The sequence below is a fragment of the Crinia signifera genome, chromosome 4, assembly GCF_055691185.1.
Source record: "Crinia signifera chromosome 4, ASM5569118v1, whole genome shotgun sequence".
Classification (NCBI taxonomy): Eukaryota; Metazoa; Chordata; class Amphibia; order Anura; family Myobatrachidae; genus Crinia; species Crinia signifera.
This window is the reverse complement of record NC_139220.1, coordinates 302,539,384-302,611,472: the sequence shown is the minus strand read 5'-3', so window position 1 is coordinate 302,611,472 and position 72,089 is coordinate 302,539,384. Positions and strand designations below refer to the sequence as shown.

Here is a 72,089-nt window from a genome sequence, read left to right as displayed (position 1 = left end):
TAGGCACAATGGCATGTGGTATAATATGGATGTGTGACGTGTAATAGGCATTATGGTGTAAATTTTTGGTGCGCGCCTTAGGCGCGCACTGTCCATTTTCACCTGATTTTGGGGGGGGATTGTCCACTCATGGCATAACGTGTAATGGGCTTCACGGTGTGTGCCATAATGTATAATGGGCATCAGTGTGTGGCATAACGTTTAATGGGCATTACAGTGTGTGATGTAACGTGTATATAGCATTACCGTGTGGAAATCAAGAATAGATTTGAAGCAAGGGTCAAGGGGGGGGTGGGGCTGGGGCAGGTCAATGGGTGGGCTGTGGGTGTGTCAAGGGGCGGGTCACTGCCTGGGAATCGCTCAACACAAAGGTGGTAACCCTACACCCACAGCATCTTCCTCACACACCTCCCCCTCCTATTTCCAAAACGTGACCCTCACAGCCCATTGCTACTCACCCTCAGCATGCCCCTAATATGCGCCCTACTGCCCACCCAAACATGTCCTTCTGCTCACCCACAGCATTTCCATAACATGCCTTCTCCTGCTCTCCCACATCATGCCCCTAATAAACCTTCTCCTGCTCACCCACAGCATGCCCCTAACACACCTACTGCTCACAAGCATGTCCCTAACATGCCTTCTCCTGATCATTTACAGCATGCCCCTAACATGCCTTCTCCTGCTCACTCACAGCCCCTAGCATACCTCCTCACAGCATGCCCCTAACATGCCTTCTCCTGCTCACTCACAGCATGCCCCTAACATGCCTTCTCCTGCTCACCCACAGCATGCCCCTAACACGCCTTGTCCTGCTCACCCACAGCATGTTATTCTCACGCCCTTTTCTTGCTCACCCACAGTAAACATAGAATTTGACGGCAGATAAGAACCACTTGGCCCATCTAGTCTGCCCCCCAGTATGTCACTCACGCCACTCATGATGTTCACATACAATGTGTACTCCCATATACTATTTATACAATGTGGGTCGGGAGTGGCACAGGTATAAACATGAAATAAGTAATAATAATAACGTACGTTTAACGGATATGACCAACGTAGATACCACTAATAAACAAATGTGGAGTGGTGTTTGGTTGGCGGTGCTCCCAAAATGTTCAGCTTGATAACTGACAAAAAAGGGGGGGTCACACAAGGTGACAGAAAAAGGAAGAACGCAAAGGCTTTTTGGGGCACACTTTACTGAAAATTAGTTATAAAATTTAATACATAACTTTTAATGAATACTTAGAGCTAAAACAAATGTACTGAGTCAAAAATTTGCACATCATAGATATTGTATGGGCATCAAGACACTTTGTGGCGAAAATGATCAAGGTAAATTTTGTGCTCCCTTGGTGATCAGTCAATACATTGGAAAATACAGGATATCTCAATTGGTGAGAGCAGAAAGGGTAGAAGACGCATGACACTTGCCCCCTGCTGTTGATGTTAATATTGTTCCCGGTATAAAGAAAAAAATATTAATTTATTATATATTAATGGTGAAAAACAAAAAGGAGAAGAATAGGAGACTCCCTTAGTCAGACAAGGGTGTATCTGCTGTCCACGCTTAGTTACAGCAACTGGTATTCCCAAGCGGTCTCCCAGAGAGGTACTAGCCAGTCCAATCACTGCTTAGCTGCTGAGTGCGGGATGGAAATCAGGCGGACCAGTGATGTATGGCCGTATTTAACACAGATGAGAATACCACGATGTCTTATAATGGTAAGCCAAGGTGTGCTTCTGCTTTTTGCTCAGCAAGCACTCGATCACCCTGTTGCCTGGTGCATTGCAGGGGGAACAGGCTCACTAGAACAAATGAGAGAGTCACAGAAAATTTAGGAGGAGTAGAGAAAAATGAATGGTTATCTGTGACACCCCTTCTGCTGTCCACCATCAATCACAAAGGTCAAATAGCGGATGAGAGAGATGGTAGTCACAAATAGAGCCACCCAGAAAGAGTCCCAGGATTTGGGCTCAAAAAAATATATATTTGTACCCTTGTCTCCACTCCGGGAGTAGTACGGGCGGCGTCAGTATTAATTGACACTGATCACCACTCCATGCCGTAGGGATGGTTTAATGAGAAACAATAACTGTCAGTACATTGGGTACATAGTCAGAGAAGTCACAATAAATGAATAAATTGTCACCCATACGGTAACCTATACACAAATATGGTCACATAAACTGCTGACTTTGAGCTAGCCAGGGTTAACAAGGGTGTAATCAGGATTTGGTGGAGAGTACAATAGTTAGGTATAGTTATAACAGATTGCTAATAATCAGAAAAGATATTAGAAAGAATAATAAATGAGCAGGCAACCCATGTAATGGTGATAACACTAACAGATTTCACACAAATGGCTCTATTATCATTGTTGCACCCAGAGTTTGCGAATGCACAGGCTGTTCAGTATAATATTTAGAGCAATTAGCGAAGTTAGCATCAATAATTAGTGCAGCAGACAGCAAGACTTGAAACAGACAACCATCAGTGCAATAGATATCATTAGTCTAACAGCGCAGGAAGGAAATAGCGCAGGGTATAATAGTAAAGTCTCCAGTATAGACTGCGCTGAAGTTTTGTGGGTAACTGACAGATGGGTTGTCACACAGAGCCCCTTTCACAAAAAGGGGGGTGAGAGCTACGATATAGTGGCTGTCAAAGAAGGAACCGCTAATAGTGGCTATGAATAGCCGCTGATAAAGCTGGCTGCCGCGGCTGAGTTCACGCTGCACGTTCCGACAGAACACTGAGTGCAATGTCGGTGCAGGCTGTGCTCTCCAAGCCTGGCTAGGGCAGCAGATTGTTACCTGACCCGTGTGTGTCGGGTTCGGCTGGCGGCTGGCGGTGGATTGCCTGAATGAACGCCGGTATCGTGGTAACGTGGTAGCGGCAGCGGTGGTCTGGAAAGCAGGAGATTGAGCCGGGACTCGGCAGGAGGGGGTGGCGTGTCAGAGGCGTGTATCTCTTACACGTGTTTCGCCGGTAGGCTTGATCACAGATGACGTGTGATCCTAGGATTCCCTCAGTCTATCTATATAGGAGGGTGCGGCCAATAAGCTCAGTCGGAGATTTGACTGATAGGAATGTAGACCAATGAAATAGTAGAAGACAATTGTATACTATGATGCTATGGTAATGGAGGCTCCTACTGTGTTGCTGGTTGTTACTGCATGATTGTCGCCCTGTGCGGGAAGGAGTATAGGCGATCAGAAGCATGGCACTTCAGGGATGGTCGCAGGGGGGCATTGGGGGCATGGTGGCATCTGTGAACTGACGCACAATTAACCAATTGATATTCAAAAATATAAAATTAGACGCAATATGGTTAGGAGCCTCCGTTACCATAGCATCATAGTATACAATTGTCTTCTACTATTTCATTGGTCTACATTCCTATCAGTCAAATCTCCGACTGAGCTTATTGGCCGCACCCTCCTATATAGATAGACTGAGGGAATCCTAGGATCACACGACATCTGTGATCAAGCCTACCGGCGAAACACGTGTAAGAGATACACGCCTCTGACACGCCACCCCCTCCTGCCGAGTCCCGGCTCAATCTCCTGCTTTCCAGACCACCGCTGCCGCTACCACGTTACCACGATACCGGCGTTCATTCAGGCAATCCACCGCCAGCCGAACCCGACACACACGGGTCAGGTAACAATCTGCTGCCCTAGCCAGGCTTGGAGAGCACAGCCTGCACCGACATTGCACTCAGTGTTCTGTCGGAACGTGCAGCGTGAACTCAGCCGCGGCAGCCAGCTTTATCAGCGGCTATTCATAGCCACTATTAGCGGTTCCTTCTTTGACAGCCACTATATCGTAGCTCTCACCCGCCTTTTTGTGAAAGGGGCTCTGTGTGACAACCCATCTGTCAGTTACCCACAAAACTTCAGCGCAGTCTATACTGGAGACTTTACTATTATACCCTGCGCTATTTCCTTCCTGCGCTGTTAGACTAATGATATCTATTGCACTGATGGTTGTCTGTTTCAAGTCTTGCTGTCTGCTGCACTAATTATTGATGCTAACTTCGCTAATTGCTCTAAATATTATACTGAACAGCCTGTGCATTCGCAAACTCTGTGTGCAACAATGATAATAGAGCCATTTGTGTGAAATCTGTTAGTGTTATCACCATTACATGGGTTGCCTGCTCATTTATTATTCTTTCTAATATCTTTTCTGATTATTAGCAATCTGTTATAACTATACCTAACTATTGTACTCTCCACCAAATCCTGATTACACCCTTGTTAGCTCAAAGTCAGCAGTTTATGTGACCATATTTGTGTATAGGTTACCGTATGGGTGACAATTTATTCATTTATTGTGACTTCTCTGACTATGTACCCAATGTACTGACAGTTATTGTTTCTCATTAAACCATCCCTACGGCATGGAATGGTGATCAGTGTCAATTAATACTGACGCCGCCCGTACTACTCCCGGAGTGGAGACAAGGGTACAAATATATATTTTTTTGAGCCCAAATCCTGGGACTCTTTCTGGGTGGCTCTATTTGTGACTACCATCTCTCTCATCCGCTATTTGACCTTTGTGATTGATGGTGGACAGCAGAAGGGGTGTCACAGATAACCATTCATTTTTCTCTACTCCTAAATTTTCTGTGACTCTCATTTGTTCTAGTGAGCCTGTTCCCCCTGCAATGCACCAGGCAACAGGGTGATCGAGTGCTTGCTGAGCAAAAAGCAGAAGCACACCTTGGCTTACCATTATAAGACATCGTGGTATTCTCATCTGTGTTAAATACGGCCATACATCACTGGTCCGCCTGATTTCCATCCCGCACTCAGCAGCTAAGCAGTGATTGGACTGGCTAGTACCTCTCTGGGAGACCGCTTGGGAATACCAGTTGCTGTAACTAAGCGTGGACAGCAGATACACCCTTGTCCGACTAAGGGAGTCTCCTATTCTTCTCCTTTTTGTTTTTCACCATTAATATATAATAAATTAATATTTTTTTCTTTATACCGGGAACAATATTAACATCAACAGCAGGGGGCAAGTGTCATGCGTCGTCTACCCTTTCTGCTCTTACCAATTGAGATATCCTGTATTTTCCAATGTATTGACTGATCACCAAGGGAGCACAAAATTTACCTTGATCATTTTCGCCACAAAGTGTCTTGATGCCCATACAATATCTATGATGTGCAAATTTTTGACTCAGTACATTTGTTTTAGCTCTAAGTATTCATTAAAAGTTATGTATTAAATTTTATAACTAATTTTCAGTAAAGTGTGCCCCAAAAAGCCTTTGCGTTCTTCCTTTTTCTGTCACCTTGTGTGATCCCCCCTTTTTTGTCTACTCCCATATACTCCCATATGTCAACCTAAAGTTGTTGTTGTTGTTCATTTGGTGTCAAAAAATCAGGAATTTTATTCTGAAAAGGGGCATGCTATTTTTATTCATGTGCTTATAGCACATGAATATATATTTAATTTAAACCGCTCATTAGATATTCATATATTCACTGCACCCGATCATTTCATATGCACGATCGGGTGCAGTGAATACCTGGTCCCCTGTTGTCTCTCCCGGGGGACAGCCTGTGCTGCCTGGCTCCCGGGGAGCCCACCTCCGCCCACATACGTTCTGGGGCAGGCAGGGAGACTTCCATCTCCCTGCCTGCCATAGTCCTCAGGCTCCCTGCGGGGTCCGCCGCAGGGGTTCACACTCACCGTCAGGGGCAGCGAGCCCCTGCGACGTTGAATAGGGGGGACAGCGAGGCTCCGGAACACGGCGGGCAGTGGCGAGTGTGCAGCGAATCCTAAACAGGATTCCCTGCACGCCGTCAATATTCTCATTGAATACGGCCCTTAATGTTCTGCACCGTACTTGATGCTGTGCAAAGCTTTTCACCATTCAATTGCTATAACAGCACTGCGGGAGTCTAACAGTTCCGTGTGATGCTAATGTGGTGATGTCAGCACCAATGTCGAACATTAGTTGGGGAGAATTCTTGGCCTGGGGTACCCAGGCTATGGCAATATCCTTCTGCTAATGCTGCAACAACAGGGGATATGGTGGTGTGCCAGTAGCTCACTTCTGGAGAGATCACTTGCGCACACTTTCTTTAAGGTGGCATGCCCGGAAATTTCTGGGGAGAGCCCGTGCCTGCAGCGCAGCTCAGCCCAATAAATTTCCAGCCATACCACCAAAGGGTTATAAGTGTCCATTAAATTCAATTTTTCACTTGACAAAACTTTTCAGAATTGCATAAGCATAAACTTTCACCAGTCCTTAAGACTAGTATGAAAGAAAATAGACTCCAAAAAAGGCTTACATGCTGTCTACTAAAGAAGGCGAAGCGTGTGCCCTCACCTCTGCATGCTTAGAAAAAGGTATTGCACAATTTAGAAAGTGGGTAGAAGCACCGTGCTGAATTTAAAATTGTACACCATGTACCAATTCACATTCATCAATGATAATATATAAATTGTATTTATTTGAAAAAATTATATATTAAATAATAAATATCAATTTGTTACAATGGCCACCGAAAATTATTTAAAACAAATAAATTAGATACATATATTTAGATTTCAATAACTTCAAGTATCAATTTAGCTAAAAACATTTTATAGCTATTTGATGTTCAATTTTACTTTTAGGTTAAGTCAAAATAGTGCTGTATATATTTTTTGTATGAACTGCACCTACACTGCACAGTCCACAGTGTGCTCGGAAAACAGTCAATTGTGTTACAAATTACTAATAATTAGATGGACGTTTTGGGATTTTGTGTAAGCCACTGGTATCCACTGTGGTATCAGGATACGGTACTCACAGCAGGGGTCCGGGTGAATGCCGATGGTATAGGCACATTCGGAGTTCCGCAAGGTTCAGTCTTAGGTCCTCTGCTTTTCTCAATCTATACCTCCTCTCGTGGCAAACTAATCAGCTCTTTCGGATTTCAGTATCACTTGTATGCTGATGATACTCGAATCTATCTATCAACCCCAGAGTTGTCACCAGTGGTTTTGGGTCGAGTCTCTGAATGTCTCTCTGCCATCTCATCTTGGATGTATTGTCGCCAACTCAAACTCAATATTTCCAAAACGGAATTACTTATATTCCCGCCAACTAAGAACAGTTACCATCCTGATATATCCATCACTGTTGACAACTTGACAATCTACCCTACCACACAAGCTCGTTGCTTAGGGGTCATCCTCGACTCTGAACTGTACTTTCTTCCCCACATTCAATCTGTCTCCAAATCATGTTACATGCATCTAAAAAACATATCCAAAATACGACCCTATCTCACACAAGATACTACTAAATCTCTTATCCATGCACTCATTATATCCCGCATTGATTATTGCAATAGTCTCCTAACTGGTCTTCCCAAGAACAGACTCTCACCACTGCAATCAATTTTAAATGCTGCTGCTAGGCTGATCTTCCTTGCAAGACGCTCATCGTCTGCTGATCCACTCTGCCAGTCCCGCCATTGGTTGCCTGTATATTACCATATTCAATATAAAACACTTCTACTTGCATGTACACTTAACCATACTGCACTAGCATATATCTCTGCACTTATCACAAAATATCTCCCATATCTGCCAGAGATGGGAGATATCTCCCAGATCTGCGTCTCTCTTCTGCACGGATCACTAGCTCCCATTCACTATTACAGGACTTTCATCGGGCTGCTCCCACCCTATGGAATGCCCTTCCACGCACGATAAGAATTTCCACCAGTCTCCAAACTTTAAAGCTTTCCCTGAAAACTCACCTCTTCGGGCAAGCCTATCATATTTAAGTTCTACACGCATAACCCTTCAAGGCACTTATGTATTATATAGCTTCCCTTCTGGACTTTTAACTTGGTGGGACTGCTATGCTATTACTGGTGCCTGTCCTTGTGTTTCCCCCCTATATCCCTATAAGGGGGGAAACTTGCAGCAGGGCCCTCTAACTTGTCTGTTGTTACCCAGTTTGTTTTATCACTGTTTACTATTGTAAAGCGCACCGGAATCTGCTATATAAGAAACTATAAATAAATAAATATAGGTAGATGGCCTCACTGGGCGAGAGGCAGTGTCCTCCGCTTGTCCCAAGCTGGAGCGGGCTGGGAGGACTTGCCGATGCACAAGACAGGCGTCTCTCACCTGCCATGTCTATGTGTACAGGTGATGACAACAAGCCGGTGGATGATGGAATTCCCAGTGAGTGAACACGCTAAGCGGTGGGCTTTGAGGAGTCTCTCACCCGCAATAGTTGATCTCCTCCTCCTTCACCAGTGCTTGATCCGGGACTTCGCTTCCAGTGGCACAGGTGTCCAAACACTGAAATTGACGCTGTGATTGCCGGCACACAGGTGGACGTTGAACCAGAATGGTGCAATGGTAATGGGCATCAGGTGTATACTGCAAGGAAGTTTTCTAATGCGTTTTGCTCTCAAGGATCTTTTTCCCTCTTCAAGGGGGCATAAACGTTGGAAGGTATGGAATAAGATTAGAGAGACAAGGAGGAGGAGGGGGAGAAAGAAATAGATTGAGACACAAGAGAGAAAGACAGGAAGGAAGGAAATGGGGTAAATGGGAGAGAGGAGAAACACTAGCGGAAAATGGGAGGAGGTGGAGGAGGATGTTTAGCTGAAGACAGGAGAGAAGGAATACTGTAGAAGATGGCAGAAAGGGGACAGATATGGATAACCAGTGGTAAGGGATGCCGGCAGTCAGAATATTGTTACCGGAATCTCAATATAGGGTATCTCGACAGAGGTCAGGTAAGTATTCTCCCCTTCCCCCACAAGCTAGGAGAAGGGTACCCACATTTGTAGAAAGTGCACATCATCGCTGTCAGGCTGTGAGGGCAGGTCATACTGTCAGTCACCAATGTACAGTGCCGGTGAGGTGACAATGACAGCTGGTTAAACCTGCAGCCATCACTGGCTAGCGTAGTGCATCTGGTATACTAAAAAATGAAACATGTCTCTAAAAAGGATTTTTAAACACTCCTTCAGTTTAACAATTGGAGGGTGCTGCTACATCTGTTATACTAGAAAATGAAGAGCATATATCTTTTAGAGACATCCTTAATTGTTAGATATACCAAATGTAGCAGCACTCTCCAGTTGCTGGAGCCCATAGGAAGCTGCCTAATAGTGGCACTGACCCTGACCACTGTTGCATATTTAGACAGGAGGGGGGTCATTTACTAATACCCCATTCTCACTGCCGCAAAACCCCGGGATTTTGCCAGGGCAAGCAGTCATTTGATTCGATTTTGCTTATAGAAGCAAAACTGAATCCACATCGAATGGTTTTTAGGACACTTTGGATCTGCATTCCATTCGATGTGCGCTCCCGTTTTCTCAGAATCGAAAAGAAAATTAGACTGTGCAGCCAAGGAAATCTTGACTTCGATCCAGTAAATCGAATAAGTACATTGTGCCTACACTGTAAAATTAAATCAAATGCAAAAGTACAGATCTAATGCCAAATTTAATGGGAAGATCTAATGCCAGATCTAATCGAAAATCAAATCTAACATTGAATCTAAAGCATATCGAAGTGTGTGTACACAGCTTCAGTGTGAATGGGTGTGAGTGAAATTGCTGGGTGTAATGGCCCCGGGAACTGCACACAGCTTTTTTGGCAAGGTTATTCCCAGGAATTACATTAGTGTGAACAGGGGCGACCTGGTTTTACACACAGGACATGAAAAAACAAGCTGGGAAATGAGATCATGTGATATGTGACATCCATTTAATGCTGCAGAGAGGAGATGAGACATGGTGTACTGGAGGGATGAGGAGGTGCTGGAGCTGCTGGCTGTGAGAGGGGAGGAAGAAATAAAGAACCAAGGGCCTTATTCTAGTTCACTCTTTCTGACAAAATCCTTCTTAGAGGCAGGGCCGGCGCCACCACTAGGCAGCTTTAGGCATTTGCCTAGGGCGCTGGCCACTGGAGGGCGGTAGTGAGCTGCTGGAGCCTGGAGGAGCAGCAGCAACGCTCCCACCAGAAGAGCAGGAAGAAGCTGCCCGCCCAAGTACTATTCAGCAGGGAGCAGCAGGTAAGCTGAACCCCTGCCCCCACTGAAGCCCGCCCATGGATCAGTGCTGGTACCCGCTGCACGCCTGCACCCCCCATTGATCATCAGCGGCAGGTAGCGCCCCCCCCCCAACCCCCCCTGGAGCCCCCATCGCACACGCAGTAATCCCCTGCTCCCGCTGCCCCCCGTGCTATCTTTATGAATAGTCACTTTCAATGGGCGATGAATAAACAACCTGAGCGAGCACAGACACCTCGTTTGTGCAGGACGGGCGGCGGGTGAGAGATTGCCCGGGCTACAAGCTGCTCATTGCGGGTACGGAGAGAGTGAGAAGCAGCTGCGGGTGGGCCCGACAAGACAAACTCTGCCTGCATGCGGTAATCCCCTGCTCCCGCTGCCCCCGTGGAGCGGCCGCATCTCTCCCCCCCCCCCTGTAGAGTGACCGCCGGGGCCACGGGGCGCCCTCCCCCTCTCCCGCCTGGGGCGCTCAGGTTCCTTGAACTGGCCCTGCTTAGAGGGACAAAACCATGTGCACTGCAGGTGGGGCAGATGTTACTTGTGCAGAGAGAATTAGATTTGGGTGGAGTTTTACTTCAAAGTGAGGTCTATATTGCAGTGTAAAAATAAAGCAGCCAGTATTTACCCTGCACAGAAACAAAATAACTCACCCAAATCTAATTCTCTCTGCACATTTTACATCTGCCCCCTGCAGTGCACATGGTTTTGTCCATCTAAGAAGGATTTTGTCAGAAAGAGTGAACTAGAATAAGGCCCCAAGTGACTGGCACTGTCAAGGTTTCAACAGTGTACTACAACATATCAAACATACTGTTCATAAAACGTCTTTGTGATGGGAAAAAGTCCCCTTTAAATGACGTCATCTTAGCCAGACAATCAAAGCTGCTCTTTAAACAACCAAAAAAAGCTGCTCTTTCAACAGCCAATAAAAGCTGCTCTTAGATTCATCACACTTGTTGGCAGGGCAGACCCGGGAATTTCTCTGGTCCAGGGTGCAGTAAGAACGGGGTGTGTGAGCTGAGATGATCCGTGGCCCGGTAAAAACTCAGTGTTTAGAATTCTTTACGCATGCACAGTAGGAAAAAATGCTCAACTACTAAACACCAGCGTAGAGTGCCTGGTGCAGGTGTGGTATAACACAACGACAGCTGGGATTCCATCAGCCCGACATCAGAATCCCGACTGCCAGGACTCAGAGAGCAGGGCGAGCGCAACAAGGCCACCTGCGGGCTCACTACCTATTCTATTCTCCCTCTATGGGGGTCATGGACCCCCATGAGGGAACATAGCTGCTGCCCGTCTGTCTGGGTTTTAGCAGTCAGGATTCCAGGCATCAGTGTAATGACTGTTGGAATCCCGACTGCCGGTCAGTCATCCGGCATCTGGTGCAGCTGTGGTTGGAAGAACACCATGATGTGCAAAGTACATAGGTTTGGTACATGATGTAAGCATCAGTGATATCAACTCCAACCACATCTGAATTAGGCCCCAGGGTGACACTATAGCCCAGAACTCATGATTTTATAAAGCTATAAATCTATTTATATGCTTTCCAGGTCTCCATTTTAAGTAGTTGTTTGAGTATGATTTAGGAAATATCTATTTTATTTATAAAGAAATATCATATCTCATTCTGGATTCTCATTTATGTAGGTCGATACCCTGGCTTTCTCATGTTCAGGAATGTGTATGCTCCTAGAATAAAACTACTTTTATTCCCATAGGTTAGATATTGGTTACACTTAGGATACATAAAGAGAGGTTTTAATCTACATAGGGAAGACAAAGAAAATCATATCATATAAATATATTCAATATTCGGGTTTTGTATTTTTTTGTTTGATTTTTTAAATCATTCTTTCTTTTAACTCATCCCCTCCTTCCTCTTTTAGATCTTTGGCCGTAATCGAATGGTCTTCATAAAAAAGGATGGGATGTTTCTTCTTTGTCTTGTCTTCTTTTCCTCATATGATGTTGGTCTTCTTCTGAAAGGAGGGGAGGAGTTAAAAGATATATTTTTTTTTAAAAACAACGAAAACAAAAAGTCAAAAGCAGAGGTTCAACAGGGCAAAATTTTCAATCTCAGCACAAAAGTATTAAGGAAAGCAGAAGAGAACCTACTACTAAAAGGGATGACGTTCACTAAGGCAATTGACCAATTCCAAACATACAGTTGTGCTGATAAGTTTACATACCCTAGCAGAATTTGTGATTTTCTGGCTATTTGTCAGAGAATATGAATGATAACTCACAAAGTTTTCTTTAACTGGTGGTTAGTGGTTGGGTGAAGCCATTTATTGTCAAACAACTGTGTTTACTCTTTTTAAATCATAATGACAACAGAAACTACCCACATTACCCTGATCAAAAGTTTACATACCCCAGTTCTTAATACCCCCTTTAACATCAATGACAGCTTGAAGTCTTTTGTGGTAGTTGTGGATGAGGCTCTTTATTTTCTCAGATGGTAAAGCTGCCCATTCTTCTTGGCAAAAAGCTTCCAGTTCCTGTAAATTCTTGGGCTGCCTTGCATGAACTGCACATGTGAGATCTTCCCAGAGTGGCTCAATGATATTGAGGTCAGGAGACTGAGATGGCCACTCCAGAACCTTCACTTTATTCTGCTGTAGCCAATGGCAGGTAGACTTGGCCTTGTGTTTTGGATCATTGTCATTTTGGAATGTCCAAGTACGTCCCATGCGCAGCTTCCGGGCTGATGCAAATTTTCCTCCAGTATTTTCTGATAACAAGTTTCCACTGCCTTTGTAACTCACACATCCCCAAAACATCAGCAAACCACCTCTGTTTTTCACAGTAGGAATGGTGTACCTTTCATCATAGGCCTTGTTGACTCATCTCCAAATGTAACGTTTATGGTTGTGGCCAAAAAGTAAAATTTTGGTCTCATCACTCCAAATGACTTGGTTTCAGAAATTTTGAGGCTTGTCTCTGCTGTTTGAAGTATTGTAAGCGGGATGCTTTGTGGCATTTGCGTAGTAGAGGCTTTCTTCTGGCGACTCGAACATGCAGACCATTTTTCTTCAAATGCCTCCTTATTGTGCATCTTGAAACAACCACACCACTTTTTTTTCAGAGAGTCCTGTATTTCAGCTGAAGTTATTTGTGGATTTTTCTTTGCATCCCAAACAATTTTCCTGGCAGTTGTGTCTGAAATGTTTGTTGTCTACCTGACCGTGATTTAGTTTCCACAGTATCCCTCATTTTTCACTTCTTAATTAGAGTTTGAACACTGCTTATTGGCATTCTCAATTGCTTGGATTTCTATTTATATCCTTTTTCCTGTTTTATACAGTTCAATTACCTTTTCCCACAGATCCTTTGACAATTATTTTGCTTTCCCCATGACTCAGAATCCAGACACGTCAGTGCAGATAAAAGATGCAAGGGTCTTTCAGGAGACCAGAAACTCACTGACCTTTTATACACACACACACACTGAATACAAGCAAACAGATCACAGGTAAGGATGGTTACCTTTAGTAGCCATTCAAACCCGTTTGTGTCAAATTGTGTGCATGTTATGAGGCCAAAATCTCCAGGGTATGTAAACTTTTGATCAGGGTAATTTGGGTAGTTTATGTTGTCATTATGATCTAAAAAGTTGTTTTGACAATAAATGGCTTCACCCAAACACTAACCACGAGTGAAAGAAAAGTTTGTGAGTTATCATTCATGTTCTCTGACAAATTGCCAAAAAATCACAAATTCTAGGGTATGTAAATTTATAAGAACAACTGTATATAGATTTCTAAAAATGAATTCAGATATTAAACCCACCCAAAAAAATTTGCCAAATAAGGAAACAAATTCAGATTGACCAGCTATGGAAAGTCTAAGTGAAAAAAGAAGTCTACTTTCTTTTTAACAAAAACATTCTGAGAAGGGAAAGGAGGGTGGGGTACAGGAATAAAAGCGAACATATAGTATTCCAATAGTGCATACAAAACTAACATGCATTCACAATGAGTTATAATGAGTTATAATGAGTCATAAGCAATGAGTCATAAGCAATAATCTTTAACAGGCAGAGAGGTCGGTCAGTTTTAAGGAGTCATGAGCTCTCTCGTTGAGACTAAATTGGACACTATCGGGTTGGGGTGGATTAGGGAAGAAATGAGCACCATCTCAATCTGTAGTAAAATCACGCCAAGGTGACCAAAGTGCTAGTGGTGGCGAGGCTGTGTAGGAGTAGGGCATATACTCAGTTTCCATAGTGAAGTTAAATTGAATTTTGTGTATGACCTTTAGTAAGTTTGGAGGGGAAACGGTCATCTGTCAGAAGAGACTTAGGTCGACTGTCATTAGGTCGACCCCGGAAGGTCGACGTGGCTTAAGATCGACGTGGCTTAAGGTCGACGTGGCTTAAGGTCGACGTGGCTTAAGGTCGACATGGTTTTAGGTCGACAGTCATTAGATCGACATGAGTTCTTCACTGTTTTTTGAGCCGACATGTGCCGACAGGCGGTGTTTCATGCCCTACCATCTACTAGGGCACGGTGGGAGAATAAAATAGTGTGCCGAGCGTAGCGAGGCACCGTGCCCGAGGCATTGCGAGCGATGCGAGGGGCTGTGGTTCAACTCCAACTGTGTCCATGTCGACTGTGTCGACATTCGGGTAAAAAAAACAGTGAAAAACTCATGTCGACCTAATGACTCTTGACCTAAAACCATGTTGACCTTAAGCCATGTCGACCTTGACCCATGTCGACCTTTAACCCTGTCGACCTTGGGGCCAGTCGACCTTCTGGGGTCGACCTAATGACTGTAGACTTAAAGCTGGGTACACATATATACAATTGTCGGGCCGTTCTTCCGTTCTGGGTCGGACAGCCATTCAATTGTATATGTGTGTACGCTGTCCCGTACGAGCGATAAACGGCAAAAAACTGTCTTGACTGTCCATACTCGGTCGGTCGACGGTTCTTTGCTGTTTAATTTTCATGCGACAGGACGGCCCCATATCGGTACAAAAGTGCAGTGTGTACGCACGTTCGACCGATATGCTGCCGTCCTTGCGACTATACTGCCAAAGCTGGAACGCCCATGTGGGCGTTCCATAGCTGCATCATGGCAGGGTGACTAAAAAAAAAACGGCGTGGGGTCCCCCCCACAGCCATAACCGGCACCAGTCTGAAAGAGCCGGGCTGGTATTAAAAAATCAGGAAACCCGACAAATAGGGCTTCGCTGATTTTTTAAAACCAGCTCCAGGTCCGGGGCTGGTTCCCAAAATACGGGTGACAAAATGACATGGGGTCCCCCGTATTTTGAGAACCAGCCCCAGGCCAAACCAGCCAGCAGGGTAATAAAAAGAAACCTGTGAACGTGGGAGGGTCTTTGGGAGATCCACCCCTATTCACAGATCCTGCCGCTAGTTAGAAAAGCAATGGGTATAGCTTAACCAATGGCTGGTAAAGTACAATAATTTAAAAACTTAAGATTGTCAGCTGCAGCAAATGCAAATGAGACTGCTGGTGTCTCACTAAGAAATACAAGAATGGAGTTTACACTTGCGCTGCCGAATCTATAGTGATAGCCGGGGGACACTTATTATATAAGGTCCCGCGGCCAAAGCATTCAGCCCTCTGACCGGTCAGCCTGGGGAAGTGGGGACCCCCCCAATAAAGGGCCCCCTCCAGGATTTACCTGACCAGGCTGAAGCCTGGTGCTGTCCCCGGTGGCCCTGTGCGGTGGCCACCGGGCTGATTCAGTGTAAAAAAAAATAGAATGAAAAACTATTGTCTTTTCCTGTGGAACTATGAGTCCCAGCAAGCCTCCCCCGGCATGCTGGGACTTGGAGAACCACAGGTCCCAGCATGCGGGGCATTAAAGGGCCCGCTGGCACTTGTAGTTCCACAGAAAAAAAAAGTTAAATAAATACACACTGCACATTAGAAAAATAAAAGTTTAATACATACATTACACAAACACACTGATACTTACCTATCTTGAGCACGTCGGTAGGTCCCAGGGTCCGGTCCGGTGGCTTGGTACCGGGGCTGGTCTGGATCCGGGGCTCCAGGGCTGAAGAGTCCGGGGTCCTGGATCCGTAGTAATCCAGAGGGGTTCCTGGGGAAGGAAATCCTACTCACCTGCTCCTGTGGCGACCACCCCAGCATCTGCTGTTGAAGTCGCGCTGCTCCCGGCTGCAGTGGTACCCTAGAGACACAGAGATCCTTCTTCCTCTGCGTCTCTACTCAGAATTATTTCTGGCCAATCAGGAGCCGACTTTCTCGGCTCCTGATTGGCTAGAAATCATTCTGAGTAGAGACGCAGAAGAAGAAGGATCTCTGCGTCTCTAGTGTACAGCGGAGCGGGTACCACTGCAGCCGGGAGCAGCGCGACTTGCAGAGAAGATGCCGGGGTGGTCGCCACAGGAGCAGGTTAGTAGAATTTCCTTCCCCAGGTACCCCTTTGGATTACTACGGATCCAGGACCCCGGACTCTTCAGCCCTGGAGCCCCGGACCCGGACCAGCCCCGTAACCAAGCCACCGGACCCTGGGACCTACCGACGGGCTCAAGATAGGTAAGTATCAGTGTGTTTTTGTAATGTATGTGTGAAACTTTAATTTTTCTAATGTGTCAGTGTGTATTTAATTAACTATTTTTTTTCTGTGGAACTACAAGTGCCAGCCAGTGTTCTCTCTAAGCTGTGCGCACATGCGCGCGCACACAACTCGTCGAGTGTGCGCACAGACATTACAACAGAGCGCACAAAGCAGCAGTGGTCCCTTTTTGCAGTTGTGGACTCAATTAATGTGTGTTTCACCCATTAACTACATTGTGTGCTGTGTTTTGAATGTTTAAAATCATTTTGAAGTAAAGTGAACACAAATGCTGAACGTCATTTTCCAGTTATATATAGGTGACGCACAAAAATTTTAATTTCCTTCCAAAGTTGCACAGCCAAAATCTTTTGCCGCACACAGCCTTCGTAAAATTAGAGGGAACATTGGTGCCAGCGGGCCCTTTAATGCCCTGAATGCTGGGACTTGTGGTTCTCCAAGTCCCAGCATGCGAGGAAGGCTTGCTGGGACTCATAGTTCCACAGGAAAAGACAATAGTTTTTAATTCTATTTTTTTTACACTGAATCAGCCCGGTGGCCACCGCACAGGGCCACCGGGGACAGCACCAGGCTTCAGCCTGGTCAGGTAAGTCCTGGAGGGAGGGGACCCCTTTATTGGGGGGGGGTCCCCACTTCCCCAGGACCCCTGGCCAGGCTGACCGGTCAGAGGGCTGAATGCTTTGGCCGCGGGACCTTATATAATAAGTGTCCCCCGGCTGTGGCATTACCCTGCTGGCTGGTTTGGCCTGGGGCTGGTTCTTAAAATACGAGGGACCCCTACTCCTTTTGTCCTCTGTATTTTGGGAACCAGCCCTGGACCTGGAGCTGGTTTTAAAAAATCAGCGAAGCCCTATTTGTCGTGTTTCCTGATTTTTTAATACCAGCCCCGGCTCTGTCAGCCTGGTGCTGGTTACGGCTGTGGGGGGACCGTTTTTTTTTTTTTTAATAGGTAAAAGGGTGACTGCTATAATTATGCCCTAACCCAGCCCATTATGATCATTTTGGTCACATGTGACGTGTCAATAGCCCAAATCGAGACAGTGTGTACAGTTGTACAATCTTTTTATTGCGACTGTTTGGACGGGAGTACATCGAACGTCGCAAGTAAAATTGTACAGGTGTGTACGCGCGTGTCGGCTGTTGTTTGTGGACGGTCCGACGGGAGTACGGTCGGCCGAATGGTTGCAAGAAATAGGGATTGTATAGATGTGTACCCAGCTTCAGGTTAGGTATCAGCTTGGCAAGGGATTTCAGTGTAATGTGGGGGGGAGTGAGGGAAGAAATATGTAGTTTGTCAGCAACTTTGTCCCAAATTTTCAATGAAGATTGTGTATAGGGTAGCAGGGAAGCAGAGGGCAGTCTTAAAGGTCTAGGTATGTACACTGCATTGACTAGTTGAAAGCCAGTGCAAGCTGCGCTCTCTAAAATAGCCCACCCTGTAACTAGGTCAGTAGCACAAATATATTTAAGTTGGGGTAAGACACAGGCTTCATGTTACAGTGTCAGGTCTGGGATCAGCAACGGCAAAAAGGAATTGACGTGGGTAGCAATTAGTTTTGCATACAGTTTAATGTCCCCATTCATCCCCATTTAATAAAGCGATAGGTCAGTAATTCTGACAGCAGGCGGGGTCTTTTCCAGGTTTGGGAAGGGATATTTGTTGATCTAGCATTTCCAGAGAAGGGGATCCCAGTGTAGAGATCATATTAAATAATTCAGTTAGCAGAGGAGTCATAGTTTCTCGAAATGAAGCATAGAAGTAATTAATGAAGCCATCAGGGCCTGGAGCTTTACCCTTAGCCATGGATTTTATGGCAACATCAACTTCTGAAGTAGTCCATGGGGCATTTAACGAAGATTAGATGATCATCAGTAAGGGATGGTAAATTTAAGTTATTTAAAAAAAGAGGTGATAGAGACAATAGAAGATTGAAAAGTTGAGAAGTTGAAGAACTGAGAGTTATTTAGCGAATTGATTTGAAATATCCTAACAGTAGGAGAGAAAACCTGTTTAATTCTGTTCCTAGCTTGTTGCATTCTAAGTTTGCGGGCTAGCATCTTACCTGACTTGTTTCCCAATAAGTACAATTTCTGGCATAATCTATTTAAGGCTGTTTGAGTTTGGGCCGCTAGGAGTTTCTGAAATTGGCTACGAATGTCAGAGAGTTCTTTGCGTAAAAGTGTGCTAGGTGAAGCTTTGTTCCTATCTTCATGTTCAGTCAGTCTAGACTAAGTTGTGCTGATGCTGAATATTGTGTTTAAGAATAGCGCCCGCTTGGATAGCAGCACCACGAACTACAGACTTAAATGCATACCAATGATTCAGTACAGATGTGTCATGAGGGGCATTGGTGGCCATGTAAGTTGAGTCGATACTGTCTAAAATTATTTTTTTTGTCATGGTGTCAGATAAAAGATGAGGGGATAGACGTCAATGTCTAGCAGGGAGATGTCGAGGGGCAGGTTCCCAATGCCAAAAGCAATGGTGCATGATCGGACCATGTTATGGGAAGGATGTCAAGATATTTGACAGTTAACAGATATGTCTGCGGCCATGTTGGTTGGCCCTCAATGGGATAATGTTAAAATTGGGGTGAAGGGTTTGCATGGTTGGTACTGCCCTAGGTTTCTTTTTTGTTTACAAGGGTGTGCACCTGTTCCTGGTGAGAAAGCATACTTATCTCTAAGTATTTTATAAACCTTAAATATAACTGCAAATGCTGAAATAATTGCACGCCAACACAAACTTGTAAAAATAAATGACAATACTTTACTTAAAAGATAGCTAGATTACATGTATTTGCAAATGTAGACTAACACAAGAAACATAAAATTGATTGGTTAATACTTCAACAATAATTCTAAGTCAAAATGGAAACCCAACAGGGACAGTAATCAGCCAGACACCCCAACCTCCAGCCCCTCTCCTTCCACGTGTTTGCCCCTTCTTCCTCAACTGCCTAGCCACACCATCTTTGTGTCCAATATTTATACCTTATTCAATTCCATTATTTAATTACTAATATGTGTAAAGTTTATATTGGCCAACCCTCCCTTGAATTAATTCAACCATCACCCGAGTCTTGTTGCTAGGGAAAAGTATCATGGCATCATCAGCCTCATGGCCTTGGGGTCTACGCCTGCATACTCCTGTTATCTAGTAGTGTCAACAAGAGGTTTCACACTTCATGGTGGCTCTGGTCACTGTAATTTTAACATCACATTCCTAAGCTTATAAAACTAAAAGACAACTTATACAGCTGGATCCGATATGTAATGCCGGCGGTCAGAATCCCGACACTGGAATCCCGACCGCCGAAATCCCGACATGGGGGGGACGTGGAGCGCCCCCCCTTGCGGGATCGCTGCGCTCGCCACGCAGCGGGCCCGGTGCCTCGCTACGCTCGCCACGCTATTTTATTCTCCCTCTATGGGTATCGGGATTCCAGTGTCGGGATTCCGACCGCCGGGATCCCGACCACCGGCAAAGTGACTGCATCCCATACAGCTGTTACAGTAATATCTCAATGCTTTATGCCATTTTACCATCGTTTCTGCTTAGTCGTTGTGAAACAAAATAGTTACTGCATCTGACTAACATCTGTCAATTAGGGCAAAGGGTAGACCATATACGGCACGGCTATGGACTTGTGCACCAAGCAATGCGATCAGCAGTAAAAAGAACAGTATTAAAAAAACAGTGTAATACAAACAGAGAATTATTGATGCATTCATTTCTGTTTTAACACTGGATAGTGTTCACACAAAAATATTTGTAAAGAAAGTTTTTAGAAGGCTTGGTGTTTTAGTTAAGGCTTTTATGTAAAGGTAGTATGTGACTGGTACATGCTACTAGGTGGAACTACACATCCCAGCAAGCTCTGGTCAATAAATGTATTTGCTGTGCAAGCCCTGGCATGTCATATACAGAGAAAAGGGTCATTGTTGGGATACTGGGAAAAATAAAATGCATTACCAAGCAAAGAAAGAATGGATGTTCCGATGCAGGAGCGAGTGACATTGCACGACTTTGCATGGGCTTATTTATGCACATCCTGAGGCAGCACTGATTTTGTGTACAATTGTAGGAACAATCGAAACAACGATCATAGGAAGCGTTGAATGAGCTCACACACACACACACACAACACACAACACTAGTCCTTCCACTAAACACAGAGAAATCAGGAGAAATTTTAAATGTTCATAAGTAGAGATTCCATCCGAAAAGTGATAAAAACACAATCAAAAAGGTACACACACATGCCAACAAAATCAAAAGAATGGGCATAAAATCGAAGGATTGGGTTTATGACTGTGCCCGTGTGCTCCCAACTTAATACTCTTTTGTCTAAGAAAACATCAGTTATTCATCTTTTTTTCAAATTATGTAATTTTGAACAATTTGATGTACGGATTATGCAGTATAAAGACATATGTACAAAATTGTAAAAATGGCAAATAAAGAACAAAAAGAATGAATGGTACATCACTTCCGGCTCCCTGATGTGCGGCGGCTGAACGGAGGAGCTCCGCTAACCGATTAACTCAAACACCCGATTCAAGGCTCTGAGCCTCCCAGCACCGCACCCTACCCTCTCCGCTGTCCCCCGGGAGGTCCCCCACTATATGTACAGATTTCTGGAGCACATTCCGAGCACCAAAAGCTGCGCACAGCGCGACAAGGACAAGAAAGACTGCAAAGCCCAAATGGCACTGACCTCAGTGGCCGCATCCTTCACCCTGGCACTTCCTGCTCCTTCTCTGCACAATACAAGGAATCTGTCTCCCACAAGAGACAGAGGCACCCCAGCTCCAAGATCACCCAGCCAAGCAGAGCCGGCTGCACCCAGACCTGATAAGGTACTGCCAGCACCCACAGACCCAATCACTTATGGGGACATGGTCCTAGCTATAAGGACAGCCATAGGCCCTTTGTTAAAAGAGCAAACAGCATATAAAAGCTGGCAGATTGCTCAGTTGCAACAACAGCTTAATGTGACTGAACACAGGATGGGAGTGAACTTTGCAGCTGTAGCAGATCTCACTCCAGCTAGGCTAAGGAAATATATCACCTGACTAATAAAATCCAGGACCTTGAAAACAGATCAAGGAGGAATAACCTGAGAATAATAGGTCTACCCGAGTCAGTGAACGGCAAGGACTTATACGACTTTATAAGGTTGACATTACCTGAGTTGCTCCAGATACAGGACATGTGTAATGACCTAGTCATAGAGAGAGCCCACAGGCTTGGCACACAAAGGCCTCAAGAGGGAGCCAGTCCCTGGGCAGTCATATTTAAAACTCTGAACTTCCTCCATAAGGAACTGTTGTGGGTATCCTCCCGCAAGCTGAAATCCCTGACATGGGAAAGACACAAACTTTTATTGTTCCAAGATTATTCAGCCAAATTGGCTAAAGCAAGAATGGAGTTCTCTACCGTCTGCTCTCGCCTAATTCAGGAAGGACGAAAATTCACCCTCATATAACCAGCCAGGCTCAGAATCTTTGATGGCGCCACCTGTAGATTTTATGTCCCCACAGGATGCTGAATGTTACCTATGTGAACTCTCTGACTCCTTCCCGCATGTCTGACTGTGACTGAGGCCCGTCGGTTAATAACACTTAACCCCCATGCTCCTTTGGACATAAGCATCCCTACCAGGATCGCTGGTTCAACTAAGAGTCCCCTAATCTCACCACAAATGTTTAATTATTACCTTATTCACAATTAAGTTACGCTTCATGTGATATATGGTATTTTATCCGAGTCTACCCCAGCAAGGGACTCTCCATACCATATCCCCCCCCCCCCTCCTCAAACCCTATTCCATACCCTCTACAACCATAGATGTTCACTACATTTCCTTTATTCAGACTCTTGTAGAGCCCTAAATGTCAAGGTTTGGCCTATAGTGCAAAGTGGTTTAGGAGTTGTACTCTGTTAGGTGACTATATGTCACTTAATGTTAACTCTACGAAGTACGATTATGTTGTTTATTTTGTTCTCCCCCCTCACATCTTCCTCCACCCCTCTGGCTCCTTTCCCAATCCTTATTGAATTCTGAATAGACAAGTAATGTACTCTCTCCTTTTTGTATTCAGGTCTTCTAACTATGTATCTGAATGTTGGTTTCACTTACGTATCAGGTTGGATGTCTATGAAAATAGGTTGTTGGAATGTGGGAGGAATTCATTCCCCCCACCAATATAAGCGTATTCTTTACCTCAATAAGCTCCACCTTGATGTCGACTCTCTACAGGAAACACACCTTATACCCTCAGAAACACGCAAGCTTAATGCCCTTAGATGGACAGTACTGTCATCTGCACCATACACATCCAAGGCAAGAGGTTTAGTCATTTTAGCTAGGTCCCAACTGCACTTCACTGTATTGAACGTAATAGCTGATCCAGAGGGACATTACTTGTTCAGTCAAATCATGTATGAGTAACAATCGTACTTATTTGGTACTGTGTACCCTCCTAATACACACTCCAAACCTTTTTTCCAGAAAATCCTTTCTCTTTTGACACCGCACCTACACTTTCCCCTTATTTTAGGAGGTAACTTCAATTTGATCACATTCCCACATCTTGATAGACCAATCCCAACCAAAAGTAAACTGCCAAAACTAGGCATGCCAACGCTAGCCTCCAAACTTCAACTAGTAGATATCTAAAGAGCTCCAAACCCCACAGACAGGGAATACACGTGCCTATCTGCCACTACCAATAGACTGTCAAGAATTGACTATATACTACTTTCAACCACCCTGCTGCCAAAAGTTGAGGAAACAGTAATAGAACCCATAGTACTGTCAGACCATGCGGTCACCTGGGTCAAACTAAGATTAATTAAAGAACGAGACTCACTCATATCATGGCAATTCCCATCCGCACTAGCCACATGCCCCAAACTAAAAGAAGAGGTCTTGAATTCTTGGGACTCATATGCACAAACTACAGACCCAACATTATACTGGCAAGCCTCAAAGGCCACAATTAGGGGGCAAATCATTTCCTACACTTCACACCAAGAGAGACAAATCACCTCTGAGTATTTAAAAGCCCAGGAGGCGCTGGCTACCTCTTTCCAATCATTTAAACACAATCTCACCACTGCATCTAGATCTGAATACAATGTGGCCAAATCCACCTTTGAAGAAATTTTTGCAAAATTGGAAATGTGGTACACGTTTACCAAAGTATTAAAATTCCAAAAATATGGAAATAAATTCAGCAAATTACTTTCAAACCTTTTAAAAGGTCAGAGAAACCCCTCTGTATTCCACCCTTTAAAATTACCTGATCACAAACTAACTTCCTCTGACAGACAAATAGCAGAGGTTCTCAATACATTCTATACGTCATTATACTCTCTCCCCTCCTCAGACTTATCCCAAATAGAAACATTCTGGAACCAGCTTCCCCTCCCGGCAATATCGGAAGAAATTTTTGACCCTTAATAGCAGATATTACTCCACAAGAAATAGAACGCGCTATTGCCAATTTGAAACCAGGTAAAACTTCGGGCCTAGATGGACTCACTTCTGAATATTACAAGCTTCTGGCACCTAAAATTACACACTGCTTGAGACAAACTTTCAATTACATACTACACAAAGACCACCTTCCCTCCCATTTCAACACAGCCAACATACAAGTATTACCAAATCCAGGAAGGGATCTCTCGGACCCAGCCTCTTATAGGCCAATATCATTGCTCAATATAGACTATAAACTCCTAACTAAAATACTCAAACCAATTATCCCTCTCCTGGTCTACCAAGAAATCCTGTTACAAATATTAGATGAATCCTGGTAGTGGTATGCGATTCCCAGGGCACCATGACAAATACCCCCAAAGCTATTTTATCCCTTGACGCCGAAAAGGCCTTTGACATGGTGCACTGGGATCACTTATTTCACACTCTCCACCGATTTGCCTTCCCGCTGTTTGTCTCATGGTTTACCACTTTATATGCATCATCAGCCTCTAGGATCATATGCAACAATATAATATCTGACCCTTTTCCTGTACTAAGGGGTACGAGACAGATGTCCCATGTACCCCTTCCTATTTGCCCTAGCACTAAAATCCCTTGCAATTGCCCTACGATCCTCCCCACTATATCAAGGAATCCGCATAAAAAATATTGACATGATCGTGTCGTTATTTGATGACATGCTCCTATTCTTCTCTAATCCCACTCACTCCATACCTCCAGCCTTAAATATCATCCAACAATTTAGCAGCTTCTCTGGTTACAAAATAAATATAAATAAATCCAAGCTCCTCCCCATCAAGGGCCCTCCCTCCTGATTTTTCCTCCGAAGGTGAATTCAACAAAATCAAACATTCTCATATCAAATACTTAGGGATTCAGATCCCAAACAACCTCAATAACCTATATATACACTAAATTTCACGCCATCCATTGCCTCTATAAAAACAAACACGGAAGCCTGGCATGACCTCCCACTCTCTATCCTGGGTAGGATCAAAGTGATTAAATCCGTAATACTCCCTAAACTGACATATATCATGAAACTGCTACCTATCAAACTATCCTCCTCTGATATCTTGAAAATCACACGACTGTGCCGCACATTCATTTCCTAAATCTGAGAGTGGACTGGGTTAAACTAACCTACTACTATATTACCCCAAAACGCTCATCCCAAAAGAGATTCTCAATCACACTTTCTTTAAGGACACCTATAATGCCTGGTGGGCATTGTGCAAAACTCTAGATAGGGATCCTAGTGTAAGGATTCTGGGAGTATCCCCGGTACCCTAACTCCGTTGCCTCTGACTGGAATCGACGGATGTGTGCGGTGCTAGGCTTCACCTGGGCCCGTCTCGGCTGAAGGGCGAATTAGGTCCGCCCCACTCCGCTTCAGGCAGGTCTTAGGAAATGACAACACGTCCGCAGAGGCCAGGAGAGAGCAAGGGGAAAAAGCTAACTAAATCCCTATACCGGGGAACTCCCAGAAGCCCAAAGAAGTAATAAGGCTGAGCAGGTGACACTGACTGGCAACAATGCAAGTGAGATGATATACAATGAAATGGCAAAATGCTAATGAGATGTTATATAATGAAATGGCAACAATGCCCAGAAAAAGATAACATAAAATGGCAACAATGCTAATAAGATGTAATATAATGAAATGGCAAAAATGCCCAGTGACACAGTGTGCCAAAACTGCGTAAGGAGAAACACAGGGTAACCCCTGACTTATCTGGGAAGATTACGGAGTCCCAGACAAGCACTGCAGATCTCTTTAGGATGAAGAGTGTACAGCGGGGCAAACAAGCTGAATCCCAGGCACGGCAGGACCAAACCAGGCAGGGCAGGACAGGCGTGGAACAACAGGAGGGCTACCGACATAAACCAGGACCAGGAACACGATCTGACACAGGCTGACAGAACGCTATAACCGGCGTCTGTCAGAGAGACGCCGGCTTATATTTTGAATTTGCCGCCCCCTGCGTGACGTCACATCCGGTCCGTCCTGCAGAGTCTTCCCCCTGCAGAGACGGCCGCAGCGGAAGTTCGGGGCGTTGCCTAGCAACGTCCCCGAAGCCTTCCAGTGACGCGTCCCAGGAAGATGGCCGCCGTCCTAGCAGCGCAGACGCTGCTGACGGATTAGGACGGCGGCGCCTGGGACGGCGTCTAACAGTACCCCCCCCCCTTGAGGAGGGGTCAAGGGACCCTCAACTCTGGGTTTATGGGGAAATTCTTTAAAAAATTTCTTCTTGAGGGAAGGAGCGTGGAGCTCGTGGTCCGGGATCCAGGATCTCTCCTCCGGGCCATATCCCTTCCAATGAACCAGAAATTTGAGCTGATTACGAGTCACCTTAGAATCAAGAATCTTTTCCATAACGAACTCCTTGTGACCTTGGACAAGGATAGGTGCAGGTCCCTTGCGCCTGGGCTGAGATGCCTGCTTGAAAAGAGAGCAATGGAAAGTATTGTGAATTTTCATGGCCCGGGGCAGTTGGAGCTTAAAAGCCACTGGGTTGATTTGACTGATAATTCTGAAAGGACCAATAAAGCGGGGCCCAAGTTTCTGAGAGACCTGGCGAATCTTAATGTTCCGGGTAGAAAGAAAAACCCAGTCTCCCACTCTAAAAGAGCAAGGCCTCCTGTTATGATCAGAGAACCGTTTGGCAGAAGCCGAAGAAGCAAGAAGAGCCTTATGAACCTTGCTCCAAATGACCCTCTTCTTAGATAACCAAGAACCACCCCCGGAAGATCCGGAATCAAAAGAATTGGCTCTGGGATGTTGACCAGAGACACAGAAAAAAGGAGACATTTTCGAAGCTGAATGCCATGCATTATTATATGCAAACTCTGCGAAAGGCAGGTGCTCCGACCAATTGTTCTGACACTTGGAAACATAACATCTTAAAAATTGCTCAAGGTTTTGATTGACTCTTTCAGTCTGTCCATTCGACTGGGGATGATACCCAGAAGATGGACTGAGATTGATGCCTAAAGCTGCACAGAGGAACTTCCAAAACCTGGCGACAAACTGCACACCCCTATCCGAGACAATATCTGTGGCGAGACAATATCTGTGGGGAGACCATGGAGGCGAAATATATGCAGCAAAAATAATGCAGCTAGTTTCTGAGCGGAAGGGAGACCGACCAGGGTAACAAAATGTGCCATTTTGCTGAAACGGTCCACAACCACCCAGATGGTATCATGACCAGAGGAAGAAGGCAAATCTACAATAAAATCCATGGAGATATGGGTCCATGGCCTCTCCGGACAAGATAAAGGAAGAAGTTGACCCGTGGGAGGGGTGCGGAGGGACTTGTTCCTGGCACAAACCTCGCAAGACTTGACAAAAGATTCCACATCCCTTCTCATTGATGGCCACCATACAGAACGAGAAATTAAATCCAATGTCTTAGTACAACCAGGATGGCCTGCAGTCTTGGCCGTATGAAACTCAGCAAGAACCTTCCCTGGGAGTCTGGAGGGGACAAACAATCTCCCTGAGGGGGTGAGGACAGGTGCCTCCGTTTGTGCCCGCAGGACTTTATCCAAAAGTGTTTGTGCAATACCAACATAAATCCTAGAAGAAGGAATAATGGTCTCAAGTGCCGATTCCTTGTCCTGAAGACCCAAGAAACTCCTAGACAAGGCGTCCGCCTTGACATTTCGGGAACCCGGCCTAAAGGTGATACGAAAATTAAATCGAGCAAAAAATAACGCCCACCTTGCCTGACGGGCATTTAGTCTCTTGGCATCCTGAAGATAAGAGAGGTTTTTATGATCAGTAAAAATGGTGACCTGAAATTTGGCTCCCTCCAGCCAGTGCCGCCATTCTTCCAGAGCGCACTTTATGGCCAGAAGTTCCCTGTTCCCCACATCGTAATTCCGCTCTGCGGACGAGAACTTACGCGAATGGAAGGAACAGGGATGTAATAGACCATCCTTAGGATCTACCTGCGACAACACAGCCCATATGCCAATTTCGGAGGCATCTACCTCTAAAATAAATGGGCGGTCAGGATCTGGATGACGTAGGATCCGGGCAGAAACAAAGGCCTCTTTGAGAAGACGAAAAGAATTGTGGACTTCTGTGGACCAGAGAGCGGGATCTGCCCCCTTCTTGGTGAGTGCAACGATGGGTGCGACTATATCTGAGAACGCAGGAATAAACCTGTGATAGTAGTTCGCGAACCCCAAAAACCTCTGGACTGCTTTCAGAGTAGTGGGCTGCACCCAATCCAAGATAGCCTGAACCTTGGCAGGATCCATATAGAAGCCCTCCGGAGAAATAACATAGCCAAGGAAAGAAATACTCTGGACCTCAAACTCACACTTTTCGAGTTTAGCATAAAGACAGTTTTCTCTGAGTCTCTGTAAAACCCTCTTAACATGTACTCTATGTTGCTCCAAAGAAGACGAAAAAATCAAAATATCGTCCAGATAAACGACCACAAAAATCCCCAAAAAATCCTGAAGGACGTCATTAATAAAGTCTTGAAAGACTGCAGGGGCATTGGCCAGCCCAAATGGCATCACAAGGTATTCATAATGACCAGTGTGGGTGTTAAAAGCGGTCTTCCACTCATCCCCCGCTTTGATTCTAATCAAACTATACGCACCTCGGAGATCTATCTTTGAAAAAACCGTGGCAGAGCGTAATTGATCAAACAAGACGGAAATCAGAGGCAACGGGTAAGAGTTCTTTACAGAGATTAAATTAAGCTGTCTGTAATCAATACACGGACATAAGGTACCATCTTTTTTAACGACAAAGAAAAACCCCGCCCCCACAGGAGATTTTGAGGGACAAATAAAACCCTTTTTCAAGTTGTCGGCAATATACTCCTCCATCGCCTTAGCTTCGGGTAAGGACAATGCATACAAACGACCCTTGGGTAGCTTAGCCTGAGGGAGGAGACTGATGGCACAGTCATAAGGTCGATGGGGAGGTAAGGTCTCTGCCTCTTTCTTGGAAAAGACATCAGAAAAAGAAACATACGGAGCAGGGAGCAGAGGATTGGCGAGACTTGAGACCCTGACAGGGAGGTGCAGACATGAGTCAGCGCATGTCACACCCCACCGCAGCAGCTCCCCAGTCCGCCAATCGAAATGAGGGTTATGTAATCTTAACCAAGGTAACCACAGGAGCTAAGGGACTGTGAATAACAAGGAATTCTAAACTCTCAGAGTGGGTGGAGCCTATGCTTAGGTCTAAGGGCACAGTGCGATGTGAAATAAGACCCTTGGGAAGGAGACTGCCATCCAAGCCAAAAACAGACAACTCAGAGGGAAGAGAGACTAATGGAATGGCAAGATCCTGAACCAGGCGAGAATCGATGAAATTCCCGGCTGCCCCACTATCCACAAAGGCCTGGGATTCCCACCGTTGAACCCCTAGACCCAAACAAATACATATCAAAAGAGAATTATTGGGAGACAAACGGGACTGGCCTAAAAGGATTCCTCCCCTAACCCCTAGGCCCTGGCGTTTCCCGGACGCTCTGGACATGTGCCCACAAGGTGCCATTTACCCCCACAATACAAACATAAGCCTAGGGAGCGACGACGTGCCTTCTCCTGGTTTGATAGGCGAGATGCACCAATTTGCATTGGTTCTTCAGACCCGCCCGCCAGCTCACCTCCTGTCTCGGCAAGAGGATAGGAAGGTAAATCTCGCTCGGAGCGTCTCTCTCTGATGCGTCTATCAATGCGGACCACTAACTGCATCAAATCATCAAGAGAGGCTGCCACCGGATACTGTACCAGGAAATCTTTTACCTGATCTGCTAGGCCAAGACGGAATTGGCTCCGCAGCGCAGGGTCATTCCAAGTGGTATCCCCAGCGTAGCGTCGGAATTCGGAGCAGTAGGCCTCTGCAGTACGGCGACCTTGTTTCAAGGCCCGAATGTGAGCCTCAGCGGAGGCTGCTTTATCAGGATCATCATAAAGCACCCCCATAGCTGTGAAAAAAGCATCCACAGAACTGAGCTCAGGACTGTCTGCCCCTAAACCAAAGGCCCATGTTTGTGGATCCCCTTGGAGTAGGGAGACAACCAACCCGACCCTCTGAATTTCAGAGCCTGAGGAAACGGGCCGGAGACGGAAGTATAGCTTACAGCTTTCCCTAAAATTAAAAAACAACTTCCGGTCGCCCGAAAAGCGATCGGGAAGATTCATCTTAGGTTCTTTGATGGGTTGAGCACTACCAGGGACTACTCTCCTAACCTCCTCCTGTGTCTCTACACGCAGGGATAACTCCACCATCTGCTGCGTGAGGAGACGAACCTGATCCGAGAGTACTTGAGCTGGACCCCCTGCAGAGGGATCCATGACGGATGTAAAAACACAAGACACCCGGGCACAACAACTGAGTACAAAGAGATCCTCCAGAACAGCTGGGGGATCGTGGTAGGGCCGGTTATAATGTAAGGATTCTGGGAGTATCCCCGGTACCCTAACTCCGTTGCCTCTGACTGGAATCGACGGACGTGTGCGGTGCTAGGCTTCACCTGGGCCCGTCTCGGCTGAAGGGCGAATTAGGTCCGCCCCACTCCGCTACAGGCAGGTCTTAGGAAATGACAACACGTCCGCCGAGGCCAGGAGAGATCAAGGGGAAAAAGCTAACTAAATCCCTATACCGGGGAACTCCCAGAAGCCCAAAGAAGTAATAAGGCTGAGCAGGTGACACTGACTGGCAACAATGCAAGTGAAATGATATACAATGAAATGGCAACAATGCTAATGAGATGTTATATAATGAAATGGCAACAATGCTAATAAAATGTTATATAATGAAATGGCAAAAATGCCCAGTGACACAGTGTGCCAAAACTGCGTAAGGAGAAACACAGGGTAACCCCTGACTTATCTGGGAAGATGACGGAGTCCCAGACAAGCACTGCAGATCTCTTTAGGATGAAGAGTGTACAGCGGGGCAAACAAGCTGAATCCCAGGCACGGCAGGACCAAACCAGGCAGGGCAGGGCAGGACAGGCGTGGAACAACAGGAGGGCTACCGACATAAACCAGGACCAGGAACACGATCTGACACAGGCTGACAGAACGCTATAACCGGCATCTGTCTGAGAGAGACGCCGGCTTATATTTTGAATTTGCCGCCCCCTGCGTGACATCACATCCGGTCCGTCCTGCAGAGTCTTCCCCCTGCAGAGACGGCCGCAGCGGAAGTTCGGGGCGTTGCCTAGCAACGTCCCCGAAGCCTTCCAGTGACGCGTCCCAGGAAGATGGCCGCCGTCCTAGCAGCGCAGACGCTGCTGATGGATTAGGACGGCGGCGGCGCCTGGGACGGCGTCTAACAGTACCCCCCCCCCTTGAGGAGGGGTCAAGGGACCCTCAACTCTGGGTTTATGGGGAAATTCTTCAAAAAATTTCTTCTTGAGGGAAGGAGCGAGGAGCTCATGGTCCGGGATCCAGGATCTCTCCTCCGGGCCATATCCCTTCCAATGAACCAGAAATTTGAGCTGATTACGAGTCACCTTAGAATCAAGAATCTTTTCCATAACGAACTCCTTGTGACCTTGGACAAGGATAGGTGCAGGTCCCTTGCGCCTGGGCTGAGATGCCTGCTTGAAAAGAGAGCAATGGAAAGTATTGTGAATTTTCATGGCCCGGGGCAGTTGGAGCTTAAAAGCCACTGGGTTGATTTGACTGATAATTCTAAAAGGACCAATAAAGCGGGGCCCAAGTTTCTGAGAGACCTGGCGAATCTTAATGTTCCGGGTAGAAAGAAAAACCCAGTCTCCCACTCTAAAAGAGCAAGGCCTCCTGTTATGATCAGAGAACCGTTTGGCAGAAGCCGAAGAAGCAAGAAGAGCCTTATGAACCTTGCTCCAAATGACCCTCTTCTGAGATAACCAAGAACCACCCCCGGAAGATCCGGAATCAAAAGAATTGGCTCTGGGATGTTGACCAGAGACACAGAAAAAAGGAGACATTTTCGAAGCTGAATGCCATGCATTATTATATGCAAACTCTGCGAAAGGCAGGTGCTCCGACCAATTGTTCTGACACTTGGAAACATAACATCTTAAAAATTGCTCAAGGTTTTGATTGACTCTTTCAGTCTGTCCATTCGACTGGGGATGATACCCAGAAGATGGACTGAGATTGATGCCTAAAGCTGCACAGAGGAACTTCCAAAACCTGGCGACAACCTGCACACCCCTATCCGAGACAATATCTGTGGGGAGACCATGGAGGCGAAATATATGCAGCAAAAATAATGCAGCTAGTTTCTGAGCGGAAGGGAGACCGACCAGGGTAACAAAATGTGCCATTTTGCTGAAACGGTCCACAACCACCCAGATGGTATCATGACCAGAGGAAGAAGGCAAATCTACAATAAAATCCATGGAGATATGGGTCCATGGCCTCTCCGGACAAGATAAAGGAAGAAGTTGACCCGTGGGAGGGGTGCGGAGGGACTTGTTCCTGGCACAAACCTCGCAAGACTTGACAAAAGATTCCACATCCCTTCTCATTGATGGCCACCATACAGAACGAGAAATTAAATCCAATGTCTTAGTACAACCAGGATGGCCTGCAGTCTTGGCCGTATGAAACTCAGCAAGAACCTTCCCTGGGAGTCTGGAGGGGACAAACAATCTCCCTGAGGGGGTGAGGTCAGGTGCCTCCGTTTGTGCCCGCAGGACTTTATCCAAAAGTGTTTGTGCAATACCAACATAAATCCTAGAAGAAGGAATAATGGTCTCAAGTGCCGATTCCTTGTCCTGAAGACCCAAGAAACTCCTAGACAAGGCGTCCGCCTTGACATTTCGGGAACCCGGCCTAAAGGTGATACGAAAATTAAATCGAGCAAAAAATAACGCCCACCTTGCCTGACGGGCATTTAGTCTCTTGGCATCCTGAAGATAAGAGAGGTTTTTATGATCAGTAAAAATGGTGACCTGAAATTTGGCTCCCTCCAGCCAGTGCCGCCATTCTTCCAGAGCGCACTTTATGGCCAGAAGTTCCCTGTTCCCCACATCGTAATTCCGCTCTGCGGACGAGAACTTACGCGAATGGAAGGAACAGGGATGTAATAGACCATCCTTAGGATCTACCTGCGACAACACAGCCCCTATGCCAATTTCGGAGGCATCTACCTCTAAAATAAATGGGCGGTCAGGATCTGGATGACGTAGGATCCGGGCAGAAACAAAGGCCTCTTTGAGAAGACGAAAAGAATTGTGGACTTCTGTGGACCAGAGAGCGGGATCTGCCCCCTTCTTGGTGAGTGCAACGATGGGTGCGACTATATCTGAGAACGCAGGAATAAACCTGTGATAGTAGTTCGCGAACCCCAAAAACCTCTGGACTGCTTTCAGAGTAGTGGGCTGCACCCAATCCAAGATAGCCTGAACCTTGGCAGGATCCATATAGAAGCCCTCCGGAGAAATAACATAGCCAAGGAAAGAAATACTCTGGACCTCAAACTCACACTTTTCGAGTTTAGCATAAAGACAGTTTTCTCTGAGTCTCTGTAAAACCCTCTTAACATGTACTCTATGTTGCTCCAAAGAAGACGAAAAAATCAAAATATTGTCCAGATAAACGACCACAAAAATCCCCAAAAAATCCTGAAGGACGTCATTAATAAAGTCTTGAAAGACTGCAGGGGCATTGGCCAGCCCAAATGGCATCACAAGGTATTCATAATGACCAGTGTGGGTGTTAAAAGCGGTCTTCCACTCATCCCCCGCTTTGATTCTAATCAAACTATACGCACCTCGGAGATCTATCTTTGAAAAAACCGTGGCAGAGCGTAATTGATCAAACAAGACGGAAATCAGAGGCAACGGGTAAGAGTTCTTTACAGAGATTAAATCAAGCTGTCTGTAATCAATACACGGACATAAGGTACCATCTTTTTTAACGACAAAGAAAAACCCCGCCCCCACAGGAGATTTTGAGGGACAAATAAAACCCTTTTTCAAGTTGTCGGCAATATACTCCTCCATCGCCTTAGCTTCGGGTAAGGACAATGCATACAAACGACCCTTGGGTAGCTTAGCCTGAGGGAGGAGACTGATGGCACAGTCATAAGGTCGATGGGGAGGTAAGGTCTCTGCCTCTTTCTTGGAAAAGACATCAGAAAAAGAAACATACGGAGCAGGGAGCAGAGGATTGGCGAGACTTGAGACCCTGACAGGGAGGTGCAGACATGAGTCAGCGCATGTCACACCCCACCGCAGCAGCTCCCCAGTCCGCCAATCGAAATGAGGGTTATGTAATCTTAACCAAGGTAACCCCAGCACCACAGGAGCTAAGGGACTGTGAATAACAAGGAATTCTAAACTCTCAGAGTGGGTGGAGCCTATGCTTAGGTCTAAGGGCACAGTGCGATGTGAAATAAGACCCTTGGGAAGGAGACTGCCATCCAAGCCAAAAACAGACAACTCAGAGGGAAGAGAGACTAATGGAATGGCAAGATCCTGAACCAGGCGAGAATCGATGAAATTCCCGGCTGCCCCACTATCCACAAAGGCCTGGGATTCCCACCGTTGAACCCCTAGACCCAAACAAATACATATCAAAAGAGAATTATTGGGAGACAAACGGGACTGGCCTAAAAGGATTCCTCCCCTAACCCCTAGGCCCTGGCGTTTCCCGGACGCTCTGGACATGTGCCCACAAGGTGCCATTTACCCCCACAATACAAACATAAGCCTAGGGAGCAACGACGTGCCTTCTCCTGGTTTGATAGGCGAGATGCACCAATTTGCATTGGTTCTTCAGACCCGCCCGCCAGCTCACCTCCTGCGAATTAGGTCCGCCCCACTCCGCTACAGGCAGGTCTTAGGAAATGACAACACGTCCGCCGAGGCCAGGAGAGATCAAGGGGAAAAAGCTAACTAAATCCCTATACCGGGGAACTCCCAGAAGCCCAAAGAAGTAATAAGGCTGAGCAGGTGACACTGACTGGCAACAATGCAAGTGAGATGATATACAATGAAATGGCAACAATGCTAATGAGATGTTATATAATGAAATGGCAACAATGCTAATAAAATGTTATATAATGAAATGGCAAAAATGCCCAGTGACACAGTGTGCCAAAACTGCGTAAGGAGAAACACAGGGTAACCCCTGACTTATCTGGGAAGATGACGGAGTCCCAGACAAGCACTGCAGATCTCTTTAGAATGAAGAGTGTACAGCGGGGCAAACAAGCTGAATCCCAGGCACGGCAGGACCAAACCAGGCAGGGCAGGACAGGCGTGGAACAACAGGAGGGCTACCGACATAAACCAGGACCAGGAACACGATCTGACACAGGCTGACAGAACGCTATAACCGGCATCTGTCTGAGAGAGACGCCGGCTTATATTTTGAATTTGCCGCCCCCTGCGTGACATCACATCCGGTCCGTCCTGCAGAGTCTTCCCCCTGCAGAGACGGCCGCAGCGGAAGTTCGGGGCGTTGCCTAGCAACGTCCCCGAAGCCTTCCAGTGACGCGTCCCAGGAAGATGGCCGCCGTCCTAGCAGCGCAGACGCTGCTGATGGATTAGGACGGCGGCGGCGCCTGGGACGGCGTCTAACAGTACACCCCCCTTGAGGAGGGGTCAAGGGACCCTCAACTCTGGGTTTATGGGGAAATTCTTCAAAAAATTTCTTCTTGAGGGAAGGAGCGAGGAGCTCATGGTCCGGGATCCAGGATCTCTCCTCCGGGCCATATCCCTTCCAATGAACCAGAAATTTGAGCTGATTACGAGTCACCTTAGAATCAAGAATCTTTTCCATAACGAACTCCTTGTGACCTTGGACAAGGATAGGTGCAGGTCCCTTGCGCCTGGGCTGAGATGCCTGCTTGAAAAGAGAGCAATGGAAAGTATTGTGAATTTTCATGGCCCGGGGCAGTTGGAGCTTAAAAGCCACTGGGTTGATTTGACTGATAATTCTAAAAGGACCAATAAAGCGGGGCCCAAGTTTCTGAGAGACCTGGCGAATCTTAATGTTCCGGGTAGAAAGAAAAACCCAGTCTCCCACTCTAAAAGAGCAAGGCCTCCTGTTATGATCAGAGAACCGTTTGGCAGAAGCCGAAGAAGCAAGAAGAGCCTTATGAACCTTGCTCCAAATGACCCTCTTCTGAGATAACCAAGAACCACCCCCGGAAGATCCGGAATCAAAAGAATTGGCTCTGGGATGTTGACCAGAGACACAGAAAAAAGGAGACATTTTCGAAGCTGAATGCCATGCATTATTATATGCAAACTCTGCGAAAGGCAGGTGCTCCGACCAATTGTTCTGACACTTGGAAACATAACATCTTAAAAATTGCTCAAGGTTTTGATTGACTCTTTCAGTCTGTCCATTCGACTGGGGATGATACCCAGAAGATGGACTGAGATTGATGCCTAAAGCTGCACAGAGGAACTTCCAAAACCTGGCGACAACCTGCACACCCCTATCCGAGACAATATCTGTGGGGAGACCATGGAGGCGAAATATATGCAGCAAAAATAATGCAGCTAGTTTCTGAGCGGAAGGGAGACCGACCAGGGTAACAAAATGTGCCATTTTGCTGAAACGGTCCACAACCACCCAGATGGTATCATGACCAGAGGAAGAAGGCAAATCTACAATAAAATCCATGGAGATATGGGTCCATGGCCTCTCCGGACAAGATAAAGGAAGAAGTTGACCCGTGGGAGGGGTGCGGAGGGACTTGTTCCTGGCACAAACCTCGCAAGACTTGACAAAAGATTCCACATCCCTTCTCATTGATGGCCACCATACAGAACGAGAAATTAAATCCAATGTCTTAGTACAACCAGGATGGCCTGCAGTCTTGGCCGTATGAAACTCAGCAAGAACCTTCCCTGGGAGTCTGGAGGGGACAAACAATCTCCCTGAGGGGGTGAGGTCAGGTGCCTCCGTTTGTGCCCGCAGGACTTTATCCAAAAGTGTTTGTGCAATACCAACATAAATCCTAGAAGAAGGAATAATGGTCTCAAGTGCCGATTCCTTGTCCTGAAGACCCAAGAAACTCCTAGACAAGGCGTCCGCCTTGACATTTCGGGAACCCGGCCTAAAGGTGATACGAAAATTAAATCGAGCAAAAAATAACGCCCACCTTGCCTGACGGGCATTTAGTCTCTTGGCATCCTGAAGATAAGAGAGGTTTTTATGATCAGTAAAAATGGTGACCTGAAATTTGGCTCCCTCCAGCCATTGCCGCCATTCTTCCAGAGCGCACTTTATGGCCAGAAGTTCCCTGTTCCCAACATCGTAATTCCGCTCTGCGGACGAGAACTTACGCGAATGGAAGGAACAGGGATGTAATAGACCATCCTTAGGATCTACCTGCGACAACACAGCCCCTATGCCAATTTCGGAGGCATCTACCTCTAAAATAAATGGGCGGTCAGGATCTGGATGACGTAGGATCCGGGCAGAAACAAAGGCCTCTTTGAGAAGACGAAAAGAATTGTGGACTTCTGTGGACCAGAGAGCGGGATCTGCCCCCTTCTTGGTGAGTGCAACGATGGGTGCGACTATATCTGAGAACGCAGGAATAAACCTGCGATAGTAGTTCGCGAACCCCAAAAACCTCTGGACTGCTTTCAGAGTAGTGGGCTGCACCCAATCCAAGATAGCCTGAACCTTGGCAGGATCCATATAGAAGCCCTCCGGAGAAATAACATAGCCAAGGAAAGAAATACTCTGGACCTCGAACTCACACTTTTCGAGTTTAGCATAAAGACAGTTTTCTCTGAGTCTCTGTAAAACCCTCTTAACATGTACTCTATGTTGCTCCAAAGAAGACGAAAAAATCAAAATATCGTCCAGATAAACGACCACAAAAATCCCCAAAAAATCCTGAAGGACGTCATTAATAAAGTCTTGAAAGACTGCAGGGGCATTGGCCAGCCCAAATGGCATCACAAGGTATTCATAATGACCAGTGTGGGTGTTAAAAGCGGTCTTCCACTCATCCCCCGCTTTGATTCTACGCACCTCGGAGATCTATCTTTGAAAAAACCGTGGCAGAGCGTAATTGATCAAACAAGACGGAAATCAGAGGCAACGGGTAAGAGTTCTTTACAGAGATTAAATTAAGCTGTCTGTAATCAATACACGGACATAAGGTACCATCTTTTTTAACGACAAAGAAAAACCCCGCCCCCACAGGAGATTTTGAGGGACAAATAAAACCCTTTTTCAAGTTGTCGGCAATATACTCCTCCATCGCCTTAGCTTCGGGTAAGGACAATGCATACAAACGACCCTTGGGTAGCTTAGCCTGAGGGAGGAGACTGATGGCACAGTCATAAGGTCGATGGGGAGGTAAGGTCTCTGCCTCTTTCTTGGAAAAGACATCAGAAAAAGAAACATACGGAGCAGGGAGCAGAGGATTGGCGAGACTTGAGACCCTGACAGGGAGGTGCAGACATGAGTCAGCGCATGTCACACCCCACCGCAGCAGCTCCCCAGTCCGCCAATCGAAATGAGGGTTATGTAATCTTAACCAAGGTAACCCCAGCACCACAGGAGCTAAGGGACTGTGAATAACAAGGAATTCTAAACTCTCAGAGTGGGTGGAGCCTATGCTTAGGTCTAAGGGCACAATGCGATGTAAAATAAGACCCTTGGGAAGGAGACTGCCATCCAAGCCAAAAACAGACAACTCAGAGGGAAGAGAGACTAATGGAATGGCAAGATCCTGAACCAGGCGAGAATCGATGAAATTCCCGGCTGCCCCACTATCCACAAAGGCCTGGGATTCCCACCGTTGAACCCCTAGACCCAAACAAATACATATCAAAAGAGAATTATTGGGAGACAAACGGGACTGGCCTAAAAGAATTCCTCCCCTAACCCCTAGGCCCTGGCATTTCCCGGACGCTCTGGACATGTGCCCACAAGGTGCCCTTTACCCCCACAATACAAACATAAGCCTAGGGAGCGACGACGTGCCTTCTCCTGGTTCGATAGGCGAGATGCACCAATTTGCATTGGTTCTTCAGACCCGCCCGCCAGCTCACCTCCTGTCTCGGCAAGAGGATAGGAAGGTAACTCTCGCTCGGAGCATCTCTCTCTGATGCGTCTATCAATGCGGACCACTAACTGCATCAAATCATCAAGAGAGGCTGCCGCCGGATACTGTACCAGGAAATCTTTTACCTGATCTGCTAGGCCAAGACGGAGTTGGCTCCGCAGCGCAGGGTCATTCCAAGTGGTATCCCCAGCGTAGCGCCGGAATTCGGAGCAGTAGGCCTCTGCAGTACGGCGACCTTGTTTCAAGGCCCGAATGTGAGCCTCAGCGGAGGCTGCTTTATCAGGATCATCATAAAGCACCCCCATAGCTGTGAAAAAAGCATCCACAGAACTGAGCTCAGGACTGTCTGCCCCTAAACCAAAGGCCCATGTTTGTGGATCCCCTTGGAGTAGGGAGACAACCAACCCGACCCTCTGAATTTCAGAGCCTGAGGAAACGGGCCGAAAACGGAAGTATAGCTTACAGCTTTCCCTACAATTAAAAAACAACTTCCGGTCGCCCGAAAAGCGATCGGGAAGATTCATCTTAGGTTCTTTGATGGGTTGAGCACTACCAGGGACTACTCTCCTAACCTCCTCCTGTGTCTCTACACGCAGGGATAACTCCACCATCTGCTGCGTGAGGAGACGAACCTGATCCGAGAGTACTTGAGCTGGACCCCCTGCAGAGGGATCCATAACGGATGTAAAAACACAAGACACCCGGGCACAACAACTGAGTACAAAGAGATCCTCCAGAACAGCTGGGGGATCGTGGTAGGGCCGGTTATAATGTAAGGATTCTGGGAGTATCCCCGGTACCCTAACTCCGTTGCCTCTGACTGGAATCGACGGACGTGTGCGGTGCTAGGCTTCACCTGGGCCCGTCTCGGCTGAAGGGCGAATTAGGTCCGCCCCACTCCGCTACAGGCAGGTCTTAGGAAATGACAACACGTCCGCCGAGGCCAGGAGAGATCAAGGGGAAAAAGCTAACTAAATCCCTATACCGGGGAACTCCCAGAAGCCCAAAGAAGTAATAAGGCTGAGCAGGTGACACTGACTGGCAACAATGCAAGTGAGATGATATACAATGAAATGGCAACAATGCTAATGAGATGTTATATAATGAAATGGCAACAATGCTAATGAGATGTTATATAATGAAATGGCAAAATGCCCAGTGACACAGTGTGCCAAAACTGCGTAAGGAGAAACACAGGGTAACCCCTGACTTATCTGGGAAGATGACGGAGTCCCAGACAAGCACTGCAGATCTCTTTAGGATGAAGAGTGTACAGCGGGGCAAACAAGCTGAATCCCAGGCACGGCAGGACCAAACCAGGCAGGGCAGGGCAGGACAGGCGTGGAACAACAGGAGGGCTACAGACATAAACCAGGACCAGGAACACGATCTGACACAGGCTGACAGAACGCTATAACCGGCGTCTGTCTGAGAGAGACGCCGGCTTATATTTTGAATATGCCGCCCCCTGCGTGACGTCACATCCGGTCCGTCCTGCAGAGTCTTCTCCCTGCAGAGACGGCCGCAGCGGAAGTTCGGGGCGTTGCCTAGCAACGTCCCCGAAGCCTTCCAGTGACGCGTCCCAGGAAGATGGCCGCCGTCCTAGCAGCGCAGACGCTGCTGACGGATTAGGACGGTGGCGGCGCCTGGGACGGCGTCTAACACCTAGAAAATCCCTGTAGCTACTTAGATGGGGCAACCCCATGTTTGAACCAGGTTTAGACTCCCCAGCCTTCAGAAGACTTCAACAAAAAGGTTTAAAACTAATCTCGCAAGTGTTTGACCCGGCTGGCAAATTACTATCTGCTCCAGACATCCAAACCAAATATGGCTTACCAAGTAATAGCTTTTTTTCCAATTATACAATTACACCATTATATAGCTACATTACCCACCACATCTCTGACTCAATCTCCTGTCGACCCTCTACAACAAATTATCCATAAATATACTTCACACAAATTCAAAACAAAATATACACTCAGCTTCATAAGCCTCTTATCCCAAAGGTGTGGGAACAGACGACGTCAAGGTGGAAAACAGAGTTTCCAGTATCAATCCAGCCTTAATCTTTACTGAAATACCAAGATAGGACACTTTGCATCCTACGTCACTCTGCTTCCAATCCCTCTACTGTTTGCCAATTTCGATGAATGGCATCTGTGAGGTTATCAGATTTACTGGAAATCTGTAATTACTATATTTTATTAGGTGTAGTAATTAATGTACTATTTTAGTCCGTCGGTACCCTCTTGTTCTCCATATATGTCTATATACTCCCTATATGTGTGTGTAGTTCCAGATCATATATTATTAGGCTGTATAATCCCACCTCAAATGTAATGTCTGTATTTCCCAGGACTTTATTCATGTAAGCATTGTACCATTGGCAATCTCCCCAGGGGGGTTTACAATTCTTTGTAAACCTCTGGGCTCTAGCAGACTTTGTGGAACCGGCCACCACAGGGGGTGATCAGCCCATAATGTAATCAGCCGATTATTGTTCCTGCTGTTTACATGAGGGGGATAGCTGAAGGACAATCACCACAGGGGGTGATCAAATTCCCCTACTATCAACAGGAGGGTTGTCCACAGGGGGTGACCACCACATAATGTAATCAGACTGTGTTTTATATCTTGTGTTGACTCTGCTATGCATATCTTGACCACTTCCAGACTTTCTGGAACCGACCCCAACAGGGGGCAGAAGCAGATGGGCAGCAGCAGTACCTGGGAGGGGGGATAAACCTGACTTGAATCCACCAATAGGGATTGAGTGCAAGCCCACTGATGGTATGGAGAAGCGTGGGAAATTGGAAGTTTTTAAAATGACTTGTACACCTGCCAGCTCAGTATGTTAGTCGCAATCCGGTCTCAGGGGTCCTACCCTTCACTGGATCTTGTGGAACACATCGTTTGCCCGGGAAGGGGGCATCCTACCAAGCTCTGGTGTGGAGCGTCTGTGTTGTGTGGATTTACACAAGGTATCGTGTGGACTTATATGCTATCACTGCTGTGTGGCTTAAGTGATAGTTTTGTGCTTTGGAACTGCTGCTACAAGGACTGCCATTGGACTGCTACCCGATAACGTTTATATGCTACATTTGCCTCTTGTTCCTGTCTTTATCTACTTTCGTGTGCTGTGATAAAAATAAACCATATTTTGGTTTCATCTGCTCGGTGTCTGAGTGATTGAGGAACTCGTACCCTCACATTTGGCGGCAGCAGTGGGATCATTCAGACACCAACCTTCGAGCACAGAAAGCACAGAGAACAGAGGATCAGACCATATGTAAGGAAACGGAAAATGCAATAAGGTGATGTTCAGCAAGTGAGCAAGTGTCATTCCTGTGGAAAGGGAAAATGTTTCCAAGGAAAGAAAATCGATGCCTCAAGACCCCTGTAGCAGAGGAGCTCAGGGATGGAGGTTCTTCAGTGTATCGGCAGGCTGGGAAGCCGGATCTGTTATTTATTATCAGGAAAATGCAGTATATCTGGAAGTACTGGGAAGACGCTCAGCAGATGGTCAGCGGGTGGAGAGTATCCAGCATACAGGACAAGTTGTGTTACCTGGGGGATGCCTTCCTGCACTGTAAAGGTGAGGCCACCTCTTGGAATCTGCTGGGAGAGCCAGAGTTTGTAGAATTTACAGAGGAAGTGATTGCCACAGTTACCCAGATGCTACAAAGAGGACAATATTCTGAGGCTGAAGGACAAGTCCAGAATACATTGATGCCCCAGATAGAACCAGAGGAAAGGTCTAGAAGGGGGCTACTGCAATCTGGGCAGACAACCGAGGGGTCTGCCACAGAATTAATTGTTACTGCAAGAGAAGGGTCGTTGTCAGGGGGGCCCCTAACTGCCCTTGAAGAAATGAGTATGGAGGAGCTGATAGCAGAAGGTCAGCTGCGAGGGATACCCATCCGATCCTGCACTCGCGGGGAAATCCTTCAGCAGATCCTTCATGATCAGGGAGATCCTACAAATGCATTTGCTGATTACCGAGCATGGATTCTCCATTTCGGTGCACAGTTGAGTGTGTGGGAACAATTGCAGTGTCTGGAGGAGTGCTTCGTGGTGGCAGAGGAAGAGGCGATTGATCGGGGGCTCCTGGATACCCCAGCATGGCAAGATCAGTGTCGCAGGGGGCGTGATGAAAGGCACCGTTTGCAATTGCTTCTCCCCCATCCTAGGGAGGAAGCTGCTCAGTGTTCTCTGCAGGGGGAGGTTATCCCCAAAGTGAAGGAGGTTATTCAGGAGGAGCTGCGCTACAGCTTCCCTTTTGCTGAGGTGGGAGATGCAGAATTATTAACCTGCTGCCAGGGGATCTATGAGGACTGCGTCCAGGAGGAGATCACCGTGGTTAGAGGAGTATCCGACAACATCCAGGCCACCAGCCCACCAGTCACAGATGACGTCGTGTTTCGGGCTGCCCAGCATACTCAGCTGGGGAAGGAGGCTATCGCGGAGAAGGAGCTGTGCGCAGAAGTAGCTGCAGGTGAGCATCTGGCTTTTAAGGGGACAGAGCTGACACAGCCTGTCCTGCAGCCACCAGCGGAATTGTTTGTGATGGAGGGTCCCTCCTCAGCCCTGGACATTGAGACCAAATGCTGGACTGAAATTTGCCATGCCCCTAGTTTGGGTGTGGGGGAGGAAGGACATGACGGGGTGGTGGAAGTGCCAGGGCCAGAGCCCCTATATTGGCCTGCTGTTTGGCCCCTGTTCCTTGGGCAAGAGGGGGAGGTGGAAAGTGGTCCCTGCCCCATTGTGCCCGAGGCAAAAGTATTAGTAGGTTACAATGTTGCAGAGGGGGGGTACCCAGAATCCGAAGAAGAGGAATCGCTACATCCCTTGTTAGTTCCAATGTATGACTTAGACTGTAATCATGCCCTTGCTGGTTCTGCAAACCAGCCGCCTTTTACAAGATGGGTTTGGTATGATGTCACCCTGTGGGACTCAGGTGGTATATCCAAACCCCAGATTCTCGGCTCTGCATCCCGCTATTCCAGGTTGTTATTGGTTCCTGAACAGCTTGGTACCGGGACTACAATAGTAGGGGAAGGAATGTGAGGTTATCAGATTTACTGGAAATCTGTAATTACTATATTTTATTAGGTGTAGTAATTAATGTACTATTTTAGTCCGTCGGTACCCTCTTGTTCTCCATATATGTCTATATACTCCCTATATGTGTGTGTAGTTCCAGATCATATATTATTAGGCTGTATAATCCCACCTCAAATGTAATGTCTGTATTTCCCAGGACTTTATTCATGTAAGCATTGTACCATTGGCAATCTCCCCAGGGGGGTTTACAATTCTTTGTAAACCTCTGGGCTCTAGCAGACTTTGTGGAACCGGCCACCACAGGGGGTGATCAGCCCATAATGTAATCAGCCGATTATTGTTCCTGCTGTTTACATGAGGGGGATAGCTGAAGGACAATCACCACAGGGGGTGATCAAATTCCCCTACTATCAACAGGAGGGTTGTCCACAGGGGGTGACCACCACATAATGTAATCAGACTGTGTTTTATATCTTGTGTTGACTCTGCTATGCATATCTTGACCACTTCCAGACTTTCTGGAACCGACCCCAGCAGGGGGCAGAAGCAGATGGGCAGCAGCAGTACCTGGGAGGGGGGATAAACCTGACTTGAATCCACCAATAGGGATTGAGTGCAAGCCCACTGATGGTATGGAGAAGCGTGGGAAATTGGAAGTTTTTAAAATGACTTGTACACCTGCCAGCTCAGTATGTTAGTCGCAATCCGGTCTCAGGGGTCCTACCCTTCACTGGATCTTGTGGAACACATCGTTTGCCCGGGAAGGGGGCATCCTACCAAGCTCTGGTGTGGAGCGTCTGTGTTGTGTGGATTTACACAAGGTATCGTGTGGACTTATATGCTATCACTGCTGTGTGGCTTAAGTGATAGTTTTGTGCTTTGGAACTGCTGCTACAAGGACTGCCATTGGACTGCTACCCGATAACGTTTATATGCTACATTTGCCTCTTGTTCCTGTCTTTATCTACTTTCGTGTGCTGTGATAAAAATAAACCATATTTTGGTTTCATCTGCTCGGTGTCTGAGTGATTGAGGAACTCGTACCCTCACAGCATCTTCCAATAAATCATACGCATATGATCCCATTTCCTAACCATATTAGTCACTACAGCCAAAAAACTAATACTAAAGCAGTGGATCTCCACAAAAACACCCACGATTTCTGCTTTACTATCAATGCTAATGAAACATATGCATTTTGATAAATATGTGTCTTGCCCTGCACGGCATGAACAGCTTCGAAAAACGATGGGGCCCTTTCACAGAAACACAACGACCCTAACAGTAGAGAGCCTTTAGTTTAAGTACATACAGGATGTAATTGTTTGTCTCCACCTTGGCCCAAAAGGTCATGAATGCAGAAGAGTCAGTCACTTCCTGATACCATTATCAGATAGTGTTGACTTAGATCATCTGGAAACGCATACTGAATGAGATGAGAGAATACCCTTTTTTCTACCCTATTCCCCCCCTCTACACATACCATTGTTTTCAATTATAATGCTGATTAATTTCATCTCGGGGCAGTACGGATGGCGTAATGGTTAGCATTACTGCTTCACAGCACTGAGGTCATGGGTTCAATACCGAGCATGGCCCTAACTGTGCAGAGTTTGTATATTCTCCCCGTACTTGCGTGGGTTTCCTCCGGGTACTCCGGTTTCCTCCCAGAATCCAAAAATATACTGGTAGGTTAATAGGCTCCCAAAAAAATTAACCCTAAAATGTCTGTGTACATGTGGTAGAGAATATAGATTGTAAGCTCCACTGGGGCAGGGACTGATGTGAATGTTCAAATATTCTCTGTAAAGCGCTGCAGAATCTGTGTGCGCTATAAAAGAAACTGCTAATAAATAAATCTCTGTTCGTTTTGCAATGTTAATGGTACTTGCAGCTCTCTTGGGCTAACAGAAACTTTGGAAGCACGGGTTCGTGGCACACATTCCAATTAGATACTCTAGAGAGGTTGACCCCTGTGCCCGCCCTCAATATACATTGCGATGTCTAACCAGCAAGGGCTTCTAAGAACCCTCTGACTTGTATATTGCCAATACCACTATGCTATATTTATACTTACATTGATGATGTTATACTTATACAGTATGTCAAAATCCAATAAACATATATTTAAAAAAAAAAAAAGAAGAACGGTACATACAGTACAGAGAAACCAGTAAAAGATCAGTTCTTTGCATTGAAACAAAGGGACAGAGCACACAGGAAAACATTTAGAATATAGATAATTACAGAGCAAATTAATTGGTCTTCAAGCGTAGAACATAAGGCCCAAACAAGTCAATAGATAAAAAGACAGGTGCACAGATAAACACAGAAGCACTTAAGAGAAAAGACAACATATAATCGACCCTCTCTGTATAAAAGGCCTATAAGAATGATACAGGGGTTAAGGTATCTGTATAAAAAAAGAAAATATGCACATATCCTAAAGCTAAAACAATAGATTACAACCCACGTCAGAGTAGGTTAAGTAGACAAGCCTTTACCCAGGACCAAAGTATTCCATCTGTACCATTTCTTAAAATAGTTTGGGCAATGCACCTCTAATTTTAAAAGGTCACCCTCTCATTGCAGAGGTTTCATTAATCAGGGCTCTTCAGTGGAAAATATTAGGTATCTCCGGGGCAAGCCACTTCTTAGTTATAAGAACCTTAGCCAAGGTGGTGAGACAGAGAACATACCTATAGATCACCAGGGAGTGTGTTTTCTCAAGGTCTAATTCAAACATACATAGAGGAGGTGTTAGTGCTGGGAGAGAGGGCATTCCAAACCTCGATCAAGAAATCATGTATCTTAGGATAGTTCGATAATAGGTGCCAAAAATTAGCCCATCAGTCCCGCACTTCGAGCAGCAAGTATCAGATTGTAAGTGAGCTCTATAGAAAAAGACAGGGGTGCGATAAACCCTATGCATACTATAAAAATACATTTGCTGATATCTAATGCAGGGGGAAGTGTGAGCCTAGTACTTGTAACCACTGATCGTCAGACAGAGCACCTAGATCCCGTTCCCATTTACTTTTAAGAGGATCAAATATATGGAAGTTAATACAGCTATTCAAAGCAGCATATAGCGTAGATATCGGTCCTGGAGCCTAGATCAAGAAGCAATTTCTTAATAGAGATAATCAAAATATTTATAGAGGATTTCCCAAATTGCGTCTCAGTAGAATGCCTTAGCTGGAGATAGCTGAAGAATGCCAGTTAATCATCTTCTTAATGCAAGAAGTTTTTCATATCCAGTGATCCCCGTTCATTGGTCATCAGATGCTTAGATCCATCCAAATACACAAGCAGTCACATTAACTGCAGTTTTTAGGTCTGTGCATGTAACTATTTAGAATTGACTGTAGCAGTTCTTTTCTGGCAATATACATTGTATGCCTATGAATTTAGGTCCTATTTTAATGGTTACAGCCATTCTCAGCCTGAATACAATCTTCTTAGATTTTCATGAGACCCCCCACAGAAGAAATCGATGAACTAACCCTCTGTTAACAACAATATACAAAATGATTTAATGTTAGAGAAATAACTTTGATCTGCAATCGAACAACTGAAACCTTTATCCAGACCAGTTTTTATTTTACAAGCATTATGGGGACAGTAACAAACATATTAAAAATATTATTTGAACACATCTTGTAGTCTAAGTGGAGGACAGATTTGTCTGAGACGGATTCATTATGGTCCTGATTCAAAGATGGTCGTTAATCTGCAAAGTTGCACGTCACTGCGAGTATTTAGCCACCACCCACAAAGAAGCAGAAAACACACCGTGCCAATCGCTATCTGCAATCCACTCGCAAATCTATACACAATTTCCGAACCATAAAAATGATTTTACAGTCTGCACAAATGTGAGTAGCTCTCCACTAGTCCTCGATTGGCCTGCCTCAGCTGCAGATATCACTGACGTCACAGAACCTCCCTCAAAATGCTTGGAGTTTTTCTGACACTACTACAAAATGGGCGGTTACCAACCCCAAATGCCAGCTTCCTGTCAGTCAAGCTCAAGACACTTTGTGATTACAATCCATACACATTTTCTTTCGCTATTCACCCTTGTGCATGCAGTGGTGTACGGTATGCACCTGCAGTATCTTGATAATCACTCAATTTGCTAATTCTCTAATTAGCAATCAACTCTGGGTCTATGTACTATGCTATAGTTAACATTGTGTAGCCTTTATAGGTTACTAGTTTAAAAGAATGTATTAAGAATTATCTTTATTATTATCCTGCTAGGAAATATTCAATGGGTGCCGGACGCGGTCCCGACAGTCGGGATCCCGACAGTCATTTACCCGACGTCGGGATCCCGACTGTCAAAACGCCAACAGACAGGTGCCCGATGGCCACCCGCTATTTTCCCTCGTGGGGGTCCACGACCCCCATAGAGGGAGAATAGAATAGGTGGCAAGCGCAGCAAGCCACCGTGCCCACAGTGTGGCGAGCCTGCAAGGGGGGTTGTTGCACTCACCATGCTGTCTGAGTCTGGGCAGTCGGGATCCCGACTGTCGGAACCCTATACCACACCCATATTCAATAGCATGGTGTGAAAATTAAGGATGTACTGTAACCCATATTAACCAGACACCCCTTATTAGCGGTCTAGTGTCAACACGCTAATTGGTTATTACGTGATACAAGTGAGTAGTGTCTTATTTGTACCATTTTACTATAGTATACTGTACATAATATTCAAATAGAGGGAGGTAAGGCAGCAATAGAAAATAGGGATGTATTAGAGACCAGAGGAGACCAGGATGGTAAAACAAGGACATGTGCAGGGTTCCTGTAGAAATATCCAGTACTCCCAGGTCTGCCAACCATAAAAGGAACTGCAGTACTGAGAGGAGCTGCTGGAACTCTATACTGGATAGAGATCAATTTCTTCCACTAGTCCCAGAAGTTATATGAGCAGTTCAGCTTTACATGACAGGGATCAGTAATTACAGTCCCATCACCGTGTCCGTGAGTTGTAAAGGCAAAAAGATTCAAAGGTTGACCAGAATAGTTCAGGTAGGGTCTGCATCCGGTGACGATGCCGGCTGACTCATGCCCAATTGGCTGTCGGAGGCTGTGGTCATTGCGGTTTGTGAGAAGACAGGGTAGAAAAGGTACAAGGAGCGGATATGGTGTTGACGAAGGATCTTGGTGATAGGTTGAAGGTCTCTTCATTTCTGGAAGGTGGAAGGGGCTAAGTCTTGATATATTTGCAATTGCATGTCCTGAAAAGAGATGTTAGTGGAGCCTCGGGTGGAAGATAGAATTTTCTCTTTTGCTTTGTATTAGTGCAAACATACAATAACATCTCTGAGTGGCTGAGACACAGAAGGTTTACTTTTAAGGGCTTTGTGGGCTCTATCACACAGGCAGTTGTCATCTGTGAGGTCAGGAACCAGGTGTTGAAAGAAGTCTTTAAGAAAGGCTTGCAAGGCAGAGCTGGGTATTGATACCACAATATTCCGAGTTCTAATGTTATTGCATATGGATCAATTTTCTTGGTCTTCTTGCTTTTCTTTAAGTATAATATCCAAGCTCATCATGTTAGTTCTGAGTCCATGCGTTGTTGCAAGCTACAAAGGTTGTCGGGTTTAGTTTCTAGGTCATCTGTTCTGGAGCCCAATGAAGCAATTCCTGTTTTGAATTCTGAAACTGCTTTGCTGAGATGAGTTAACGGACTTATGAAACACATGCAGGAACCAGGATCTCAGAATGACTTTTCATGTGTTTAATAAGTACCACCTTTCTAGTAAAACACTTGCTGCACTTAGAACATTTAAATGGTTTCTCTCCTGTGTGAATCCTCTGATGTGAATCACGATTTGTCTTCTGGGAAAAACACTTGCTGCATTCAGAGCATTTAAATGGTTTCTCTCCGGTGTGACTCCTCTGGTGTTTAGCAAGAGTTCCCTTCGAGAAAAAAGACTTGCTGCATTCAGAGCATTTAAATGGTTTCTCTCCTGTGTGAAGCCTCTGATGTTTAACAAGCTGATGGTTATAGGTAAAACATCTGCTACATTCAGAGCATGTATATGGTTTCTCTCCTGTGTGAATCATCTGATGTACATCAAGATTTGTCTTCTGGGAAAAACACTTGCTGCATTCAGAGCATTTAAATGGTTTCTCTCCTGTGTGACTCCTCTGATGTCTAGCAAGAGTTGCCTTCAAGAAAAAAGACTTGCTGCATTCAGAGCATTTAAATGGTTTCTCTCCTGTGTGAAACCTCTGATGTTTAACAAGCTGATGGTTATGGGTAAAACATTTGCTACATTCAGAGCATGTATATGGTTTCTCTCCTGTATGAATCATCTGATGTGCATCAAGACTTGACTTCTGGGAAAAACACTTGCTGCATTCAGAGCATTTAAATGGTTTCTCTCCTGTGTGAGTCCTCTGATGTCTAACAAGTAATTGCATTTGGGCAAAACTTTTGCTACATTCAGAACATGTATATGGTTTCTCTCCTGTATGAATCCTTAGATGTGAATCAAGATTTTTCTTCTGGGAAAAACACTTGCTGCATTCAGAGCATTTATAAGGTTTCACAACTGTGTGAGTCCTCTGATGTGCAACAAGAGTTATCTTCCGGGAAAAAGACTTGCTACATTCAGAGCATTTAAATTGATTCTCTCCTGTGTGACTTCTCTGATGTATAACTAGCTGAGCATTTTGGGTAAAACATTTGCTACATTCAGAACATGTAAATGGTTTCTCTCCTGTGTGAATCATCTGATGTATAACAAGATTGGTCTTCTGGGAAAAACACTTGCTGCATTCAGAGCATTTATATGGTTTCTCTCCTGTGTGACTCTTCTGATGTGCTACAAGTCGCCAATTGGAGTTGAAACACTTGCTACATTCAGAACATTTAAATGGTTTCTCTCCTGTATGACTCCTCTGATGTATAACAAGAGTTTTCTTCAGGGTAAAACACTTGCTACATTCAAAGCATTTATATGGTTTCACCCCTGTGTGAATCCTCTGATGTAGAACAAGAACGATTTTCCGGGAAAAACACTTGCTACATTCAGAGCATGTATATGGCTTCTCTCCTGTGTGAATCCTCTCATGTGAAACCAGATCTTGCTTGCTGGTAAAACATTTGCTACACTGAGAGCATTTAAATGGTTTCTCTCCCGTGTGACTCCTCTGATGTCTGAGAAGATGTGATTTACGTGTAAAGCGTTTGTCACACTCAGAGCACAGATGTGGTCTCTCTCCTCTGTGACTGCTCTGATGTCTGAGAAGATGTGATTTACGTGTAAAGCGTTTGTCACACTCAGAGCACAGATGTGGTCTCTCTCCTCTGTGACTGCTCTGATGTCTGAGAAGATGCGATTTACATGTAAAGCGTTTGTCGCACTCAGAGCACAGATGTGGTCTCTCTCCTGTGTGACTCATCCTGTATTAGAGGAGATACACAATTGTTAAAGGTTTCCTTTACACAGATGAGAAGAGTTTATGAGACTCCTGCCAAGGTGTAAGAAGAAAGGACGTCTGTAGGTGACTTGATAAGAAATGAACGTTCCTTCTCACAACGACTTATTCTTAGTGGGTCTGTTGCTTAATTGTCCTGTAAAATAAAAAGAACATGTAAAAGTGTAAAGGTCACTAACTTAATGATATTTTTATAGCAGAAATATTATATATTAGGAATAGGATGTATATTTATTACACACATGAGCAGATTCATATTTCACATAGAGGGCTTATAAAGCGCAACGGAATATGCTGCGCTATATAGAAGCAACAAAAGTAGAAGAATAATGACTGCGCCTTGAATACTGCAGCCTTTGACAAGACTCCTTAAATCCAAAACGGGTGATCATAGGCGCTGCGGGATTCTAACCCTTTTCCAATGTTGCGACAGTGCTCAGCCAATCTGACCTTCAATTGTCGAATAGTCTTTCCTATATACAGCTTTTGACAGTTGCATTCTAACTGATCAACACAATATTTTCTTGTATCTCATCATTATGCACTGACTTATATTGATGAACTACCTTCATAGTTCCCTTACATGCCCGACACATACTGCATGTGCCGCACCGTGACTTGATATATCTCAAAGGATTGGGGGTATTAATAGCACTTCTAAATAGTTTGTTTTTAATATTCTGAGCCTTGCAATACTGGGTCATTCCTAAGTACACCCCAATGTTTCTTAAAAATCTGTTCAATTTGCTTCAACTGACTTGGTCACAAAACAAACTCCCAGGTCTGTCTTTGTGCCTGGAACTCTATCGGTCTCTGTGGTTCCCCTCTGTTCTATTTGGTGGGAACCCAGTCTCTTGCTTTGAGTACCATCCCACGACCATATCCTTTCTGGATGAAATGTTTACTCAGTTTATCCAGAAAGGATGGATACCTGATACCTTCAGTGTGTATACCGGATAAGCAGGTTGCTATTGACATCGTCTGGGCATCCCTATGCTAATGAAGGACGACCAGTAATTGCTCCATCCGATGTGTAACAGTCAGGTTACACATTGCTCAGTGTGTACTAGGCTTATCGCAAAGTCATAATTCTGTCTGAGGCTAACATAGTACCACGTATTTATTGAGAAGACATATGGATGGCCAGGGGCTAGGATGCCAGCAGATTGAAGACGGACAGCGACATCCCAATACTAAAAATACCAACAGGGATCCAGTAAGTATACTTACTTTCTCCCTGTCCCATCGAAACTTAGTGCCTAACCCTTACCCTCCCTCCCTCCCTCAAGCCTAACCTAACCTAACCTACCACCATAACCTAACCCAACCTTATTTGTGCCAAATCATAACCCTCCCAGCAGCTTAACCCCAATAGCCACTTCTTTTGCCTAACCCTAAGGAATCAAAAAACATATAGGGGGAAATTTACTAAAGGAAATTTGTAAAAAATAGGTGTATTTGTATCCAGAAATACACTTATTTTTGACAATTACTATCCCGAAAATACATCAATTCGTAGTCGTATTTTTGGGATAGTAAATGTCAAAAATAAGTGTATTTCTGGATACAAATACACCTATTTTTTTACAAATTTCCTTTAGTAAATTTCCCCCATAATTTCCCTTTTTCCCTAGATAAGTTCTGCAAAAAATAGGTATGCAGCTTTTTGCAGATTCCTATATATTTGCGTAGAATAAGGAAAAACTTTTTGGATGCAAAAACTGGTGCCTAATTGGATACCTAGAAAGAAAAATGATAAAATGTTTTAATGAATGATAACAGTCTCTTTAATTTCTGGATTTTGTACTACTGAAACCCCACTATCAGGCTAAAGACCTAACACCATGAATTTGGGCTTTTTTGGGTGGAGACCTCCATTGTCTCTCACACCCATACCCCAGGGCCCCTTTATCCGGCTTTTAGAAAAACACTTATCAAGTATTTTTTAGCAGAAAGACATTTCCTAGGGATTTCAAATACATAGGCCAGAAACCTGGATCCAACATATCTCCTGTATATCGTTTAACATACCCAAACACACTTTGCTTCGACCAGTGGGGGTGGAACAACTGCGGACCCGAGACATAACACACAATTCAAGGTGCCTGTGCTCCGATACATCATGCCATTGCTGGGCAACTGTAGTTAAACCCCCCCACAGTTCGCAACTAGCTGGGGTCTGTACAGCATGGTATTTAACCTACCCTGACTATACAGTACTCTCACTTACAGAAAATTAATGTCGTTCCTACTGCTGTTAAAAGTGCAATTAATATTCTTGTTTAGGGTATTGACAAGTTCCATCATCTCATTGAATTCATCTGTCTCAATCAGTATGAGGAATATGTAAACTATAGAACTCTATTTGAGATGAAAAGTTGACATTACTGAATAAATAAATCCTTTTTGGATTGGTACACCTGGGGGCTATACATGCCCCCATTGCAACGCCTTGTAGTTGAATGTATATCTCTCCATTTAGGATAAAATAATTGTGAGAAACATCTGGACCTGTATACCTCAAAGTGCTTGTTATTAGCCCCCAGTCCCATAAAGTGCAAAATATTCATATATAGAATGACAATGTCAATGGTGCACAGTAAGAAATCTCCAGAAGTTACATCAATCCTTGATAGTTCATATAGGAACATCATTGTGTCTTGTACATATGTAGATTCATCCAGTAGCACCACTTGTAGTTGCATGTCAAGATATTCTGACACATCATAGTGACCCCCACAAGTAGGATCAGACACTGTCTGCCGGTATCCTGACAGACGGTACTGTATATTAACTATATGGTATGATTTTTTTCCTTTATTTATTTTCATTACAGAAATGCCATAATTACATGAAAAAAACCTTCTGGACTGGATTCATAGAATTATATGAACGAATGCCTGTGGTAAACCAAAAGCCGAGATTACTTTGACAGAAACAAGACGTTAAGGGCATTCCAACAATTAGTGCACTATAGCAAAAAGGAGTACAGCGACGTGGCTGACATAACTTGGGTAAAGAGGGAGACACAAGATTGAAGGACCATCTTCAAAAAGAACATCATAGAGTTGAAGACTCACAGCGTTCCGATGCAGGACTCCTAGTCACAAGTAAAGTCTATAGACCATCCTTATGGTATCATGAACTTATTTTATCCCTGGAGGAAGAAGTCATGACCCAATCTCGGGATTCGGAGGTGCCATACCCTCGGGGGCAGATGGCAGAGGCCAATCCTGAGAATCCTGAGTGTGTGGATCTGGTAAGCAAATAAACATTTTTTTCCCCATAACATGTTCTTCAAGTAACAAAGGGTCCGATTCAGACCTGCTCACACAGATCCGAATTTGTCCCTTGTCCGATGGTGGGCCGACTGCACATGCACATTTTCCATATCGCGCATTTGTACATGGCCCAGCCATGAGTGCCTTTGGCAAATTTTGATGTTGCCAAGGCGCTCGCAGCCTGTGACAGGCCCCCCGGCATTTTATGGTCCTACCCACAAAACAGTGGGTGCGCCCATAGAAACGCCGGGAGTACCCAATAACGCAGGTGTTCATTTGCCTGCTAGGGTGGCATCGACGCCCGCCCGAAAATCATTCAAATCCTTTCAGCCACTGAGTGACTCCTGGGTTACACAGCAGCTGCTAGCACCGGGGACAGGGTAAGAAATTATTTGATGGTAAGTAACCATTGAATGATTCTCCTCTGTGCGGGCGCTTCTGAACAGATGTGTTACCGCACAGGGGCGGGTAAGTTGGAGGCATGTGTCTAGTGGGGCGGTGTTAACTTGCTCGCTGGGAACCCAACACACACAGCGAGCCCAATAGTATTACATGTGCTTATTTCTTTTTTCAAATTTCAGGTTTTGGAAACAGAGCCTGCAGAGGTGTTCCAGAAGACTAGAGAGTGAGCCGGAACAGCCAACTCCAGCTCCCCGAACACCATCAAAGAGGAGAAGAGTTGCGGCATTGATTGCAATGGCTGAGACGCCTTCACTGTCGGAATGAGTTTTGAGAAACGCAAAAGGAATTTCTTCAAAAGGCCCAGGACAAATTTGCTATTTTTAGAATACATGTGGCAGACGAAATGTGAGAAATGTCCCCAGAACCAGCACTTCGGATCATGGAAGTGGTATGCAATGCACTGTTGCAATAATGGGCCAAAATAATCAATTGTTGGAGAGCCCTATCGTAGTAGTATATACCACTTCTCAGCCTCATTCTAAACTATCCACCTGTGTCAAAAGCCACCATCCACCCCCCATCTTTTCCACAAGGGCAAATCCTTTGTCATCCGCCCCCCCTTCATTTTGTCCATCGGATGCCCCTCCCACAACAACTACCCCGCCGTCATCCACCAATGGAATTTCTAATTTAAAGGTTCCTAAAAATGAGTTATGACATTCTCACGACTATTAAATCCAGGTTATTTTGGAGTTGTTTGGACCATAAGTATGGTCCATGGACTTGATTTGTTCCTTGTAGAAGAATGCTGTGATCCTTTTTTCTCGATTATGTTATTTTAAATAGAAATTTGTCCTTATTTTATATCTTCTTCTAAAACCCAAGTATGTCCCCCTCATTGTTCCTTTGAGTCATACGTCCCCAATTGTTGAAGTGCCTTATGTTATTGGATTTGTCAAAGTAAATCAAGGCTTTTGGCAATTTATCTTTAAGGTAGAACTGGGTGTGTGGACCCGGTTGCCGTGACTCTACAGTCCGGCTGGTCTCCTGCGGGCTAAGGCTTTTCCAATAACAGCCACGTTTCTGGGGCCGAATTAAGTCCGGCCCCAGCCCTTTTTTTTTTTACTGCCATTCGCACCTTATTACATGTGCAATTTTTGGAAAACTTGCGATTTCTGCAGTTTTTTACCAAAAATCTGTGTGTTCTATCTCCTGCGGACCACCTTGTCACACTCAAGACATCTGGTCTTGTGTGACAAGGTGGTCCGCAGGAGATAGAACACACGGCAAGTTGGGGTGAGCTGGCGTTCACACCCGGGCGAAAGGGTTCGATTTTTTAGACATGTGCGATTTTTGGTAAAAAAACAGCCGAAATCGCACGTTTTCCAAAAATCGCACATGTAATAGGGTGCGATTGGCGGTAAAAAAAAAATATCGCACTTTTTGCAGCGAAATCGCACATTGTCTAAAAATTGTCTAAAAAGTCACACTTCAATTCACATCCAGATGTTTTCCCATTGGAAAGCAGGTAACTCGCATATGTAATAGGGTGCGATTTTAGGTAAACGTTACCAAAAATCACCATAAAATTAGACCAGGTTCTGGCTGGCGAATTTGACAGAACCATGCACAGATCATTGTGATCTGTGCATGGTTGTGTCCCAAAAAAAAGGGTTAAAAAAAAACCGGGGGAAAAAAACGGTATGGGGTTCCTCCTCCTTAACATAACCAGCCCCGGGCTCAAAGCATTAGCTCCGGTGATTGGTGCAGCTCGGAGTGAGAGGAGGCACTCTTCCACCGGGAGGCATGACCCCGTCTGGTGGGCGGTCCCAGAGGTGCGCTAAAGCCAACGCTGATTGGCCTCGGAGCAGTGCTTTCAGGAGATACTTGGTGGTGCATCATTACTTGGGCATGGCAGAGCAGCAGCGAAGACGTGGCCCAGAGAAGGTGGGCGGCATCAGAAGTGCAGTCCGGAGAAAGTGGGCGGCAGCAGAGGCACAGTCAGTGAATAGCGGCTGAATGCAGCTGACAAAGGAGGCGGATGCTGGGTGGAGATCCTGAGTTGCCATACGGAGCTGATGGCTGTTAAGAGACTGTCAGCTGCGGCTGTGCGCATCTTAACAGAAGACGCGCACTTCTGCATAGTGTGAATGGATACATTTTAGTGAAGATAGACTGATTGGAAACTAATGATATTCTTCAGTTTGCAACAACTAGATAGAAATAAAAGTTACTGAAAGTCGCTCAAAACAGTAGGTTTGAGCGGCTTTCAGCTCAAAGCCTCCCAGTGTGTATGGCCCAGCGATGAGTGGTGAGCACTGCTGTGCGCTCCTGCAACATCGCTGGGAAAGCCATTCATCTGCTGGTTATACCAGCAGATGAGCGGCTTTTAGGACGGCTTTGCATAGCGCTCCACTATGCAATGCCGTCGCCGCTTACCCTCCTTGGGGATTAAAATAATACATTCTTCCAGGTTTTGCGGAGGAGCGGTACCTTTAAGAAAGCTATTAAAAAGTCTACATAGGTGGGGGAATAGAATAGAACTTCTTATAGTACGCAAGAGACAGACCATCTGGGCCTGGGGCCTTACCAGTATGTTTTCAAAACATTTTCTAATTCTTCTACGGTAATATCAGTGCCCAATTTAGTAACCGTGAGGGGATCAAGTTTAGGGAGATGACATTTGGCCAGGAAAGAATCAATATCACTAAGCATGGAAGGGGAGGCAGGGAAAGAGTCCGCATTATACAGTGAGTGATAGTATTCAAACTCCTTTGTAATCTTGTCGGTGTTCCTGGATCAAGACTCCCTGATTATTTTTGATAGATAAAATATTTTTGGAGGATACCTTGGCCCTCAATTTCCATGCCAAGAGTTTATCAGCCTTAGCGCCCTTCTCATAGAACAATTGGTTAAGTCATATGCTGGCCACACATCAGACCAACTTTCCTCCAACCATCCAACTAGTTGGTTGGATGGAATAAAAACCTGGTGCTGGATAGGAGCAAATGTAATTCGTCATTAAGTCATTTGTTTGCCAAATCTGAAAATGGACAACAACTGTCACTCAGACAATGTACTGTAGTTGGACCTATTTGATTTAAACCAGGCATGTCCAACGTTGGCCCTCCAGATGTTGTGAAACTACACATTCCAGTATGCTTTGCCACAGTTTTGCTATTAGAGAATGCTAAAACTATTGCAAAGCATGCTGGGATGTGTAGTTACAAAACATCTGGAGGGCCAACGTTGGACATGCCTGGTTTAAACAATTTCACTGAACGTTTTTGTCCATTCTCCTGAGTTTGAAAGCAAATTGCTTATTGCTATTTGCCCCCATTCAGTACCAGACTTTCAGTCCAACCAACCATCTAGTGGGATGGTTGGAGGAAAGTTGGTCTGATGTGTGGCCAGCATTAGACTATACTCTGTTTTACGGGATAGTAGAACATTAAGTTCTCCCCGGGCCTTGGTAAGTCGATCAAGATCGTCAGGCGACAGTGAGGATTTATGCATACCCTCGAGGAGGTGAACCTGTTCAGTCAGTGCACTGATGGCCTGGGTGCATTTTCTCCGCAATCTGGAAGTAATTTGGATCAGGTGATCATGAATTACGGCTTTATGGGCCTCCCATAACATTGAGTCACCCATCTCTGGCGTTGTATTAATTGAGAAGTACTCTTCCAGCAATTGGGAGACAAGAGTACCTTGGATTGCAATAATGTATAATTTTGAATAAGTAGCTGTAGTTTTACAAGGGTTAACAAGTCTTGGGCCACAAATTTTACACCTGAAATTAAGCGAGGGGTGCCACTTGCATATGACCCAATTGTATTTTGTCTGGCCCAATGCTGGTTTGGGCATGAAAAACACGGGCAAAGTGGGCACTTCCACCATTTCATAATTTATTATTTTGAATAAGTAGCTATAGTTTTGCAAGGGATAATGAGTATTGGGCCACAGATTTGACACCTGAAATCAACAGAGGGGTGTCACATATGACCCAAGTGTATTTGACTATATATTATTCATTTGAAAATTGTCCAGCCCAACACTAATTTGGCCATGAAATACGCTGGCAAAGTGGGCACATGCACCATATTTAACAATTCTGAAAAAGTAGCTGCAGTTTTACAAGGGTTAACGAGTCTTGGGCCACAAATTTGACACCTGACATTAACAAAGGGGTGTCACTTACATATGACCCAACTGTATGGCATTACATAGGGCAAAGGGGGCACATAGACAATAATGTATAATTATGAATAAGTAGCTGCAGTTTTACAAGGGTTAACGAGTCGTGGGCTACAAATTTTACAGCTGAAATCAGCAGAGGGGTGTCACTATCATATGACATAATTGTATTTTGCCTGACCTAACGCTGATTAGGGCATGAAAAACGCAAGCAAAGTGGGCATATACACCATTTTTATCATGGACTCTATCGCATCACATACTGTATAGTTCAAAATGCATGCAATGTGCAAAAGCAATGTGCGTTTTGAACTAGATGTGAAGCGATCTAGTAAATAAAGTAGGTGCTGCACATACTTTTTGTGCTATGCAATGTGATGTGCACAGGAGCGCGCACCGCATGACCAAAACGCACCGCGTGTGGGCACCATTACTCTTAATGCAAAAGGGTATACTACATGAATGCACTTTACGCCATGGGGGCAAACACAGGATTTGTGAAGGGGGGTTTCCGGATACGTGTATGTGTGCCCCACTAAAGTAACATTAAATGTGCTATAAATATCCAGGCTACTAGCGGTTAATGAGGGCCCTAACAGGCAAGATCATCACATATAGTCTTCCGGATACACACGTATACCGATAATCAGGCGATATCACTGGATTTTACACTTAAATCAGCTTCCCCGCTCTTAGCGGATTCCCTTATTCATGATGAGGGAACCATTCCCTTTCCACGATTCTGATTTACTATTACAGAGGCTCGTCACTAGATAATCAAAACCGGAAGTGACATCACCTCTGATCAGGTATAAGAAAGGTTTCCTCACATCGGCCCTCACACTTCTGTTTGGAAGCTGGAGGACACACTAGGCTCTATTTTGGACGCTGTTAGGTTCCATTCTCGATTGACCTGTCAAAATTGTGTTGCTGTAAACTTTATTCTGTAAACTTTATTCTGTTTAAAATCATGCTGCTGTAAATCTAGCCCGTCACTGCTGCAGTATCTGTTTGTAGCTGGGAAGATGTTTGTTGAGGTTTCAATGTTGGGAAGGCATATTTTGTCTGTTTTAACATTGCAACTTTAAACCATCATTTTATCTGTCATTATTTGAAAGTCTGCTATCACATATGCTTGAACTCATGATACAGGAGGTGTGATCTATACCTCACTCGAATTCATATACCTATTGTTTGAAGGTCGGGTTAGATTCTTATCTCCCAACACATTGCCAATTAAGGTGATTATATATGGGGCAGTCGAGCACTGTATATTGATTACCCATGATTATTTAATGATAACCCGTTATTGGTATAAACCCTCGTATATACACTTTGTAGGTTCAAAAATCCCCCACCTAATCAAAGTGCCGATATTGAGGTTATTTCGTATCGGGTATGTATTCGATTTTTTTCCATTCCCTCACTATCTCCTTCTTCTCAGTCCTCCTCGGTTTTGTAAAGAATTATATGCTCATTCTTTTGATCAAATTCCACAGATCTCTATAGAGACACCTTATCCTTTCATGAATTTTTAAAGATTGCATTAGATCGATATACCGCTCTTCTTGGTATGTGAAATTTTATTTTTTATTTATTATTTTTTATATACATTTTTATATGTCAATTGGCTATTATATTGTATTCTTATGGCATTCTGTACCACCCACAGTATACCCCTGAGGAAGTCTCTTCGGAGACGAAACGCGTTGGGTTCTGTCCTTGCAGTGATTCATCAATTGCATTGGAATCAAGCAGATGTCTTCTGATTTTTAATAAATGTTATTTATACATTCTTGTATCATTGTTCACCTTTACTTTAATACTGAAGGTGGTGGTACTTCCAACAGCTCCCTCTACGCTCCTACTTATATATATATATATATATATGCCTGTTTTCAGAACCTCAAAACGCACCCAGCCCTTTTTGTGTGTGGCACTGTGCACCCCTACCCCACTGCCCTGACATGCCTCTAAGAAGTTTCGGCGTGTGTGCGCCATCATGTGTAATGTGTATTACGGTGCATTCCATCATGTGTAATGAACATTATGGTGTGTGGTATAATGTGGAAGATGCATTACAGTGTGTGCCATGATGTGTAATTGTCACTATGACAGAATATGTAATGGGCATAGCAGAGTATGACAATGTTTAATGGGCGTAATCCTAGTGCAGTGAGCAATTTTTTTATATATGTTTTTGTTTCTAATGTAAATTTCTAATATAAAAGACACAGACAGGCTGTACACTGGCAGTCTCTCTTGCTTCTGTCGGAGGTCCTGTCACTGTTGCTCCTAGAGCAGTTGACTGCTGACCTTCTCCACTGCTGCAGAGGTCCCTCAAATTCACAGCGCTCGCCTTTCCCGCTGCTGCAGAGTGCCTGCCACTGCATGCTGACATTCCATTGCTGCTGCTTTTAAGTGGCCGTCTGATCAGTGCCTGGTGCTCCTGTTTGCCGGCTGCTGTGCTTTGCAAAGGAGCCTCCGGGCACTTGGAAGCAGTAGTGGCAGGATGCTCTTTAGCCGATGAAAATAAAAACAACTTGGCCTGTCAAGGGCCAAGTTGACAGGGCCCCCCCCCCATGAGTGTGCTACTGCCCCACCCTCAAACGTCAAATTTGTGGCCTAACCCATACACACAGTGCAATTCTCACTAATATTCCTTTCACACTTGCAAATATATCCCGGGTTTTTGCACATGAACGCGCATCAACCCGGGATTTAGCTCAGTGTGAAAGGGACTTGAAAGAATATCCCGGCCTGGGTAGATTCCGGAATCAACCCGGGATGCAGTCAGTGTGAATGGTCCCGTACACGGGACTTTAATAAAGCTGCCGATTGGAGCATTTTTGGGCTCACAAATGCTGATGTCAACTTTCAGAGCCCTGGAGTCCATTTCTGATGACATGCATATGTATTTTCAGGGATTTTCTGGGACCAGTGTGAATGGGGCTGTCCCGGGTCGATCCCAGGTCTGAGTGCAGTGTGAAAGGGTACATCCCCGGGTAGAGTCCCAGTGAAGCATCCGTGAACACATTCCCGAGTATGACCCGGCTCTGCCAGTGTGAAAGGGGTATAACTTTCTATTCGATTTTGACTACATAAATCAAAATCTAAACGAACATGGGTACTCTTTACCTAGAATGGCGCCCACGATTTTGATCTTAGGCATCGCAAGGTAAAAAATTGCGTCGGTTGCATCGCATGCGGCCAAAAAAATCGCATGCGATGCGACCGACGCGATTACCGCGATTTTACATAGGGAACAATGTTAAATGGCCCAATTGACCCGATTTTACATAGGGAACAATGTTAAATGGCCCACAGACCCCAAATAGCCACCCTGAAGTGTGAAATGGCCCCCCAATTGTTAACGCCACCCCACGATCACCGGCAACCCGAAGCGTGGCGAGCGCAGCGAGCCCGCGAGGGGCGGCGGTACGCGTCCTCCGACCTTTTCATACCCCCACTATTTGAGAATAAAAAGTGTGGCGAGCGCAGCGAGCCACCGAGCCCGAAGCGTGGCGAGCGGACGCGGATACCTTCACAGGTATCTGCGTCCCCTCGCGGGCTTCACAGGTATCCGCGTCCGCTCGCCACGCTTCGGGCTCGGTGGCTCGCCACACTTTCTATTCTCAACTCCACGCCGACGTGGATAGTGGGGGTATGAAAAGGTCGGAGGACGCGTACCGCTGCGCTCGCCACGCTTCGGGTTGACGTTGATCGTGGGGTGGCGTTAACAATTGGGGGGGCCATTTCACACTTCAGGGTGGCTATTTGGGGTCTGTGGGCCATTTAACACTGTTCCCTATGTAAAATCGCGGTAATCGCGTCGGTCGCATCGCATGCAATTTTTTGGCCGCATGTGATGCGACCGACGCGATTTACATTTTAACATGGATTTCTATGTAAAATCGCGGGCATCGCATCGGCCGCATCGCATGTCATTATAATGGCATGCGATGTACATGCGATGCCAGCGATGGGCGCCCTTCTAGGTAAAGAGTACCCGAAAATGTAACAGTTTTCAGACGCATTCGATGCCGATTTAATCCCGACGCGCGCTCCTGTTTAGTCCTTATGTAAGGCAAGACTATTTAAAACAGATACAGGCCCTGATTCAGGTTGGTTTGCTAAGACGCCAACCCTCCGAACACTCGACCCCCTGCCGCCGAATCCCCTCCTGTAATGAAATCTTCTCACATGCCTTTTCTGCAGGAGGAATCATTCAATGGTAACCAACCATCGAATGATTTCTCCTGCCCTAGCAAACAGAAGTCAGTTCAGCCCCATTCACGCCGCCGCCTGCCCCCGCCCAGTGAGTGAGAAACTCACCAAGGCCGTTTGTTGACAGGGTCCGCGCATGCGCAGACCCCCTAAACATCGGAACGGGGGCGAATTCACCCCATTCCGAATGAATCAGCCCCTTGGTTTGCTAATGGACAAAACCATGCTGCACTGCAGGTGGGGCAGATGAAACGTGCAGAGGGAGTTAGATTTGGATCGGGTGTGTCCTTCAAACTGATATCTATATTGCAGTGTAAAAATAAAGCAGTCAGTATTTACCCTGCACAGAAACAAAATAACTCACCCAAATCTAATTCTCTGCACATGTTACATCAGCCCCACCTGCAGTGCAGCATGGTTTTGTCCATTAGCAAACTCGCTATATAGTGGTATATCCCTGCTTAGCGAGCCATGTAACGCTGCCCGCCGGCCGTGCGAATTTCACCACCACACTGTGAATGCTTTGTACTGTGCTCGCAAATCTAAGTCAGGCTCTGCAGACTGAGGCGATTTGGTCAGATTTTGGCCGATTGCGACCAATCGGCCCGTTAAATCGGACCAAATTGCGTCTTCCTGACATGCTGTCGGGTCCAATGCGAGGTCCCGTGCGCATTGGACCCGACCACCCGTTCCATCAGGCAGCGAGGCGGGCGGGAAGCATGGGATCGATCACAACTGTCGGGTGTCCGTACACTGCTGCGAGACTTCGCATGCAGTGTATGGGCACCTTTAGACTTGCTGCGTCCTGCTCCAAGAACTGGGCGTGCAGCTGATGTCCGGTGACGATAACCGCCCGCCCCCGTTCGCATGGGGACACCCAGCATTTTCCTGAATGCCCCCAGCCTGCTTCCAACCCACCCCCATGCGAGCACCACGGAGACTATGCAAGTCTCCGAAGGCGCCCGCACAGAAGCCCCGTACATGTGCATACGCGATTATGCGCATACGCAGGGCTTCAGCATCGGTCCCCCCTGCGAACACACGGGGGACCAAGTCAACTAGAATAAGGCCCCAAATGTGCTTTGCGCACCAACCTGAATCAGGGCCACTGTACAGATCTGTACTATATACAGGTAACATTTCATGCGTTTTGCTTCCAGAGCAATTCGATTCGGATTCCATTCAGCTCAAATCAGGATCTAATAGCAAAACAAGTGCACAATGTGTACACTCCTTTCGACTCATTAACCCTTGCAAAACTGCTTATTCAAAATGGTTATATACGGTGCAAGTGCCCACTTTGCCCATCTTTTTCATGCCCAAATCAGCCTTGGGCCAGGCAAATTACACATGGGTCATATGCAAATGTGCTAGCTATATTTTGCTCATATATAGCGCAGAATACGATGGAGGCGGCAGTATGCTTCTGCTGTACAGAAACAGAGTCCCCTGCACAGCACCGGCGGCTGTGTCACGCAGCAGCAGCATACAGCGACCAGTACGGTACGTATCCGGGATTACCTCCCCAGCCTGCCCCGCACTCACCTCACTTACTGCCGGCAGTGCCGGACACTCACTTCACAGTCTCGTCGTCCGTGTGAGTCACCCGTGGAGGATGGGCGGGGAGACGGCGGAGGGGGCCGGTACTGGGTGGGGACAATGAGAATGGGAGGAGAATGGACGGGAACCAACACTAGGAGGCGTGTCGCCCTCCCCCAGGCGCACAGAGCTAGTTTCCTTCCGCGGCCTTCGAGGCGTCTCTGAGTCCCGACGTCGCCAGGTCATGTGACTGTACCGCAGTAATGGCGGTCGCGGCTAGTTGCCCTTCGCCGTAAGCGCCTTGGAAGTAGGGATGGGGCTATCGTTGCCTTTCGATGCAGTCGACCATCGATGGTGTATTAGTATACAATGGATGCCCATCGATGTTTTTACATATCGATGGTCATCCATTTGCTTTGATAGATAGGCCTGTGGGCCAATCAAAATACAGGGGCGGGGCTTCACGGGTGTTGGGGCGGGGCTATGCTCCGTGTCCCAGCCCCTTCATGAAAAAATAAAAACAAAATTATTCAGTTAAGCCGCCTGACATCGATGGTGGGAAACCATCTGGTTCTCCCCCATCGATGTCAAAACTATTCAACATAGGCCATAAACCACAGTAGGGATGGCCATCGGCACATCCCCCATCGATGGTTGCCATCGATGGCTTCTAGAGCCGGAACCATCGATGGCTATAAACTATTCTACCTCACCCATCGATGGTTCCTGCCATCGCTTAGCCGTGCATGTGCAGAGCAACAGGACGGGTCGCTGTGGGCAGCCTGCCCGGCCGGGATCCACGCGCATGTGCAGAAGAAACTTTAGACATCAATCCAGTTTAAGTTTCTTTTGCGCATGCGCACACCTCCCGGCGGGGCGGGCTACCTGCAGTGACACCTCTGGACGCAATGACGCTGTGCACGCAGTGCACATGCGCCCCCAACTTTTACCATCGGAAGCCATCTATCAATGGCATATAACTATTCGACCATCCACTATCGATGCCCAAAACATCGAGCACTAGGTCCCAACCATCGATGTTTTTGGGAACATTGATAGTCGATGGCCATCCCTAAACCACAGGTCTTCAACCAACGGCCCTCCAGATGTTGTGGAACTACACGTCCCAGCATGCCCTGACAGTTTTGACATGCTCTTATAGGAAAAAATGTGGCAATGCATGTTGGAACATGTAGTTTCACAGCATCTGGAGGGCCATAGGTTGAAGACCCATGCTAAACCATTGATGATTTCCAATCATCAATAGTCTATGGCCATCTCTACTTGGAAAGACCCCCTGTCCTTCCAAGTAGAGCTGGCCATAGACCATTGATGATGAAGGAGAGGAGGAGCAAGGTCAATTAAATAAAAAAAAAAAAAAAGGCAGTAATGGCGGAAGTAATGCTGCTCCATCACTCTCACAGTCACAGCCCGCTCTCCTCCTGGTGCCTGTGCCCGGGCCCAGTATTGCAGCAGCCTCTGTACTGTGCGAGATATCCCCCCTAATGCACTGTGTGATAAGTGGGGCCCGAGCACTGTGCAGCACAGTGGCGTAAGAGGTGTATCTTGTTAGACAGAAGGAGGCTAAGAAGGTAATCAGATGTGCAAAAGCACAGGCTGAAAAGAAAATGGCCCAATCAGTGGGTAAAGGGGGAAAACTTTTTTTAGGTATATAAGTGAAAGGAGAAAAACAAAAAGTGGAATAATAAGACTAAAGACAGAGAGTGGAAGTTTTCTTGAGGGGGACAATGTAATAGCAGATAATATTAATAATTATTTCTGCTCAGTATTCACTGCTGAAAGAGAGGGGATGGGGCCACAATTAAGTTGCAAGTATAGTCAGAAAACTGAGGAAGAAACAAGTACATTTACAGAGGAGAAAGTCCTCACAGAACTCTCAAAACTGAAAGTGGATAAATCAATGGGGCCAGATGGGATACATCCAAGGATACTAAAAGAGCTCAAAGGGGAGCTGGTAAAACCAATAACACAGGAAATGGGGGTTCTAGGATATAATTCTGCGCTAAGGTGCAAGCTTGAATCTATACAGTGAGTGTGTCACCAAACACACTAGAATAACAAATTGTAGCAAAAAATACCGACAGAATTTTCAAGCGCTCCTTCTATTCCTATATTTTCATATCACTCCGTTCCTCAATAATTCTGATGATGACTCGTATGACATGAAAAAGAAAGAGAACCATATAGTGCAGCACCTTTAGGAAAAACCACTGATGTGTATGTAGTCTAATGTCCAATAACCGTACCCTATATGGTGGTCCACTGAATGAAAGGTGGACAAATCACGCTCAATTATGAGGGGGTGATCCACCTCCAGAAAAGGATCCTCCAGACTCCTCCAATTGATTTCACATATAAATCAAAGATAGGTGCCAAAATGGTGAAATAACGTTTTAATATTTAAAAACATGTACAATAAAAATTCATTGGGTGTAAACAATGGACTCTCACCCGATTGATGTGTCTACTAGATGGAAGCAGACATACAGAACATAAGATGGTATAGCCACAGGCGTCCCTGGATGCTGTCTGTAAAGGTTTCAATCCTGGTGAAGATATCCAGAGTCCACAAGTCCCTTCTGCCAACGCGTTTCAGACCTCTTGTCCTTTGTCAAGGCATAGAGACTTATCCCATTACCTGGGTTTTTATACCCATAATTCCCGCTCCAGACCCCCAGCCTATTTCCAGACATGGATTCCTAACATCTAATAAAGTCCCATATGTCCATGGAATAATGATCCGTTTCTTTAAACAGCCCGCTCCGCTGCCAGGTGTCCCAAATTATCTCAGGTGAACTCCTCTGTCCGGCGCCGGCCGCCGGAACTTCCTTGCGTTCCAAATGCGTCGGCGCCGGAAGTGACTTGCGTGTCACTTTCTTCTGGCTGAATTTCAATGTCTGGCGCCGTCCGCCGGAAACTGTCTTGCGTTCCACAGGCGTCGGCGTCAGCTGTGCGTTGCGTGTCACTTGATTCTTACTTCCGCTTTGTATGTATAATCGTCTGGCTTGCGTTCCAAAGTTGCCAGATAGAAAATCTGTTTGCGGTTCATTGTATACATTATCTGTGGTCCTCCGCATACAAGATATACAGCGGAGTATTCATATTGCAGGCATCCCATGAATAAATAGAAATAAAAAAGCATTAATATCACAAAATATATGATTTTTTATAAAACAATTACGTATAAAAAGCGAGGAGATTTAAAGTGCTAGGTACATCAATGCAAAATTCACTTAAAATCTAAAAAAATCTTTATAAAAACCATTTTAATTCAAAGTCTTTATTCAAACCACCAGGTATGAGTGTCTTATACTGATAGATCATACTCATTTCAGTTCTAGCTAATTTTGTGGCTATATTCCCTCCTCTTTCCCCAACATTAATCTTTTTGAGAGCCGCAAAATTTTTAATGTGTTTGGGGTCGCACTGGTGTTCTTCTTTGAAATGTAAAGAAAGTGCATGAACCTCCAGGCCTTTTCTTATATTGCGGAGATGTTCTCCGATTCTAATCTTAAGAGACCTGCTGGTGCGTCCGATATAAAACTTTCCACATGTACACTCTATAATATAAATAATATTTACAGTGTGACATGTTAGAAAGTCCTTAATCATGCACTTCTGTCCATTAATCAATAGTTCAGTGAGCTTAGCTCCAAAAGTGTTTGTAACACCCTTGCACCCTAGGCACGTGCCGCACCTGAAAAACCCTTTGGTATTTATTGTGCCTTTCTTTGGTGTACTTGGGCACAAACTTTTAGTCAGTTTGGATTTTAAATTTGGTGCTTTCCTAAAAATACATTTTGGTAGGTCAGGTAGTAAATGACCGATTACGGGGTCCTTCTTCACAATGGACCAATGTTTTTTAAGGATAGTTTTCACTTTGCTGTGCTGGGTGGTGTAGTCCGAAATGAAAGACCATTTAAACCTATCTGTCTCTGATGTGTTCGATTGCGTTTTTTTCTTCTTAATCAAGTCCTTTCTGTCCATATCTCTTACCACTGCCATGGACTTCTCTAAGTCCTGTGGTTTATATCCACTGGACAAAAAATTTCTTTTCATCTCCTCTGCTTGACTGGTATATACCTCTGGCTCTGAACAATTCCTTTTAAGTCTTTTAAATTGTCCTATAGGTATAGAGTCAAGCCATATGTCCTGGTGGCAGCTATCCCGGTTTATATATGATCTGGAGTCGGTTTGTTTAACAAAATTCTTTGTCTTTACCCTTCCTCCTTCAATATAAATTTCCAGGTCTAAGAAACTGACACTTTTTTTGCTGATTTCATAGGTCAATATGATATTCTGATTGTTGACATTAAGATGACTGCAGAATTGATTTAAAATTTCTTCCTCTCCCCTCCAAATAAATAAAATATCGTCGATGTACCGACGCCATGACACCAGGCCCGCCCCAAATGAGTTGTTGTTATACACGAACTCTTCCTCCCATGCGCCCATGAAAAGATTCGCGTAACTCGGGGCGAACCTGGTGCCCATGGCCGTACCTCGCTTTTGGATAAAATATTCTCCTTTAAAAACAAAATAATTGTTGTTTAAAATAAATGAAATGCCCTCAATGAGAAATTCTTGTAGATGGGTGTCTAGACCTGAAGTTAAAAGAGCTTTTTTTGTGGCCTCTACACCTTGGCTATGCTCAATAATGGTGTAGAGGGAGCTTACGTCAGCTGTCACCAAATAAAAATTATCATCCCAAATTAGCTCTTCTAAGAATTGTAGTACCTCTGTAGTATCTTTCAGGTGTGAGCGATTTTTGGTCACTAGCGGTTGGAGGAAGGAATCTATAAATAACGATAAATTGGCCGTGAGAGACTCCACACCCGAAATGATCGGTCTCCCTGGTGGATTAGTGGTATCTTTGTGCACTTTAGGCAAGATATAAATAGTGGGGATGATAGGATCCTATTTTAAATCAATTCTGCAGTCATCTTAATGTCACGCAAAAGGAGCCTTGATAAAGACCGTATAGCGGTTGAAACGCGTCGGCGTTCCCCAGAGAGGTGCCACCGGCTGTCACTTGGTGCTTACCCGCGGACTTGTGGACCAGAGTATATGCTGCCCGGGCTGCTGCCCTGACTTCACTGACACGCGTTTGAACTGTTCCTTAATCAGACAGTTCCACTACAACTGATTTATGACATGCCAAACTATATTGAAGGGAACCTTATTGTTTGAAAGGATCTTATATAATATAAGGTACGCGCAGGTGGAGGTCTGAAATATTCTTCTTATCACACTGTTTAAAGAAACGGATCATTATTCCATGGACATATGGGACTTTATTAGATGTTAGGAATCCATGTCTGTATAGGAGGAGGATCAGGTAGTGAGGAGGAGGATCAGGTAGCCAGCTGGGTCACGGTTAGAAGGGGAAACAAGAGGGACAGGAGGGACAGGAACGACATCTCGGATCTATCACACCCGAACAAATTTGCCCGGTTGGACGAAGTTTCGGGGGAGGATAGAGACGAAATGACGGAGCTGGAGGAGACGGCTCCCTCTAGCAACCAGAGGAGCGGTCCCTCTAGCTCAAACGGGATGACAGTTAGTGAGGTACCAAGGCAGATAGTGGTGGTAGGGGATTCCATCATTAGGAGAACAGACAGGGCAATCTGCTATCGGGACCGCGATCGCCGCACGGTCTGTTGCCTCCCGGGTGCTCGGGTACGGCACATCGCGGACCGAGTCGACAGATTGTTGGGAGGGGCTGGGAGCAACCCGGCGGTCTTGGTGCACATCGGCACCAATGACAAAGTCAATGGTAGGTGGGATGTCCTCAAGAAAGAGTATAGGGAATTAGGTAAGAAATTAAAGGCGAGGACATCTAGGGTAATTTTCTCAGAAATATTACCAGTGCCACGCGCTAGCTCAGGGAGGCAGAGGGAGATCAGGGAGGTAAATGTGTGGCTTAAGGATTGGTGTAGGAAAGAGGGATTCGTGTTCATGGAACACTGGGCGGACTTCTCGGTCAGGCTCCATCTTTTTTGCCGTGATGGATTGCACCTGAACGAGGAGGGGGCTGCGGTGCTGGGGGGAAGGATGGTTAGAGGGTTGGAGGAGATTTTAAACTAGGCGACGGGGGGGTGGGGGCAGCAAGACATTATGGGACCATCAGGGAGAGAAGCCGGACTGGGATCAGGAATCATATAGGGGAAGGAGATGGGGGGGGGGACGGAGACATAGACAAAGTCCTGGGACATAACAAGGGTATAATCGGGGGTAACTCTCAGGGTGCATCAGGAATGTCATGTAATAAAATGTTATGTTGTAACAGTCACGTTACCCCATTACAGTTCTTAGGTACAGATGATCTTAGTATACGGGAAGGAGGGAATGACAGAGGAAGAATTCCCGGAACTATGGAGAGGGCAGGCAGTGTGCATGGTGGGGACGCCTGTAGAGAGTCTATTGAAGGGGAGATGGGAAAGAGGAAGCTAGTAAAGAATTCAAATGGGTCCTGGGGTGAAACTAATCACAATATTAGAGCCATATCTAAAAATAAACATAAATTAAAATGCTTACTGGCTAATGCAAGAAGCTTAGTGAGTAAAATCGGGGAGCTTGAAACGGTGATCAGTAGGGATGACTACGACATCATTGGTATTACAGAAACATGGTGTAATGAGTCGCATGACTGGGCATTAAACATGGAGGGATATACACTCTACAGGAAAGACAGGG

At 45.6% G+C, this 72,089-nt stretch overlaps 1 protein-coding gene and 2 pseudogenes across 1 annotated transcript; 1 reads left to right on the top strand and 2 right to left on the bottom strand.

Annotated features, from left to right (window-relative positions):
- Window positions 1-1,577: 1,577 nt before the first annotated feature.
- Window positions 1,578-1,697, bottom strand: LOC146076201 (5S ribosomal RNA; annotated as a pseudogene).
- A 3,090-nt stretch (window positions 1,698-4,787) lies between these two features.
- Window positions 4,788-4,907, top strand: LOC146076199 (5S ribosomal RNA; annotated as a pseudogene).
- Window positions 4,908-46,097: 41,190 nt separating this feature from the next.
- On the bottom strand, window positions 46,098-65,676 carry LOC146075763 (uncharacterized). Its single transcript, XM_083185345.1, has 2 exons — window positions 65,379-65,676; window positions 46,098-51,865 (listed from the first exon to the last, which is right to left on the bottom strand). The coding sequence occupies exon 2, from the start codon at window positions 51,691-51,693 to the stop codon at window positions 49,972-49,974; it is 1,722 nt and encodes a 573-aa protein (XP_083041471.1). The 5' UTR covers window positions 51,694-51,865; window positions 65,379-65,676; the 3' UTR covers window positions 46,098-49,971.
- Between the last annotated feature and the right edge of the window lie 6,413 nt (window positions 65,677-72,089).

What these genes read in the sequence shown, in the direction of transcription:
- LOC146075763 (XM_083185345.1), bottom strand. Translation starts at nt 51,693, where the DNA reads ATGAGTCACACAGGAGAGAGACCACATCTGTGCTCTGAGTGCGACAAA.